At 40.6% G+C, this 72,089-nt stretch overlaps 4 protein-coding genes across 4 annotated transcripts in view; 2 read left to right on the plus strand and 2 right to left on the minus strand.

The window, feature by feature from the left end:
- Positions 1-8,563: 8,563 nt before the first annotated feature.
- On the plus strand, positions 8,564-11,349 carry LOC124261934 (serine-enriched protein-like). Its single transcript, XM_046696300.1, has 5 exons — positions 8,564-8,627; positions 9,948-10,194; positions 10,413-10,615; positions 10,727-10,884; positions 11,260-11,349. Exons 1-5 carry the CDS (start codon positions 8,564-8,566, stop codon positions 11,347-11,349), a joined length of 762 nt encoding a protein of 253 aa, XP_046552256.1.
- Positions 11,350-22,870: 11,521 nt separating this feature from the next.
- On the plus strand, positions 22,871-35,158 carry LOC124261935 (serine-enriched protein-like). Its single transcript, XM_046696301.1, has 5 exons — positions 22,871-22,934; positions 24,360-24,600; positions 24,768-24,970; positions 25,081-25,238; positions 35,069-35,158. The coding sequence occupies exons 1-5, from the start codon at positions 22,871-22,873 to the stop codon at positions 35,156-35,158; spliced, it is 756 nt and encodes a 251-aa protein (XP_046552257.1).
- Positions 35,159-39,517: 4,359 nt separating this feature from the next.
- On the minus strand, positions 39,518-43,803 carry LOC124261936 (protodermal factor 1-like). The gene is made up of 2 exons (XM_046696302.1): positions 43,771-43,803; positions 39,518-39,913 (listed from the first exon to the last, which is right to left on the minus strand). The coding sequence occupies exons 1-2, from the start codon at positions 43,801-43,803 to the stop codon at positions 39,518-39,520; spliced, it is 429 nt and encodes a 142-aa protein (XP_046552258.1).
- Positions 43,804-70,836: 27,033 nt separating this feature from the next.
- LOC124261937 (laccase-5-like) overlaps positions 70,837-72,089 on the minus strand; it is a 15,252-nt gene continuing 13,999 nt past the window's right edge. Inside the window, exons 8-9 of the mRNA XM_046696304.1 lie at positions 71,609-71,794; positions 70,837-70,995 (exon numbers count right to left, since the gene is read on the minus strand). Coding sequence (XP_046552260.1) covers positions 70,837-70,995; positions 71,609-71,794 — 345 coding nt within the window. The remainder of the gene's footprint in view (positions 70,996-71,608; positions 71,795-72,089) is intronic.

Consider the following 72,089-nt stretch of genomic DNA (forward strand, 5'->3'; position numbering starts at 1 on the left):
TAAATGATGTCGTCATCGTAGTTTCACCAGATTCTCCACGTGGAAGCTGGCCTTTGGGGAGAATCATCAACACATATCCAGGCAAGGATGGACATGTTCGAGTGGTACAAGTAAAGATGGGGAAAACTACGCTGATGAGACCTGTGACGAAGGTGTGTCCACTCGAGTGGAATTCGGAGGATGACTTGAGAGAACATTAAGCAGATCAGTCATGTGGAGGTTCAGGCGAGATATGTTCATGCAAGCAGTGGGAGCAGGATCGTTCGTCGTCTGGAGGATGGATCGTTCGTCGTCTGGAGGATGGATCGTTCGTCTGGAGCATGGATCGTCGGCATCAGGAGGATTGAATTCGAAGGATCGTTGTGTAAAGGATTGACTTTTGAAGATTCGAATTAGGATACCAAATGACTATTTTAGAGGATCAAGAAACAGGATGTGTTGTTTATTGAAATGTGCATTTTTTCATTTTGTGATTCATGATTCATGGATATCAGCAGAACATATGATAGACAGGAGTCTATCATGGAGGGGGGGGAATGGACTGAAGAACAGTTCATGGAATGTCCGAAACACTGCGACCGCGGACACCAGATGAGCATGTTCTCGGATGAGGTTATAGAACAGTTGCGTTTTGGGACGTTCAGTTATCCTATGGATGTTTTGTTTTGTTCTCGGACAATGTGTTGTAAATGCGCGAACACAACGCCTCGCGGAAACGCTACTGCACGAGAATTCCATGAATGAATGTTTGTTATATAAACGTATTTCGTGATACTTCGGAGAGTGTGTGTTAAATGAGTGTGTTAGAGACTGTGGGTAAGGGTATTAGTGTTAGAATGTTAGATGGTTAGATGGTTGCGTCGAACGAACATCTGTGTGTTGGATGTTGACGCGTTTGAGATGATTTGGTCATAATCGGACCTCAGCAAGGTATTGAAGCTTTCGTACAGTATCTTGCATTCGTTAGTGTATATATAAATTTACAATTGTGGGGAAATAAAATTTGGATTAAATAATTAGAATTTTTGTTTTCATTCCACTGCAAAACACAAGTGTTCTGTCCAAAGCTATAATTTCGGCATCGCAAACGTCAATTGTGTCAGTTTCTTATCAGGTTTATGAATTCTTATAATATTCAAATAAATGTATATTTGAATTCTATTGTGCTGTGTAATTTTTTGTCTAAATGGTAATATATTACAGGTTCAATACCCTGGACATGTGAAACATGTTGATGCCTCGCCTGGCGTTCAAGACTGATGATAAATAAAGTGTACCTGAGTGGTGTAGCCATGTAAATATGCTGCATGGTGGAGTGGAATAAAGCCTATATTACCACAGCTATATAGTTTACAATGACATATGTACTTTTTTAAGGACTATAGATGTCCTGAAATCCCTGCCAACATATAAGTGTGAAGAGCTTTGTTCAGTACCCTGTTAAAATCAGTGCACGAAGGAGCGTATAACACTTTGACTACAACAAAGAGTTCTGGTTGAATTTTCCAATGTTTCTGCGATAGAATGTTTTATGAATTCAACGAGTTTCGTGTTGTTAAGCCGGGGTGTATATGAACTATCTCGTGAACATGACTCACAAATCCTTCATAGTACCCTCACATGCACACACAACACAGACACACGAACGAAACTCACATTCACATAAATGCAGACATACACCCATATACACACGCACCTAAGCGCGCGCGCACGCACGCACGCACGCATGCACGCACGCACGCACACGCTGTTAACACACGGTAGCTAGTCATCACATTCCGGAATTCTATTATCATACTTACAACAGAGTCTTGTGGAAAATGCCCGACATGTTATACAGATGGACGTGTAACACCTTGGTTTCAGTAATATCAAACGTCTTGATGGATATTAAAATACCATTTCCATTCGCCAATGTTTAAATTAATGCTCTTCGTCGATGTATTTATGTGACTCACTCTAATAATGTCCTATCGTCATATTGACGGCATACATGGAACAATATAAAGAGGAATATTTCAAAGGAATGGCCATGGTAACATCAAAGACAATTTTAGGGCAGGCTATGAACAGTAAATTTATACATGCTCCATGTGATTGGTATGGAATTTGTAGAAGAAATACATAAAGTTCCACATGTAAACAGCATCAATACGAGGATATGGGTGTATGTAATCATGGAACATTGTTTGGTATTAATGATCATTATGGAATTGGCAGACTGTACTGAGAAAAGGGGTTATTTGTTGAAGATTGGGTAGTTTTCAACAGATACATGTAGAGGAAACTTGGAAATCACGACAAGTTTAGGTGAACATCGACAGTTTGAGCACAGTCAGCAGGCTGAGCACAGTGAACAGGTGCATTGTCGTCCTGAAAGACAAAAAGCTTCCAAACGTCACACAACCTTTCCTTGCATCACTGACCGGGCGTTCATCATGCCAGAGACGATCATGCCTATCCATGAAGTGCAAATCGAATCCCGATTTATCTCCAAACATGAAAAATGAACAGCGACAACTATCCTTGTTTCGACGGTGTATGTATCGTTGACGACTATCGGTGATATGAAGCTTTCTAAGAGTCTGCTCAATTGTGGAGATGAAATGTAAATACTGGATATTTACTTATCGTTCACACGTAACTCATACTTCAATGGCCAGATGTAAATTTCCAGCAAATTGATTAGCCGTTTGAAGACAATTTCGTAGAATCTGGTCTTGGATCAATGGCTGATGAACTCTTACCCGTGGCCTTGGACGCCCTATACTGATTAAATCGTCATCAGTTTGGATTTGTGTGCATTTGTGCCAGTCTGTGTAACGATTGGGTTTATTGGGTATATAACATAGTCTTCACATTTCATGGTTGCCTATATTTTTCACAGAGTATTAACGGGGTTTCGGGTCCCATTCATCCAGACGTACAGCAATATTACAGCTGAACAAAACTCAGCACTTCTTGGAGTTGACATCTCAGTTGCATGCCATGAAAGAGAATGTTGAGTCTGTTACTTTATTGACATCCTTGAACAATTGCAGACAACAGGTAAAAGATTGAGCAAGTGGGAGAATTTACAACTGGCTTTGTACAGTATGGTCGTGATATGACCAGAACCGGTAGAAATGTAACGGACTATATATTGTTAATGCTATTTTGAGTTAGCTCATGACTTACATGTTGATACATGATGTATATCTGAATCTGGCATGAAAATAAATTTTTTATTAGATGTCGTAAGTGTGATGAGGTACAATCTATAAATAAAGACGGCGAGGGGAATGGTGAATGGATTTGGAAAACTGCCAAATCATAAAGCCAAGAATTGCAAAGATTTCAGGAAAAGCCCAGACAATCTCAATGAGCCTATAAGATTGGTATGTAGAGCACGGGAACTCTTTCGAACTGGTGTGAATAGGACTGTGAATACGTAAAGAAGCTATATATATATATATATATATATATATATATATATATATATATATTCTACGTCCGACACAAAGGAAATTCAGGCCAGACGACTTTTGAGGTAAATGCATGAAGTGAGTGAGTGAGTTTAGTTTTACGCCGAACTCAGCAATATTCCAGCTATATGGCGGCTATCTGTAAATAATTGAGTCTGGACCAGACAATCAAGTGATCAACAGCATGAGCATCCATCTGCGCAACTGCGAACCGATGACATGTGTCAACCAAGCCAGCGAGCCTGACCACCCGATCCCGTTAGTCACCTCTAACGACAAGCATGGATTGCTGAAGGCTCATTCTAACCCGAACCTTCACGGGTAAATGTATGAAGTGAGTGAGTGAGTTACTGAAGGCTCATTCTAACCCGGACCTTCACGGATCAATGTAATTGCTTACTGCACAACTTTAGCAATACCAAGTCATGTTGGATTTACACAGAGCATCTCGCAACAAAGCAAAGCATTTGTCCAAACGGCTTTGAATTTCACTGACTATGAGATTGACCGGGATCACCTAGGGGAGGTTGATCAGTATTTACGAGACCATATTGAGCACATTTGCAAAAATGCAAAGACGACGAAGCAAAATTTAACTTCTTCATTCTGAACTGTTACAATGATAATGTAGAGGTTATTGATCATCAGAGTGAAGATAAGACGCCAAAGCATTATGCAATGATGCATTTCAGTCTGAACAGTAAAACTTATCGGAAGTAGCAAAAATGGTTACTTTTCACATATTTTGTAACTATTGGGAGAAAAAGTGGTACATAAGTACTCCCCTAAATGATGTTACAAGTTAACATATTTTCTAACAAATTGACACAAGATAAACTGACTAATTTCAAGCAGGTTTTCTTTATCTGCATTTAGAGATGATGTCAGTAGCATTGATAACACGCTTGTATCAGAACGATATCAGTTCCCTAACGTCATAAGTGATATCCCATATTCTAAGATGCCTAGCGGTTAGAACAATCGAAAAAAAATTACATTATCAGGCAATAAAGGTATAGTTTTTTGATGACGTAACAATTGAATGACGTTATCCCGTCACTGCGCCATTCTAGTGTGCCCCCTCGTAATCGAACCGTTTTACATTAGGTCACAATGTAAGCGACGTCACGATGCATGTCAGTTGTCATCGCCTCGTACGGCCTCCTACAGTAAACTACTCCGTTGCATCCCGTTTCTTGGTTTGCAGTTGCTACACGCAGCTAACATCACTGGTGGAAACATTACGTTTATGTTTTACGACGGTTAAAATGTGTCAATTCGACTCACAAGTTTTCAGCGACACGGTAACGAGCGCAATGTTTACATTCCCACAATGCAATCGTGGAACGTCGCTTGACTACTCAGCTTCATCTGGATGTACTGATCTAAACTTACGAGGTAGTAGAAATGCGACGTTCATATTGCCCCATATGGTTTACGTTAATGACAGATGTAATTAAAATAATTCAAAGAAGATATTTAATCCGAACGTAAACCGTCATCAAACTGTTATCATTTGTTTTTTCTGGTAACGTTCGTCTTAACGTAGGGGGGTGGGGGGGCAGAGACATCAATAGAACAGCGCGCCAGTTAGCCCTGTGCGAGGATTCTTAATTTAGGTCACCGACACCGTCGTTTGTTTCTGCCTCAAATTAATCGTAATTATCCTTAGAAAGTATTAAATTTGGCATCTTAGAAAAGAAATACAGTTGGTTCTACCACCATGTGTAGTGTAATAAAGCACACTTTCGCCCTGAACTATTAACACGTTAAAGCACTTGGACGCAAGCATCCTCGTACTTTAACTATGTATAATAGTTCAGGGCGAAAGTGTGTTTTATTACACTATACAAGGTGGTAGAGCGAACTGTATTTCTTAATTATTACACATACGGGTGAGGAGATCCCGTGTAATATCCTTTTGATATTTGCACAGTGTGCAATTTAGTGATTCTCGACGTTGATTGGTCGATCGTATGGTGTAATCGCCCTGATTCGAGATTTTGAAATAGAACAAAAAAAAACATACAGGATTTCGATTTTGACGCATATTTAATGCTTCATTTCATACTTCATTAACAATATGGCGTCGTTTACTTAACAACATGTTTTATAGTAAAAAAAAGTCCAATCGTATTTTGTAAACAAGCCTGGCTAGCCAATTAACTGCAATCAACGTCAATGACATGGTCAAGGTGTACGGATTCATTACTGGACGTGTAACGAGAATAATACAACCACTAACAACTAAATTCCTTTCGCTTTTATGTGATAAACACTGCACATGGTGAAATGAAAGTCGCAAGGTATATAATACACTGAAGGTGAATACATGACACGTTTTAGACTGAAAGTGTTGCCGGAAACGATATCGAGCGTCCACACTTACCGGTGAGTGTCATAAATGACTTACTGCAAGATGATTGTTGCGATTCCATTAAGCTTGAGCAGTTTGGTTTCATCCGCGCATTAATACAGATCAGCTGACTTAGTTGTAAACACTTTAAGAAGATGCGGATTTGAGTTCATAAATACTGGTTTCTCGGTTTAATTACAGAATGGGTAATAAATAGAATAACACACGAGGTACAAGTGATTACGGGAAATATGTCCCGAGTGAAATTAATGTTTACTGTCCCGAACTTTACTCAACGCACCAAGCAATACCCATTTATACGATATATTGCACTTATCTGGAATTGCACAAATCCATCACTCTGAAATGACACTATCGTTACACTGGTATTCTCTACAGAAGCAAGATTGCAAGAAAGAATGTCAAAACCATAAATAATCACATACGTTCGTGTCATGGTGTGATTGATAGACAGACAAAGTGGTATTATTGTTGGTACACGTCAAGTAACTCTATCGACAACTGAATGAAGCATTGCACATACGAAATACGTTTTTGTTTTGGGGGGGGTTTCTTGGGGGGAGGGAGTGGTAAATGGAAAAAGACATAAAGTTAATGATGAACCAATAGTGGAAATAAATTACTTTTCCAATTTCAATTATTTTATTTTGACAATTTAAAAAAATGCCTTATCTATAATCATTACCAAAGACATAATTAGGAGTATCAACAAAAACTGAAAGAGGACACTTTTTGCTATCCTGCCTGGTGTTCGGCATTATGGACAGCAGGGAATCGGAACAAAAAAAGACATACGTTTTTCTCACTGATGAGTCAAGTTGGACATGTCGTTCATATATTTAATATAAACGTAATTCATTCGTTGGAACTTGAAACTCTCTAGAAACAAATTTTGACCAAGTGTCGTGATAAGATCTGTGAAATGCTTGATTTTACATCAAAAGTTGTGAAATATGAAATCAAAGTCTGAGGAGTGCTGTAGTATTCCCCGATAGCGTATTGGGGTTTTTTTCAGTATGATTTTTGCATTTCAGTTTTTAAGGATGTGTTCCTGGGAATGCACTGCGTCTGTATTCGTTTTGAACATCGTACATGCACGTGGCTAGATACCAGTCTTGAACGCGGCGTTAGTCCAAATTTCACCACACTTCTATATCATTGAGCTGACTTGTAAATGAACACATTGCTTATCCACTATTTCCTGCTAATTTGACCAAATTCCAAGATAAAATATTGATTGAAGAGGCGTCTTCAAATCGAGTTATTGTAATTGTATCAAGTGCACATGTTAATTGCAATTAAACGTCTGGTATCTTACCCAGGCCTCTAATGCTGAATTTGTTATCTAATCCATCACATTCATATTGTCATCTCATATTTCGTTGTAGCGTGAAGACTGGAGGTCGTTTTCAACTTTTTATCATCTTGCAAAAACGTCGCCTCATTTCAAAACAACTAATTATAGGAGAGCTCTTGTGAATATGTTTACATACTTAGTTTACTGGCACACATATGTTCAAATATATTTACCTTTAATTGGTTTGAATCATTTTAGAATGAACATGCTAGATATGTCGTTGTCACGAGTACCACGATATTCCTGAATATATATGTTCAAATGAATCATACGACACCTCAACACTACGTCAGTCTGTCCGTAATACCACAACGGTTTAAGGCAGTATGGTATGTCGACACAATCATGATGAAGTTTTACAGCAATATGACGCCAATAAACATCAAAGGAATACATTACATACGCCTTTTGTTTTATTTAAACGTGTAACAAAGCTACAATGTCAAGTGTTGTATTATGACAACTCATTATGTTATACTCGACTGCATAAATCACCTCGGATCCAGTAGTGTTGGGAGCCAATGGGGGTTAGCCTGGGGCTTCTTAGCAGCAATGCTGTTTCAGTCAGTACAATGGAAGCCCTTTCCACTACAAACAAAAACAGGTGAAACGACTTAGGTTCCACAAGAATGGTGGATTTCTGTATATTTCTGTACTGAATCGTGTTAGAAAACTGTTCAACTATTGCAATATAATCATAATGATACGTCCACATGTCCATGGGGGCAGAACGCTGGTCCGTTGCACATTTAAAGTGAAGAGGGGAAGAGCGCACCTTGGAATATTATCATATAGGTGTTTTGTAAAGTTTAATGCTACTGGCAATCTGTGGCTTTCGTCCATACTGCTTACGTGGCTCATGAACATGTAATATTTTCATACCTTTCTAACAAACCCATTATTGTCAAACAAAATATCATGATTAATGTATAAGTTCACGACATTTATAATTTCACCTTCAGATGTTAATAAGGTACATTTATACCAAACCCTCTGGAAAATATCACAATCTTCATATTGAGAGAAAGCGAGATAGGAGAAAGGGTTTAGATCAGATAAAAATTACCCCATACACACAAAAGCTGGCTGAATGGGTGTTGACCTGTAACTAGTACGATTAATTATTGCTACATTCTAATCAGTGAAATTAACACGGAGTGATTGCTGTATAAACACAGAGCCTGAAGCAAGTTACCGCTTGTAAAAACAACATGGCGAAGCCGATACTTCTCCAGGTCACGTGGTCCCATCGGCCAGGGTAACGAAGGATTTATAAGAAGGCGAATGACGAATTAAAAGTCGCTGAACCAGCGGACAAACTGGTAATTCTCTAAACTTCCAGTTGTAATCTGAATTTAGCCAAAAATGAACAGGAATAGTTCCCGACTTCATTTGGTGGATAATGATTTCCTGGACAGTGAAAGTGGAGGTGAGTTATTATGACTCTGATGTGATAAACAGCTTGTACATGGTATTATTGTAATAGTGAATATCTTATTCAGTTTTATGGCGTCGTAATAATGGTATGCATTGTACGGCTATTCAGTGTTGCATGGAAAGAAGGATGACTGACATATATTTAGGAAATGCCTATGTCATGCTTACGTATTGCCCAGCGATATGGGTGAATAACTACGCCAGGGACATTACAAGTCACAGGCCATCACTGATACATGGGCATTGTTGGAGGAGGTTAACTACCTTGTTTACCGAGCAGCAACAAACCATCACTGTGTACTTAACTTAACAGGTAGTTTTACACGGACTACTTGTTGTATAAGAACAATGTTTGCTCCGTAAAATATACGTACCCTGCCTATTGACAAGGGTCAAATAGTTCATAAACCACTTGACATATTTCTTCATTTTACTAGAATATAGTGTTTTTTTCTACGATATTCGGACATCTGACTTCGTTTGTCAGTCGATGTGAAGAGAACGTGGCTTATGCGCCTTGTTTACAGTGGTGCACTGTAGTTTTTAATCGGTATCCTTCCAAAACGCAGCATAATATGTAAAGGTTGTAAAAAAATATTCATCTAGGCGATCAGATAAGAATAATATTTTACCAGAAATATGGCATACATTTAACATTTGACACCAGCCACTGGTTTGTACAAGTTGAGGGATTTTCAATAACATACGAGAGTCAAGTATTGTCTAAAATATTTTTAACGCACGAGAGCCAGGGATTATCTTTTTTAGTTATTGTTGTTTGAAGTGATAAATAATTGTAAATTAAGTTGGTAAGCTTAAAAGCACCTTCTTGGTAAGTTAACTTATCAATGATAATCAATGTAGCATATGTTATGTTTTGGATTTCACTTTCTCAGCAAAGTACCGATGTGAAATATAATCAGTACCTTACAGAGCAAGTGTAATCCCAAATGTAACATACGTTACATTTGACCACTTTCTAAATGGCATAGTGTATTCATAGCTTTCGGCCATGGAAGCCGTGTCAATGTACAATTATCAGTGGGGTACTTAAAGTCCCCAGTCTAGACTACCAGTTGTCCGACTTCCATTTTTGTGCAAGCAGCCCTGTCTGAGCTGGTTAGACGTCAGACTTTGTGTGCTAGCGATTAGGTGCCAGACTCTGAGGGTATGGTTTCCAATCACACCCAACAAACGTGATAGAATCTGTGCTTTATTGAGAAAGTGTAATCCCAAATATAACATATGTTACATCTGACCACTTCTAAATGACATTGTGTATACTTAATTAATGTTTTGTCTTTGCACTCAGGTGAAGCATCGTCTGGTTATGAATCAAGTGACTCTTCCAATATATCACGTGATTCAAGCCCAGCCCCTCTTCCACTGCCACGCACCTCATCTCATGGCCAAGTGATGATCTTCAAAAGCACCGCCGGTCTTCAGGACAGCCTCGCTTTTATTCTCAGCATGCCCGAGCTGTGTGACGTCACTTTTCTTGTTGGCAAAGATCGAGTTCCGGTTCATGGGGTCAAGGCCATACTAGCAACTCGAAGCAGGTAAGAATTGAAAGGTATTATGCAATGCAAAAAAAAACTTTTCAATTTATTTCAAGGTACAATTTACTGGCAACATGTAATTATATTATTTTTCTTCGGTTTTGAAGCAGTCTCTAGTCTTCCTCTAACACCTTTGCGTCATCTTTACTCAATTTTGGGCGTTGCGAGCCAAAAATATGAAACCTTTAAATCTGATATTCTACTTACAACTATTCCAGGTCTTTATATCAACTAATCTTGCATCATCAAAAACAGTCTGAGCTGTCGAAAACAACCAAAAATATATTCAAGAAACAGAAACCCTCTCCCTGCTCAAACACGCTCGTCATCCACGTCCCTGACTACGAGGTCGAAACATTCAGAAGGTTCATCACATTTGTCCACTCGGGCAAGGTCAAGGTCGACGTCAACCATGTTGTCGGTAGGTTCTTCGTTAGAAAATATTTAGAATGGGAATGGGAAACTAAACGTTAAGGCTGAAAGGAGACCTCAGACATTTGTAAGTTAATATAAACTACACTTTGCATTTCAGGCCTTCTTTGTGTATCAGAGGAGTTTCGAGTTCCGGATCTTCGCACTGCTTGCAAGGACTTCATAGACAGATGCCAAGGTCATGGACAGAGAAAAAAGCTTGAAGGAACAGCCAGACAGTATCTACACAAAATACCTGCTCAAAAGCTCCTGGCTGAGGTACGCATGAATATAATATTTGTAACTGTTAAAATACAATTGTTTAGTGCTTAATTATATGTTCAACAAATGCCATTCCGAGTTATATTTCAATTCTCTGTCCTCCTAATTTACAGTTACCATGAAAACCAAGCAGTGACCTACGTGCACAATTGTGAATGCCAAACAGCCACAGAAGGTTCGTGACGACACAGCAAGTCCCGGGAGAGTGACAATGACCCAAGTAAACGGGACTAAAGCCCCACAGCACAGATGATTGCTGTAAATGCACCAAAACGGACAGCTGGAACCTTTTCGTTATCGCACAGGTCTGGAGGATGACATGACATGACCAAAGGAGTTTTCAACCTCTAACACAAATGACCTGTTACCAAGCCACGTGACTGGGAAATCTTGGGAGGACTTGACGCTGTGGTGTCCTCATCACAGCACAGTGATGGAAACTACTCCAAGTTCAGGAGCTAATATAAGTTGTCTGGATCCTCTCAATGATGCACATTCCCTTGTGGGCCAAAAGCTTGCGTCATTTCTGAATCACTATCGACGTTATACGATCCAAAGCTCGGCAGCTGAACGACTGTCAGTTCCTTATCAAGACTATAGGCACAAATGATATAAAGAAATGGTCGCCTGAAAACCAGAGTGTACTAAGTCACAAAAACCTATATTCGAGAAAATCGATCTTGAAGTTTAGGACAACAACATCTTTTAAACTATTCAACCAAATTCTTTGGAATTTTGACCCGTGAAAGGCCGGGTAAGAATTGATCTTCAGTTCCCCATTCTTGTCGTAAGTGGACATAGATTATAATGTCGTTGTCAAGCAAGTGGTTTCGCCTTTACAGAATAAAGAAGTTGTCTATCCATAAAAATTGTCCTCATTCTTGCATATATGTTATCACGACATGACAATTCTGTCAACAATACCAGCCAATGTACCCAGTTTAGTGTTCGGTTATCAATCCGGTGTCCTTAACATGCCTACAAAATGTACTTTACTGCAATATGGCCTATCGTTACATGAGGAACCTTTGCAGCACAAACATGCCGTGAGACACTGATGATGTACAAGGTAGGTTATATTTAAACCTGTAACAATCTACAGTGTAAAGTGGTGTATTATGACAAGTCGTTATGTTCTCATTGATCGCACACATCGTCTCTGCATTGTTAGTACCCAAGGTGTTAGCCTTGGGCTTTTCAGTGTTCAGCTGTTGATTCTGTTAAGGAGCCAGTTCCACTGCAGTTAAAAATATGATTAAACGATTTTTCAAGCATTAACGAAGACAAAATGATCTATCTATAAGTACGGTCTTCTTTTCTAATTCCATGAAACTCAAATAACATTTGTATAATCCGCCCTTTACAAAGTCATAAACAGAACAGAAAACCTTGCAACTATTTGCATCGATATGATGTGTCTGCTCAGTGGGGCATGATGGTGAATCGTTGTGTGTTGCTACCGAAAAGGGCAAATGTAATCATGGAAAAGGCCACCTATGTTTCTATACAACTGAATCAAAGGATACATGTTGTATAAGGCAGTACTAAATGTGCAGCCATGCATCTGACGGACATATATTTTGAGTAATCAGATGGCACAGTCTAGAAGGGAGTTAATCTGAAATGAAACATATTGTTTTGTCTCTCACTGTCAACAAAACAACCCAAGCCATTTCCATTTATGGAAAGGTAATTAAAATAATGTATTTATGTATTACACAAAGCGATTTAAATGCGTTGATGACCATACTGGTCAAACTATACACCAGTAGAACAAAACACATTTTGTGATAGCATCCCCGCCATTTGAAAAAAAAAATAATGCCATCAGCGAAACGACTTATGACAGTCTGATACGTGAGACAATGTGTAGTAAACCGATGTAGACGGGTAACAAATGTTCAGTGGTTTTAGGAATGGGATTGATGATACCCTGGCTCCACGCTCCCGGAATAACACCTTGGTTGTAACACTTGTTGAACAGTTTCAAAAGAAATTCCTGTGATTACGAGTTCCGTAAAACCTCAATAGCTATGTCATCTTTCACAGTTGATTTTACTTTCTTCATACGGCTAAAAGCTTTACTCAGTTCATCACTTGTAAATGCTTCACTAAAGTACTGTTCTTCACGTGCATTGTCACTGTCTCATGTACTTCATGGACAGCATCCAGTAGGTCCTCATACCCAGATTTTCATTTATCAAGCACTACGCCAACGTTACGTGACACAGCTCCATCACACGTGTGTTTCTGATAGCTTATGTAGTATGTTTATAGACACCCGCAAAGGCCTAAAGTATAACAGATGTCTGAAAAGGAGTTAAAGGTCACATGCAACGTAAAACACAACTTTGCAGATTCTGATACCTTTCGGTATGGACTTACCGAAAAAAAAAGCGTCAGAAATGCAAATTCAACTTATAAAGTTGAAAAATAACGCGATGAAAAAAGACGCGTGAAATCGGAGTTCAAACGTTTCACTAATTTTCCCCAGACTTTTCTGGGGAATACGGGTTTCAACAGCTGGGCTGCGCTCATAGCACGTGCGCAGTGAAATAGGTTCGCGCAACTTGGAAGCGGGCTGTCTGGTGAATACTCGGTGAAGGCTTTGGTGTGAGCTAGTTTCATAATTTTTTGTTGATATCTCACAGGCGCGAGCTTTTTTGTATGTTATGACAGTAAATAAACTGTTTATATAATTTCATTTGTCTATTTCACCACACGTTCTTCTTACCGAGTCACTTTCTCAGTTCGATACTTAAAAGCAATGTCATTATTTAGAGTTGACACGATTTCTAACTGTGATATAGATATGTCGCTGTCACAGACAAAACTCAATGTCTTGTTTTATTGACACCAGTGTGTCTGCCTGCCTGTCTGCTAATGACAATATTCAATACACAACTGCGATCACTGACCACATGCAATTTGAACTTAACACCAATCAGGCTATACACCATAAACAAAACGCATTGATTTATGGCCCGAGTTCGGTCTCTGTCACATTATGTAATTACACAGACAGGCAGGTGTGATACTTGAACACATGACATGTTATGATGTCTGTTGATTGCAAAATGTTTTACACACAAAATGAGCATGTATTTACAAAACCCAACTTTCTATATATACACACACAATGACCCGTGAAGGCGGCATCTGCTAATGAACCAGCCGTTACACTTGAGTGCACACCCACCCGCTCTGACTGGGTTCGGTATCCCGTCTGCTTCGTTTCGAGGGAGGTAAACCATAGTACAAAATATTGCACTTTTGATTTGCGATTATACGCTTATAATTTTGTTTATTTGTTTTTTCATAATCAGCAATGCATATTATATGTCATGAAGAAGTGATAATTGTGTTTTAATTATGTTTGATTTTTTGGTTGCATGTGACCTTTAACTAATAATTAGTACATTTAATTACAGATGCACAATAGGCATGAAAACACCGAGCGGGTGGTATATGATCAGATCCCCTGAAGCAAGTTACCGCCACTAAACACCGCACATATATTCTAACTTGTCTCAGTACACGGCTCCTGATGTACAAGCAAGTAGTTTTTTCATACCTTTTCATACCTTTCATACAAAATACTAAAATAAATGTATTCCTTCACGACCTCAATAAGTTCACCATCAAGATACGCCCTCCAGAAAATATCACAAGCTTAGTTTTTGATATATTAAGAGAAAGGGTTAAAGCAGAAAGAGTTCAGATAAGCTATCAGTTACCCCATAGATATACAGCAGCTGAATGAATAGCTGTTGACCAGTAATTAGCACGATTAATTAATTATTACTACATTCTAATCAGTGAAATTAACACAGAGTGATTGCTATTTCAAAACAAACCCTGAAGCAAGCTACCGCTGACAGAAAAGTATAATACGTCATGGATAACAACTTCTATACTTTACATCTACCGCTTGTAAAAACATGGCGGAGGCGAGACTAACCTAGGTCACGTGGTCCCATAGGCAAGTGTAACGAAAGATAAACACTACATAACATAAAGGACTATAAAAAGATTTAATATATAAATCAAGTAGCAGAAAATTCACGACACTAATAGAATCTTGTTTTCTGATTGTCCCTCCATCGGTACAGAATATTCGTCAGAGAACGATTTTAGTTTGACCACAGACAACATTCTGTTTCAAAAATGGCCGGTTAGCATGTTCAGATACAATGTTACTGTGCAAAATATTTTGTCATTTTTCAAAGCACAACATGTGGCAAAATATTTAAGACTGCAAATTTGGCATTAAGGTGACGTTAAAACGGTGTGTACATGATAAGTCTCATCTTTTACTAGTGTTGAGTATAATACTGCTTAAAAGGTTTCTATACGATGAAAGGATTTATCTTAATTATGAAAGTGACTTATGTATAATGGTGTATGTATGATGATGAATGGTTACAATCGATGAGAATCCATCCCCAAACACACACATCTTAGAGGTCATGTAACCAGAACACGTAATAGCCATAAAAATACTGACTTTGATCTTCCTAAAGATGTAAATATGCCATTTGTGGCATCATTGCTATCCTCGTGTATCATCCATATTAATCCTTTCATATCTTTTCATACAGCTTTTCATACATACCATATTAAAATAAACATTATTTTGGTTCCTTTATGGTCGTGTTGTCTGTTATCTATTCGCGAACGGTGCCACGATGTTCCGCAAAAAGATGAAATATGGTACTTTTTGTTGCCCTGCCTGGCGCTCAAACTGGCCATCTCGGAGTCAGTACATGTATATTATTATTAGCTGAGGTATCTGTCTTAAACTGCGACACGGCAGTGGGATAATACCAGCAGTTGGGATAATCCGTATATTGACCAGGTTTTAGTTTGAACGTGCAATAACCACACACAAACGTACTATACGTCGCTGTATGAGAGTCGTAAAGGCTACGTTAAAACGCTGTTCACCGAACAGCATCTTGGTCATGACGGAGATATAAACTGCAGCCTTCACACCACATTTTGTGTACCTTGATTACAGCAACAAAATGCAATTTAAAATCACTCAGACTGTTGCAAACCACATTACACACAGGGCCGGATATATTCGTCGCCATCATCGCCATCATCTTGACTTTTCTTCTTGTTAGTGGTAGTATCTCAACACCAATAGTGCAGTCGGGACGGTTACTTCAGCAGACTTGGCGTAATGAAGCTCGATATAGTCGTCTGTTGACCAAACCTTGGGAAGAATACGACACAAGCAAGCTGCGTACATGAAGGATATTTTAGGGTATGTGTTGCCAAAACCTGTCAGGGTCTCTCCGTCTTTGAAAACGTTTGATGTGGTATTGTATTATTAAAACTGAACCTCGCCGACATGGGAACCTATTACTTATAATTTGTATACTTTTTGTTATAGAATTCTACACGGGTTTATATAGCAATGTATTCAAAGAAACGCTCCATAATAGTTATATATGGCATTATTATAATAATAATAATAATGTATTAGTTGGCGTATAACATTCATTGAACTGGTTCTGTTTATTCTAGAATGTTGATGGATAGTTATTAATTCATAAGATGAAATGATTCGTCTTGAATAAATAATCAGGATCAGGACTCATGTATCGATAAATTTAAATCATTAAAAAAGATTGTTTCCCTGTATCACATTGAAGATGAATTTCTTTCATTGCAATTATTCACATTATGATGCTTGAAATATCTGACGTTGTAAACAACTAGAAGTAATGTACACTTTTGAAAATAAGGAATACTTCACTGCAAATCGCAGCTTTTGGATATTGCCATACATACAGCGTGTATTGTATGGGGGATTGTTATTTTTTCTGTCATAATGCCTTTGTACTTTTTATAGATAAACTGTCCATTTAACTCATGTTTTCGGATAACAACGTTGAGACGTATAAGGATAGCAGCAGTTACTGAAGACACACAGCCACATGTAGGTCATCAACATAACAGTAAACGTGTAGTGCTAACTAAACTTGTGGAGTTCGTCACAAATGTGTACTGGAGTCATCTATGCATGGAAGTCGTGTGGGAGAAACATGAAGATGCCTACCACATTTCGCCACCTGTTTATAATTCAAAATATATAGAGCAATTACAACAACAACCACATCAACAACAACTACTACTACTACTACTACTACTACTACTACTGCTGCTGCTACTGCTGCTGCTGCTGCTACCACGACTACGAATACTACTACTACTCCTACTACTACTACGACGACTACGAGCTGATCATCAACGCTCCAACAACAAAGTTTCACCAAATCATTTCTGTGCCATACGCGAGGGAGTCCAAACACTAGTAATGCGAGCGATTCATTCACTGGCAGTGTAAACATACATCGATGCGAGGCAGTGGTTAAAGCGTTTGCTCGTTATGCCGATGACACAGGTTCGATTCCCCATATAGGTGCAACATGTGACGTACATAGTTGGTGTCCCCCCTACCATGATATTGCTTGAATATTGTTAAAGGTGGCGTAAATCCATACTTACTCGCAGACTCATTACAACTGACTCGTGACATAAATGGGATCAGGTACTCGAGAAATGAAGTCTTACTGGTGACACAAATCGCGTGTAAAGGTCAAATTGGATGTGCCACTACAATGGAAATAGGGGAAACCCGACTCCGTTGAAAAGTCTTTATCCAACAGAAAAGATCTTCTCTTGACGAATACTCCGACATACTGGTGTCTTACCGTAACCAGGGGTGTTTATTCATTGTCGATTATGAGACAGTTTTCAAGGAGAACATGTATCAATATTATCATGTAATTATAGATTAGGGTGACATCGTGTTCGGAGTCATGACCAGAAGGATGCGTGTCGTCTTGACGTAAAGTCAAGCTCAAATGCACACTAGTGTTTGTTTAGCATTGGAAATTACGTGTACTTGGTTACGAGGGATAACGACATTGGATTAGTCTGCAGACCGGTAATGCTAGCTTAACCATCCATTAGGTGATGCCATGGGTCATCACAGGTCAGTAATAGAATGTATAATTCATTTGTTTTGTAAACTTATGGGACTAATAACAGTATATAGCACATGTCTAAAAGCAGGTCCCGTGTGAATACAATAATGGGTATCACGAAAGTTGGGCATCATGAAATATATATGGTATTTCCAAGTATTAGAGCAAAGGTAAGGAATATATTGTGCAAGAACGTTCATGTCTGTGAAGACCGCCTCCGTGGTGTAGTGGTAAGAGCGTCCGCCCGGAGAGCGGAAGGTCGCGGGTTCGATCCCCGACCGCGTCATACCAAAAGACGTTAAAATATGGTATTTGTTGGTCCCTGCCTGGCGCTCGGCATTAATTAAGTCTTATTGACTTCCTCCTTTCAAACTATGACAAACTTGATTTTATTCGGAATATATGATCAAGCGGTTGGACATTAAGAACATGTCGATAGCCTTTTGGCATTCTGGAATCTGCAGTGGCCAATACTTTCAATATTTCATATTTTGGGATGCTCAGACAAGTACCAATAAATCCAACATGTTGCCTATCGACCACATCCATTGCCCAGTTCAAAGAAAAGAGCATAGAGTCGATTGATCCGAACCCAGGCTCAACCGGGAATGTAATTGCTGCACTTTTTAAACCAGACTACTTCAATACGAATTATGAGTCAGAAGAATGGGAACCATGTACATGCAGCTCTTCGACATGCCAAAGGCCATGTGTTGCACTTTACAAATCATATTGCCATCAGACGTCAATGATGTACACTGATGTAACCAGCACCGACCAAGTGTCATGTTTTGAGATAAGCCTCAGTTCAGTTTGCAAATCCTTAAATGTCATTTCGGTGTCTGCAGACGCACAAACGAACTTCATGTCAATGTGAACCTCAGATCTTATAAATGATCTTGCTGTCGATCAGTTACGGAGAGGGGTGGTATAACGGAGTATACCCACATCACCTAATTTTGACCTAACTGACCAAAAGAAAGTCAACTTTTCCTCATCGTCCTGCAACATTGTTGGTAATCACTGGTCTACCCAGTTCGTATCTTTGAGTGGTTTATGCCTGTTTAAGCGTATGATGAAACTTTAGTGCATTATGTATGTCTCGTGTTTTGGGCATGTTTGAGCGTATGAAGTATATTTTTTTGTAAGAGGTGAGGTGAGGTGAAATTGGGTTTAACGTCGTGCTTGAGAATATTTCGCTCATATGACGACGAATTTTTGTACGATGCAAGTGTTAGTCTGTGTGTTCAGTTTGGATAGAATGAAGAATGTGTAATCGCAAGATTACAGTATGTTTGAGTAAATGATGTATGTTGGTTTATGTGATGTATTGGTGTAAAATGTTTGACTGTATGATGGAACTTGGATACCACTTGTGTGTTTGACGGGGTTTGTTTTTTATTTGAGTGGACTCCTGTTGGGACTTTTCCGTATTTCAAAGAAACCATGTATCAATATTATTATGTAATTACCAGTCATTCGACAGTATGACCTGTGCATTTGAAAGAGACGATGTATCAATATTATCATGTGATTACCTTGATCAGTAGACGGATTTACCCGTGGCGAGACGTGACCCTAATCTGAGAGGCATGTTTTTCTTGGGCATGATACAGCATGTTCTCCAACATCCTTGACATTGCTCTCCGTGGCGTGCTAGAAGTCATCACTCGATGAAGTAGGTGATCCCAGCTAATAATCAATATAATGATAAAACATTACAACATTACACCTCTCAAGTCTCAAATGACACAACCGACCCCATCTGTCTTCATTATTGCATTTTACAAGGTTGAAACATTCACCCTATCACACATTCCTTCTGCAACATTCTTCTGAAAACTACTCCTATATAATCTATTTTCCAAGAGTTGACGTTTTGGAATAACAAAATGTATCTTCATGCTTTCTGAAGTCACGTTGCTGTTTGTCACTCATTGTCATTCACGTGGAATGTCTTGTTAGCAACGGTGCGGACTGGTAGCCTAGTGGTTAAAGCGTTCGCTCGTCACGCCCAAGACAGGGTTCGATTCCCCACATGGGCACAATGTGTGGAGCCCATTTCCGGTGTCCCCCGTCGTAATATTGCTGGAATATTGCTAAAAGCGGCGTAAAACCCAACTCACTCACTCACTCTTGTTAGTAACACGTTTATCTTGTTACTGAGGCAGAGGGGTAGACTAGCGGTTAAAGGTCACATGCAACCAACAAATCAAACATAATTAAAACACAATTATCACTTATTCATGACATATAATATACATTGCTGATTATGAAAAAAACATATAAACAAAATTATAAGCGTACAATCGCAAATCAAAAGTGCAATATTGTGTACTTGGGTTTACTTCCCAAGAAACGAAGCAGCCGGGATACCGAACCCAGTCAGAGCGGGTGGGTGTGCACTCAAGTGTAACAGCTGGCTCATTTGCAGATGCGCTCACGGCTCATTGTGTGTGCGTGTGTATATAGAGATGTTGGGTTTTGTAAATACATGCTCATTTTTTGTGTATAACATTTTACAATCAACAGACATCATAACATGTCATGTGTACAAGTATCACACCTGCCTGTCTGTGTAATTACATATACATAATGTGATAGAGACCGAACTCGGGCAATAAATCAATGCATAAATCATGTGCTATGAGCCTAGCCCAGCTGTTGAAACCATTTCCACCAAGCGCTGGGGGAACAATTAGTGAATCGTTTGAACTCCGATTTCGTGCGGTTTTTTTCATCGCGTTATTTTTCAACTTTATAAGTTGAATTTGCATTTTTGATGATTTGTTTCGGTAAGTCCATACCGAAAGGTATCTGAATCTGCAAAGTTGTGTGACCTTTAAAGTTTTCAATTATCAGGCCAAAGACCACGTTTCGAACTTCACACAGGTAGAGTGTACGAAACCTATCTTCGATCTTTCTCGGTATTGCTGAAAATTAAAAGGTGTAAAATCACCTTCTCGCTTATCTTGTTCTGATTCAATGTACTGCTCCCAAAACACACCTTAACGCGACTGTTTAGTACGCGTCCCTTTTAAAACATATATATTGCCTTTTTTTTCTTAAGTGTGGGGAGGAAAGATGAAAGGAACTCTTCCGACACAAATCATTCCAGTACTTCATGACGCTTTAGCTATAGCTTGTTCATTTACCATGGAATGGCCATTGGTCAACAAACTGGAGTGTGATGTTTGTATCAGAAATGGCAGTGCAATGGCAACAAACCAAGATGTAAAGCTTAAGAGGGATAAAGTGCAATAAGCACATCAAACGCCGCTTGTACAAAGAGCTGATCAGAAGTGGATACGTGTAGACGTCACACACCGTTACACATGAAGCCAGGCTAGCTTGTTGTCGTCGTCATCATCATCATCATCATTATTAGAAACCTGTGGATGTCCAAACAAGATAAGGCTAAGGCTCTAAACTGTTGTTGAAACCAGTTTACTGAAGATGCATTTGAACAAGACAATTGGTAAATAATCAATTGCATGTAAAACTACGTACATATCTGAAGTATTTTCAGAAGACCATTACAAGAGAGGGGTATTACACAGACGTGATGTGTGGTATGTGCGCGCGATTCACTGTAACAACAATTGTAACACAAGTACAGACATAATAGTTACTATCGATTTTCTCTTTCTTTGTTTCTTTCTTGGAAGACAGAAAGGTTGTAACCTTTATATTAAAAAAAACTTTGAAAGTGTTGTTTCCTTACTTCTTTGTTTACATTAGTTTTGGAAAGTTAAAGACCACGTTCCCGAAAACTTGTAAGTGTTTACAGAAACCATTTAGGGTATTATACCATACACCTTATTGGGAAACTCTGAAATACGTTTTGATTACACTACACTGTGCTGTTGGTTTTCATGTGTTATTATTTCATAAAGAGTTAAAACTTGTCCCTGTTTCTTGTCTCCTTGTTGCTTTTTGTGTGTTTTCCTACAAATCCTACATGGAAGGTATCAACCCGTGGATCAGCGGGTAATAGGATCATAGCTATCACACTGTAATCAGTTAAATAACGATACCATTGACTGAACGATTTCCAGATCTTATACATCAGCTGAACAAAAAATGGTTTTACGAGGACGGTCGATTTCGTATTATTTCCATGTAAGTGAAATAACATATGCATCACATAGCATTTTCACAAGTAGAAACTTATTTTTGAAAACTTTGTAACAAAAACAATAATATTATGCGTCCTGAAAAGTGGGCAAGATGTCGATTCGCTGTGTATTTCAAGCGAATAGGACCAGGAAGCGCCTGGAAGGCAATCACAGAAATAGGTTGTTCATGTTTGTAAGACACCTGACCAACCGACGGTGATATATTTTAAAGTTTTAATAAAGACAAGGTAAGGGTTCGGATAATATGTCTCTCAGTACAATCCAATTTTACTACAAGCAAAAAAGACATACTGTATTAAGGGATCACGCACTTGGCTTTTAAAAGCATTGATGTGAATACTTTTCAAACAATAGTGAAAGAAACAAACACCAACATGCCTACAGCATGAGACATGTACTTAGTGTGCCACACAATAACACACACATGTGACTGTCCTGAAATACTTAAGAAAAGTTTGCGCAAAGTATTGTTAACCGGTGGATTCTGGTTACAGTTATGTCATGTATTACTATTAAATGGGACTCAGATTAGTCTCATAGTTACCCTGTAAAGCCCTGCAATATAACAGCTGACTGAATAGCCGTTAACTAGTAATTAGTAGAATTAATTACTTCATTCTAATCAGTGAAATATACCCCAAGTGATTGCTATACAAACACACACCCTGAAGCAAGTTTCCGCTTGTACAAACAACATGGCGGAACCGAGACTACTCTAGGTCACGTGGTCCCATCGGACCGAAGTATTTATAAGAAAGGTGAACATGGAACCAGCAGTCGAGCAACAAACGGACAATCGGATATTCCTCTAAATTGCAAGTGCTATTCTGAGCTTTGATAAAAATGGACAGGAATAGTTCGCGTCTTGTTCTGGTGGATAATGATTTCCTGGACAGTGAAAGTGGAGGTGAGTTGTTGCTGCATACGCCTTATAAATGGCTGATTTAACCGATAATGACTAAAACAGTTTATATCAAAAACTAAATGATTAAACATTAGATATAGTAGAATTCATCCATGACATCTACGTCAGACCATGAGTTTGGTTTGCTGATGACCAAAAACAATAATGAATCAGATTGTACAACTATACGATTTAATTTCAAAATCAGTGCTAAATACTTTGTAGGTATCATTATTTTTACCATATCTGGTATGCAATTTGTATGACGCTTGTGATAAGGTCATTATGAACACGTCGTTCCAAATTGTAAGCCTGATTTTGTGTAGTGTTGAGGCTGGATAATGCACAGGCCGTCAGCGATTGATGGAGTTGTCCTGTATTATGGAAGTGTCTTAGGTATATATAATCGTGTACACTACAGTGTGTTATATGAAAGAGAAGGTATATTCGTATTCTGACATCCAAAGAAACGTCTTTACAACCGAACTGAAGATATTACCAGAACCAATGTCTCAATACAGAAGATGTTTTGTCAATTTTTTGTGTTAACTTTACAAGCAGCTGTGTATTCAGTCTGGGTTCAGTGTTATACCGTGTGGTGTTTTACATTGAAATGATATAGTATTTACATGTGTCGAGTCGACTAGAGATTCGTCTCCTAATTAACACTGCTTTAATCTTACGTTTGCCAATGGACAATGTACAAATGATCTGTCATGATTATGGAAAAAGTTTTGTTGTTATATTATATGTTGTATTAGTGAGTGAGTGAGTTAATATTTAGCGTCACATCGGCAACAATTCAGCCAAATCGTGACGAGAACAATTTAATTTATATCATTATTAAAATAAATTTTGAACGGAAAAACCAGGACAGTAAAACACTAGAGTATCACAGATATAAATATAAAACTAGTAACCTATCGTAAAATGATAGCACTATAGACAGTACAAAATAAAACTGATACTAGTGAGGGAGTATGGTTTTACGCCGGTTTTAGCAATTTCCAGCAATATCACGGCGGGGGAACACCAGAAATGGGCTTCACACATTGTACCCATGTGGGAGTCGAACCATGGTCTTCGGCGTGACGAGAAGACGCTGTAACCACCAGGCTACCCCACCTGCCCGGTTATGTACAATAACGTGATACAAGTTATACCTTTCTCATGGTTAAGTATATATAATATGGACAAGAAGTTGCAAAGTGATATATAGGCTACTACGCACTTCATTCTTTTAATGTAACTTCTTTTGGTATTTAGGTTCCCTGAGATATGAGGATTTAAATATCTGTAATTTGATTAGTTTTGGGTATTCACAACGTTCACTTTGCTGAATTTCCCCATCTTTCTCGGAAAGTAATCTCTGCAGTAATTGTACATTTTGTTTTCAGTCTAACTTGACTGTACCGTGTTTGTTCACAGGTGAATCATCGTCGGGGTATGAATCCAGTGACTCTACAAATATAAATTCAAGCTTCGCCCCTTCTCACCGGGCGCATCTCTCATCTCAGAACCAAGTGATGATCTTCAAAAGCACAGCAGGCCTTCAGGATAGCCTCGCTTTCATTCTCAGCATGCCCGAGTTGTGCGACGTGACTTTTCTTGTCGGTAAAGATCAAGTTCCGGTTCATGGAGTCAAAGCCATTGTAGCAACTCGTAGCAGGTAAGAATGTAACGTCATTATGTAAAGTAACATGTACATTCAACAGACCTGAAGCCCATAAAGACATATTTTAATGGCAAAGATATGAAATCTTCTTCATCTTCATTTGTGATACTTAAAACAATTCAGAACACATAAGTCAGATACTGTCTACACAACTATTCCAGGTCTTTGTATCAGCTGGTCCTGCACCATCAAAGACAGTCTGAGTTGATGAAGACAACCAAGAAGAGATTCAAGAAACAGAAACCCTCTCCCTACCCAAACACGCTCGTCATCCACGTCCTTGACTACGAGGTGGAGACTTTCAGAAGGTTCATCACCTTTGTCCACTCGGGCAAGGTCAAGGTTGACGTCAACCATGTTGTCGGTGGGTTCTTATTATAATTTGAACGTAAATGGAAAACAGAACTTCCGAATTGGACCATCAAGTTAACTTAGTAAACTGCACGGTTAACCCACGTCTACATTGTATTTCAGGTCTTCTTTGCGCATCAGAAGAGTTTCAACTTCCTGATCTCCGCACTGCTTGCAAGGACTTCATAGACAGATGTCAAGGTCATGGACAGAGGAAAAAGCTTGGAGAAACAGCCACACAATATCTTCAAAAAGTACCTGCTTCAAAGCTGCTAGCCAAGGTATATATTTAGCCACATTTTAATGCTTTTAAACTTTGAAACATCTACGTTTGGTATGTACATATCAAACTTGTGTCATTTTAGCAATATTTTCATTTGATTTTGTCTTTTACAGTTACCATGAAAACCAAGCCGTAACCTAAGTGTACAAGACTAAAGGCTAGGCATAGAAGGCTGCTGTCGATGCACCAGCGGTGGCAGTGATCCGAATAGACGAGCCTTAACGACACCTACCACAAAAGGTGTGGATGCACCCAAAGCAGGGACAGTCATCTTTACCTCGTCGCACAAGTTCCGAGGAAGATAGAAAACAGATGGTATACTATAGATATGCCGCTCCAGAAACCAAGCACATATCTGTAAGGTCTTATGACCAGAAGAGAGGTTACAACCACCTTACTGCACCAGCAGACAGGGCAACTCAGGAAGATTCCACTCATGTTATTTTTTTATAGGATAGGATATTTATACAGCGCACATATCCACGCAACTAGTGCTTGCTCAAGGCGCTGGTATTTCTTTTTTTTCCCTCGATCACTGGATGTCAACCTCAACGGCACATCTTATCATCAATCTCAACTCCCTGGGGAGTATACAACTCTTGTAGCCACTAGGCGCACCGAGTTACTGTGGCTTTCTCATCCTCACGCGGTACCCACTCACACCTGGGTGGACTGGGACACATAGTCACAGTACTTTGTCCAAGTTCACTGCACATTGCTGTACTCGCAACTAGGTATTTGCACGTAATCATGTGGCCACAATGTTATCTATATTATGACCGTGTATTCATTAGAAATGTGTCACTTTCACATTGGCTTTATATATATGACTGAAAATAAATCTTAACTTGAATTATGTTTTGTTGTGTACTCTGTTATCTAATTATTGTTACCGTTTACACCACTTCGATGCCGTGACACTGTTATACCACAGGACGTTAAAATATGAAACTTGATGCCCTGCATGGCGCTCGACATTAACCTACAACAAGCAATGCTCTTCGCAGAGTCAGGATACTGTACTACCCATCAAAGTTTAGACTCACTAGTGCAAATGTAGCCAGTCAACTGTTCTGAACTTGATTTTGCAAAATATTCCATTCAGTTTAAAGGTACTGTTTACACATGAACTAATGTGTTGTAAAACAAATCCGTAACGGTTGTCATGAGTTCAGTAAATGATGAAAATCAGTGCAAATTGGTGAATTATTAACAAAACTTTACATCCAAACGCAGCTGTTCACATGAACGATACTTGCACATGCTTGTCAGCAATTGGATGCATGGTCCTCGTACAATTCATCTGCATAAAGTTTGCAATTGGTTCCCCCAAGTTACTGGAGAAATTCATCTTCGATGTAAACATATATATATAAATATATATACATAACATATACTGAGTGCTTTAGGTGAGTCTAAACTTTTGATGGGTAGTATATAAAAACCATAGTATACATTAAAACCATATCCTCTATTGTCCCAAACCTTGATTGACATGCCTCAACGCTTCACTGCTTATTAAGCCAACTGTGCAAATTAATTACGACTACAAAATACAGTCACAAATCACTTTTACTTTTAACCGAAACAACGGATAAATAGAAGAAAGCTCTGCTAAAACGCAGACTCTATATTGTATGATGAGTATGAGTTCATCAATCACTATTAAATAGTGATGATAACAGGTGTTCACGGACATCCTGTCCCAGAATGAGTGAGTGAGTTTAGTTTTGCGCCGCTCTTAGCAATATTCCAGCAAAATCACGGCGGGGGACACCATAAATTGGATTCACACATTATAGCCATGTGAGGAATCGAACCCGGGTCTTCGGCTTGACGCGCGAACGCTTTAACCACTAGACTACCCCTGCGCCCCTCCCCAGAGGTGGGACCTGTCAGAATCAAATGGAAGGGCTAATCAAATGTTCACCTGGTAAATGCGGAAATCTTTTACATGTCTACCATAAAACTTTTTCAAAGCTCCACAGAGGCCACGGATGTTTCAACTTTGGTCAGACAACTTTTTGTTAAAAGGGGCATGATCGTGTGAACTTCCAAAGTTGTGAAAGAAGGTTGAAGCTGCATGAATATTCTTCGATTATATTAAGAGTAAGTTGGCCATGGTTTATTTGTACATTTCGTTTCTGTCGCTCTTTGATGAATTCTCAATGAATGAAGCCAGAGGAATGCTTCTAAGCTTTTCAACACAAGTCGGAATGGTTTATTGTGCATTGAAATATGTTTCTTTTGTTTTGTATGTGCGGAGGGGAACGCTCTCCTGCTACTGCTGCTGCAACAACAACAACAACAACAACAAACTACTACTACTACTACTACTACTACTACTACTACTACTACTACTACTACTACTGCGAAGAATACTTTCACATGTCACCGTAACCTTACATCGATGAGACCAGGGTAGTTGAAAACCCAATACGGGCGTGCTTCAATACTGTTTCCACAAATCAGTAAAAAGCACACAAGAGTGAAGGTCAAGGTGACCGTAAAAGGAGAGAAGGAAAGAGAAAAAAAGAACAACCCGACTGTTGAATTATCTCAAACTCTATCCAGCAGATCTTCTTTCACCAAAACTCCGACATACTATCGTCGTACAATACCCTGGGGGTGTTTATTCATTAGTGATTATTAAACACATTTCAAAGAGATCATGTATCAATATTATCATGCAATTAGAGATGAGACTACCTCCATGTTAACATTTACGACCCGAAGGCATACGTGTCTACATGCTGTAACCTTAATAACAGACTAGTGATTATTTGGTGTTAGAAAGTACGTGATCTAGCTAGCTCGTGGTATTGACCTCGGATTAGTGTCCACGGGTCATGTTATCGCAATCTTCCCCGAGGTATAAAAATGGGTCATCACAGGTCAAGAATAGAAGGAATAATTCATTATACGGCCAAGTCAAGGGTAAGAGTTGGTGAAATAATTGTATACAATCTAAAGATCAAACGTTTCATAGAGTCTCTTCATTCCTAAATTTGCCTTTGTCTGTATGCAAGTGTAATAATATAAGAGTAACATGTAGTTTTCATTGAGGTGATGTGAGGTGAAATTGGGTATGCGTGTGTATGTGTATGTGCGGCTGCTTGTACTAGCCCAGACTTAAGCTGGTTTTATAGTGCTAGCTCACTGAGATACCATGCCACAGTGAAGCATGAATACCCCACTCAGACACATTATACTGACTCCGAGCCGACCAGTCCTTGTTGTACCCATTAATGCCGAGCGCCAGGCAGGGACCAACAAGTACCATATTGTAACGTCTTTTGGTATGACGCGGTCGGGGATCGAACCCGCGACCTTCCGCTCTCCGGGCGGACGCTCTAACCACTACACCACGGAGGCGGTCAGTTTTCATTGAGAATACATGTAAGCAGTATAGGGTAATGGACACATATATTCTTAAAACAGTAGGGTAATACAATACACCCTTCAAACTTAATAACATTATTAGGTAAAAATCATGATTTGGATTATTGTTCAAAAACAAACAAAATCATGGTAAAAAACAATCAATTGAATGAGAGAATACTGATGCAGTAAAGGTGGAACCACGTCTCATTCGCATGAAAGTAGTCGTAATCGACGCTTGTACTGCAATGCAAAAAACACGTCTCATTAGAGCATATCCAGGTGGTCAGGCTGTCGAAGACGAAGTCCATTTCTTAGTTAACTGTCCTTATGTTTCAGAATCTGATCTTCGGTTTGATTTGTTTCAAAAAGCTAGTATTTTACGCCCAGACTTTGCTCAGTTATCAAACACTGAACAAGCTGCATTCCTCTTACATACAGAACATATTGTTAATCCACTGGGCACTTTAGTTAGCTGTATCTATCAGCTATCAACCCAATAACATATTTATATTTTTTGTCCAAGTGCTTTCATATGTGTGGTACCCTTTCATGTTTTAAACTTAAAGTTTATACGTTTTATGCACATATTGTCTAGTGTCTCATTGGCCATCTGGCCAAAATAAACTATTTTGTCTCTGTCTGGTCATTATGTTCGGTAATGGAGCATGCCGGCCACTCTGTTGGCGGTGCATGAAAGACCATATCAGCAGAGTTTCAACCAGAGCGCATCATACTTGAGGCAGTAAGGCCAAGATTGACGTCGGCTCAACGTAATAATGCAGTTGGGAGAAGCAGGGGCTTCTCAACAAGCTCTAGCGAGGCACTCTGGCGTGTCGGGACAGACTATCTCTGCCTTATGGGCACGGTACAGAACCACTCAAAGTCCAAATGTAACCACAATCGCTCATCTCCGTCTCCGTCTCCGAAAGTATGGTGACATGGTCTCGTGCTGCTTGTGTCATGTCAACTGGTTTCGATATTAAACTTTGACAGTCAGTGTCAAGTACCAGTTATTAATATACAGGTACGAGTTTACGACAAACAGTCTGTGCAAGAACTTTATTTTATTTGTATGTTTCATTACTGCGATCGATGTATGAATGGTATTGCAGCGTGACAGTTAAAACACTTTCGTTCACCTTTCTCTGGCAATATCTCTCTTGAATCAAGGTACGCATTCGTTCTAGGTGTTGTGACCCACTCTATACCTACGCAATTAATCTTACCGTACAGTGACAATATTCAGATTTTAAATGAAGTTCAAAAATATATATTAAACTCCAAAAGGTTCAGTAATTGGATATAATGTTTATGATCTAAATAATTCACGGATTCAATGTATTACTTTATTTTAAATGTCTTATTCTCCTCTTGTATATATCTTTCTATCCCTGTACATATAGTTTGTTTCACTTTTGCATCTAAGCACTGTAAATAGGAGAGGGTTGCACTAAACTGGAATAACCTGTACCCAATCCATTCTCTTGGATAAATATGTTTAAATCAAATTAATCTTACCTTGTATTTGACACCGATGTAACCAAAATACTAAAATATACACCGTCAGTGGATATAATACCCAGGCTTGACTGTCCTTTGAAATTCCGTTTGGTGTATTACATGACGGGAAACATATCTTCCATGGATGGAACTTACTACTATTTTACCTGCAGTGTACATGTCATTTTAAGTCATGGCTGGATTGTCAAAAATTGGTTATAGCTGCAGGGATGGTGAAAATCCAGCTAGGGTCCATGCAGGAAGGAAATGTACTGTAAGTCCCCATGGTACCTAGTATAGTGAGAGCCGTGAAGGTCCAGGTTAGAATGTGCCTTCAGTAACCCATGCTTGTCGTAAGAGGCGACTAACGGGATCGGGTGGTCAGGCTCGCTGACTTTGTTGACACATATCATCGGTTCCCCATTGCGTAGATTGATGCTCATGCTGCTGATCACTGGATTGTGTGGCCCAGACTCGATTATTTACAGACCGCCGCCATATAGCTGGAATATTGCGGAGTGCGGCATAAAACTAAACTCACTCACTAGTATGGTGATCTACCATCGGCTATTGGCAATCTATAGCCTGTTTGTATTTTGTATCGTCTTCTACAGGTAAAATGTTTGAGATTAAATTACCTGTTTTACATTAATATCTGTGACAGTCTAGTTGTTTTACTGTCCTTCGTTGACAGGTATTTATATTGTGCTTTTAATTATTAAACATCTATAAATTGATTTGGTCACGATATAGCTGAAATATTGCCAATGTGACATAAAATCTTGACTCACTCACTATGAGGAATGCAGAAATACATCATCGCAAATTCATAAAATGTTTTTAAAAAATGCAGTTAATTAAAAAGTGATAATCAATGTACAAGTTGGCAGTAAATCAATCCACTCACTCAGTCACATGGTTGGATCACTGAAATTCAGTGATAACACCAAGTGAAGGGGAAAACAAGTTGCGATACGAAATCGTGATCTTCGCCGTACCACACCTCCCTCAAGTAACACAACTGTGAACTATTGCACGTAGCCATGCATAAATCTTTTACATGTGAAACCATTTGAATTATTAAACATATATTTTATATTACTTTTTTAGGTCAGTGCTCTTTTTGTCACTCATTTTCATTCATGCTGTTACGTCATATCAGCAACACGTTTGTTTGTATCAAACAAGTCAGCGAGCCTGACCACCTGAGCTTAACCACGAAAATAAAAAACAAACAAAAGAAAATTAAGTTCTTTTCTAATGGTTTATAAAATAAATATAGCTGAAAAAACTGCCGCAAAGTACGTTGTTCTGAGGTATCTTAGATTATACAATTCGTATCGTCTTTTGTCAGGTTTCTAGACAAAAACATTGTTTACTACATTACTTCGTTCACTTGTGTCCATTTAACGAAATTGTTAAAAACATCACTTTAAAGAATGTTTCAATCGTATTGGTTGAGCAGATACCTATTACAGAAAGAAAAAAATACCATGAATGAAAGAACTATAACGCTGGGACTCATGTTAGAATTACAACGAATCGTTCGCACGTTCAACATATCACGCCTGGGTAATACCAATCTTTCGAAATGGTAGTCCGAAACGACTTTAGACACGAACGTTGTAATTATGTTCTCTACGATTGACATGGTCTAAAACCCTTCCGTAAACTAATTGGTTAACAGCATTTTTAAACTTCACTCTGATATTGTACAGCCGCGTGTTTCTACTGTTGGTGTGAAACTGTGCACACATGAAGTCACAGGGTATAACATCAAAGTTTACATGCACCTGCTTCTGATCCAATCATTTACAAGAGTATTGATAATCACTACATCTTGGTATGTTGCCAGTGCATACACATTAAGATTAAGGCACATACTTCGAGAACAGTACACTCATTGTTGTGGTTTCAAGGTTTCAAGGTTTCTATTCTCAAAAATCACGAACAAAAGCATATATTTACAAATAGCAGTATTACAAGTAACATGATCGACATGACAGTTAACGACATTGCTGAGAAACCCACATTTCTTACATCCTAAATCGACAAGCTAAAGGATGTTGCACCACAGAGTGTTCGAATCATCTCAATCGGATATGTTAAGTTAATCCTTAAACACGTTGAAAACAGTGCAAGAAACATAATGTAAAATGGTCACTAACGACACAGATATATCAACGTCGTAAGTCTTTACATCATTTGGATAATTTCTTACCTTATATCAGCAACTTGAAATATTGCAAATTAAGTGAGTTGACCCTTTGGCAATATTTAAACAATGTAGAGAAAGACCAGATATGAGTTTCACACATTGTATCCATGTGAGGTTCGAATCCCAATGCACAGTTACAAGATAGCAACCCGTGCTTGTGTCTTCGCAAAGAGAAAATCCACATGTACAGAAGATATCAACTTGTGGCTCGCCAAGTGAAAAGGATGAGTGATGACAATTATTAGAACTTTCTAATCAATGAAATCAACATGAAGTGATTGTTGTATCAACATAAAACCGACCCGTGAAGATCCGGGCTAGAATCGCTCTTCAGCAACCCAAGCCAGTCGTAAAAGGCGACTAACGGGATCTGGTGTTCAGGCTTGCTGCCGTGGTTGCTACATGCCATCGTATCCCATTTGCGTAGATCGATGCTCGTGCTCCTGAATTGTCTGGTGCAGACTCGATTATTTACACACACCTGGCATATGGCTGGAATATTGCTGCGTGAATGGTTAAAAAACCCAAAACAACCAAGCAAACAACATAAAACCTAAAGCATGTTGCCGTTTATAATATAGCGCAGAAGTGACTATTCCTGCTTACTTCGTTTCTCTTCCCTTGGTCATAGCTTGCTTGCGATATTTCTATTCTCTTTGTCATATGGTAGTAAACCTGCCATGAACAGATAGAAGGCTCTGATATCATGCACCGTAACACATTCCAGATGACGGCCTGCAACTTCAGTGCTGAATCCCTTGGACGTGCCATCCTATCAGGTTTAACCCTTTGCTGTACAACAACCCAAAACAAAAGAGTTCAATTTCTTTGGGCACATAGTTTACTGTACATGTATTTTAAGATGCCAATTATTAGAAGGAATAAATACACCCACAATCATGTCTGATGTAATTTCTAAAACCAATTACTAAATACTAGTATCACTTTGGCCTACCATGTCGAATGTTAGCACAGATTCACGAGAAACTGTAATAGAAGCACCAATGTTCTTTTTCTTGAAATAATGTATTTTGGTTTGTTTTATTTGTCTATTTCTCTGATAAAAACATTAAAATATCGTTTCAAGTATTGTTTTCCATCTTCAATGAAATAGAAAAAAAACAGAGTCGCAGGTAACGATATTTGTTTCTAGAAAACAGAAAAAAATGTTTCACAGGAACCGGACAGGATTTTATACGATACTTTCGAAGTGTATATACTCTGGAGGATATATTACATTGCACCATGCTCTAGGGTTTTCAGCTGTGTGACTCCGTTAGAGCAAGCCTGTCGTTCCCAAAGTATCAATGCTGTGATTAGCATATCTACACAATCTAAAGCACGTTCGTGTTTGTAAAACAACATGACGAAGCAGACTATTTCCGGTCACCTGGTGCCATAATTCGGGTTCACGAAGGATTTATAAGAAAGGCGAATGTGTAATAGAAATCCATTCAACAAACAGGCACATTGACACTTCTCTATATTTGTAGTGGTAATCATAGTGTAGATGCAGGAAGGACAGAACTGCTTCACAACTTCGGCTGGCTGATAATGATTTCCTGGACAGTGAAGGTGAAGGAGCGTGTATAATATAATGCTGATTCAACATGCAATGTGGATGATCGTGTTCACAGGCGAATTTATACAGCGGTCGGTAGACGTATGAAAATACAAACAAATGGAAGTGTTTATTCAAGCATTTGATGTCACTGTAATAGTGGCGTTTAAGATACCGCATATACATGCATAAAGAGAATAGGAAAACATGTCACATGGTTGAACATTTGTGTTGCAGGAACCTTCTATTCAGCGATAAGAGTGATCAATCTGAGGTATAGTTTTCCTGTTTTTTCAATGGATAATAATGAGGTCTAATGTTTGTCGGATGAAAGATGGGTTTGAGGAGGTTTAGTTTAGTAATTGCTGTGTGTTTATAATGGAGTGAGTACTGCTTAGAGCAGCATCAGCAGTTTTGCAGCTATTCGTCACGAGAAATAGAATACACGGAACAAAATACAAATGATGTTGAAAATCTCTAAAATCTCAGAGACATATTACATGGATATTTGTAGTGGCTGCACACATGACTGATTAGATCTACATGTGCCATTTACAGGATCTCGGATATCATGGAGCTACATTAAGTCTGAATTAGAATACATATTGGCAGTGCAATCAAATGTTGTGTATTGTATTATGCTATTCCCCAGGTGAATCAACAACTGGTCATGAATCCTATGAGGCTTCCATCCAGTCCAAAGATCATCTTTAAAAGCACTGCCGGTCTTCGTTGCAGCTTCTCGTTCATACTGAGCATTCCCGAACTTTGTGACGTCACGTTCCTTTTAGGCAAGGATTAATTCTCTTCTCATGGGGTCAAGGCCATTCTAGCAACTCGTAGTACATCTCTTATGTATCAACATCATTATATGTCACAATAATTTTCTTAAGAAACATCTTGGTCTTAACGAGCAAGTCTCAAGGTCATTCAATAAGGGATGTCGTGCACCTTATGAAATTGACCTGAACACGCCAGACATCCATAAAGCCTGATGAAGTCGCAATGTCTGTTATGACACCACTTCAGACACAGATCAAGCTTCACGTAGTGTCCATCTTGACCGTATATGCAACGTATATATACGTCGTAATAGGGAAAGAGGTCTTTTTCCAGAATGCAGGTGATATGAAAGGTCAGACAGTTTGCATGTTCATTGTTCCAGGATAGAAAGCCATCATGTACAGCCTTCATTGCCAAACAGCCTCGCATTCCTTTTTTCAAACAGCTGGAAGAACTTCCGTCTTCTTTTTGAAACAGTTAGCTGGTTTCACAGAGAACAATAAAGGACACTGTTAGTGACAATGAGAAAAAGAGTTAGTGTGTGATTGTTGTATAACGTTCAGGAACTAGGACGTGTTGCATTACTTCAAGATCACAACGAGTCGCAAAAGAAAATTCCAATGGATTTCTGCTAATGTGATAAACACAATTTTATTTGATGCCATATTGATGGTTGATGTATAGCTTGAATATTTCGATTACTTTTAATGATTGGACATATTTAAGGGGTACTTCCAATCAAGAATGCTTCCGTACGTACATGTGTCTGTGTATAAATGTGTACCGGTGTGTGTTTCAAGTGTGTGCGTCTGTGGGTGAGGGCGTGTTTGAGTGTGCGCGATTGCATCTTCTTTTTTTACGTTTCGATTTGAGAGTTTTTCGTTAGGGAATGATGTATGTTGTGTTTGTTGTTGTTGTTATATGCAGATTTCCAAATTGAAACGTAAGTTAAACTATAAATCAGTCCGCAAAATAACTAAAAGTGATTAGAGCGTCCGCCCAGAGAGCGGAAGGTCGCGGGTTCGATCCCCGACCATGTCATACCAAAAGACGTTAAAATATGGTACTTGTTGGTCCCTGCCTGGCGCTCAGCATTAATGGGTACAACAAGGACTGGTCGGCTCGGAGTCAGTATAATGTGTCTGAGTGGGGTATTCATGCTTCACTGCGGCATGGTATATCAGTGGGCTAGCACTATAAAACCAGCTTCAGTCTGGGCTAGTACAAGCAGCCGCACATACACATACACACGCATGCACGTCGTCATATGAGCGAAATATTCTCAAGCACGACGTAAAACCCAGTTTCAACTCACCTTACCTCACCTCACCTCACCTCACTAAAAGTGAAAGCAACAAACAACAAAGAAATGCAATGTAATTAACAGTTTTATTCGAAAATTAGCTGATTGTATAATTCAGTGCAAATAAATCTAAAGGAATTACAATGGCAGTATCTTCTGATACCAATTCAAAGGCAGTGTAATATAGAAGCCGTGATTATATCGTATAATATTCACCTCGTTACCATAGTTGTCTCAAAACAGGCCTGGGTTGAGTGTCCTGGGTGAAACGTGATGTTCACACAGCGGCTGGTCATCCTGTAACATGGAATGTATAGTGTTTTGTCACCTTACATACATGAGAAACGAAAGCTAAAGGAACTTCCTCTGGGGTAAACCATGCTGGAAAGGTACATGCCGTTGTAATACTTTGTAGTACTTTCAAGAATTCCCAGTCTAAATATAGCACATATTTAATTATCGTGCAGCAAGTCCCCATACTGAACGTCAACCTCATACTGACGGTCACGATCCGTAGGCATACTTGTTTTCATGCAGTAACCTCAATTTACAGACTAGTGTCTGCTCTGCGTAGGATGTAATATTGCAATTGGACTCCGATTAGACTCTTTTGTTCACGTAGTCCTGATTATTGCTTTATTAAATTATCTATTTATTTAAATGGGTCATCAAGGACACTAAACCTGGACAGTAGAATGTTTTAGCTTGCGAAGCTAAGTAAGAAACAGCTTGGCAAATATTGCTATATAATGTCTGTATATTAATATTTTAGTCATTTTTCCTCACCGTAATTTGATGCAAACTGACAATTTTTCCTTATTCTATATACAGACCAGCAGTGTCATCCTAGTTTCTGTTCGGCGTTATCTGCGACAGCTTTTACTCCTAAATTTCAAATGATTCAAACTGATTAAAAGTTTGAAACTATGGTAACATGCTCAAATAAACAGCACGGATTTCATCATGTTTATGTGAGACTTCTAATTCTGATTCTGTAATCCAACACCAGCTGCGCAAAGCTAACGCCAAAAAGCTTTCGTAAACACACAGTAAATTTAGAAATCAAAGGCCGCTGTATGTTAACGAATTTGGTCATAGAATTCTTGCCAGCCGGAATAATTGTGATTTAATCACAAGTGTTCTCTTCCGTCTGCTCTGAAACGCTTTGTTTTTGACAAGAAAAGGTACATATGTTGACAAGGTCTACTCTTGATTCCTACACTTCTCTGAGATTTAATCAAGTACACACAGTTGGTCAGAACCCCATGAATTCGCCTACTCCCATATTGGCTACCTATTAATCACGCACTTACTTCTTGTCCAGTGATTTTCAAGTTGTTTCCCCTGTATAGGAAAAACAAAGAAAGGTATAATTGGTTGGAGTCGGTTGGCAGTTTACACAGACAGAATACATTTGGGATAACTATTGCCTTACTGAAGTAGGAATACACTTGACGGATCAATGACTGCAGCGTATATAATCATATATCGGGTCGCAGAACGAAACCTTTCACAGTTCAGTGAGCTCGAGCGTAGCGCATATATAGATACAGGTATTGCTAATATCAAATATACATAAATATTCATCGACCAGATTACATCATTTTTCTATTTTCGAAGGACAAGAACGTGTGTGACGCTTACTATAAAATTATATAGCGGTTTGAATTCATTCTGGTGTTGAATTTGCCACCGATGTAATGAATGACATTTATATTTCTGTTCGTACTCTTGTTCTCTTGTACTCAGGTTAGCATCACATTTGTCTTGCAACTATTGACAGGAGAGGCATTTTGTGTGAGTCTGTGGCGGGGTGTAAGTCTGTGGTTGGATGTGACTCTGTGATTGGATGTGAGTCTGTGGTGGGGTGTGAGTCTGTGGTGGGGAGTGAGTCTGGTGGAGCGTGACTCTGTGGTGGAGTGTGACTCTGTGGTGGGGTGTGAGTCTTTGTTGGGGTGTGAGTCTGTGGTGGAGTGTGACTCTGTGGTGGGGTGTGAGTGTGTTGTGGTGTGTGAGTCTGTGGTGGGGGTGTTTGTCAGTGGTGGAGCGTGACTCTGTGGTGGAGTGTGACTCTGTGGTGGGGTATGACTCTGTGGTGGGGTGTGAGTGTGTTGTGGGGTGTGAATCTGTGGTGGGGTGTGAGTCTGTGGTGGAGCGTGACTCTGTGGTGGAGTGTGACTCTGTGGTGGGGTGTGAGTCTTTGTTGGGGTGTGAGTCTGTGGTGGAGTGTGACTCTGTGGTGGGGTGTGAGTCTGTGGTGGGGTGTGAGTCTTTGTTGGGGTGTGCGTCTGTGGTGGAGTGTGACTCTGTGGTGGAGTATGACTCTGTGGTGGGGTGTGAGTCTTTGTTGGGGTGTGAGTCTGTGGCGGGCTGTGAGTCTGTGGTGGAGAGTGAGTCTGTGGTGGAGTGTGACTCTGTGGTGGGGTCTGAGTCTGTGGTGGGATGTGAGTCTTTGTTGGGGTGTGAGTCTTTGTTGGGGTGTGAGTCTGTGGTGGAGTGTGACTCTGTGGTGGGGTGTGAGTCTATTGTGGTGTGTGAGTCTGTGGTGGATCGTGACGCTGTTGTGGAGTGTGACTGGTGGAGCGTGACTCTGTGGTGGAGCGTGAGTCTGTGGTGAGATGTGACTGTGGTGGGGTGTGAGTCTGTTGTGGGGTGTGAGTTTGTGGTGGGTGTTAGTCTGTGGTGGGGTGTGAGTGTGTTGTGGGGTGTGAGTCTGTGGCGGTGTGTGATCCTGTGGTTGGGTGTGAGTCCGTGGTGGGGTGTGACTCCGTGGTTGGGTATGAGTCTGTGGTGGGGTGTGAGTCTATGTTGGGGTGTGAGTCTTGGTGGCATGTGAGTCTGTGGTGGGTGTGAGTCTATGGTGGGTTGTTAGTTTGTGTGAGTCTGTTGTCTTTGTTGGGGTGTGAGTCTGTGGTGGAGTGTGACTCTGTGGTGGGGTGTGAGTCTATTGTGGTGTGTGAGTCTGTGGTGGATCGTGACGCTGTTGTGGAGTGTGACTGGTGGAGCGTGACTCTGTGGTGGAGCGTGAGTCTGTGGTGAGATGTGACTGTGGTGGGGTGTGAGTCTGTTGTGGGGTGTGAGTTTGTGGTGGGTGTTAGTCTGTGGTGGGGTGTGAGTGTGTTGTGGGGTGCGAGTCTGTGGCGGCGTGTGATCCTGTGGTTGGGTGTGAGTCCGTGGTGGGGTGTGACTCCGTGGTTGGGTATGAGTCTGTGGTGGGGTGTGAGTCTATGTTGGGGTGTGAGTCTTTGGTGGCATGTGAGTCTGTGGTGGGGTGTAAGTCTATGGTGGGTTGTTAGTTTGTGGTGGGTGTTAGTCTGTGGCGGGGTGTGAGTGTGTTGTGGGGTGTGAGCCTTTGGCGGGGTGTGAGTCTATGTTGGGGTGTGAGTTTGTTGTAGGGTGTGAATGTGTGGTGGAATGTGAGTTTGATGGGGTGTGAGTCTGTGGCGTGGTGTGAGTATCTGTTGGGGTGTGAGTTTGTGGTCGGGTGTGAGTCTGTGGTGGGGTGTGAGTTTCTTGTGGGATGTGAGTCTAAGGTTGAGTCTGTGGTGGGATGTGAGTCAGTGGTGTGGTGTGTGTCTGTGGTGGGGTGTGAGTCTGTGGTGGGGTGTGAGTCTGTGGTGGGTGTGAGTCTGTGGTGGAGCGTGACTGTGTGATGGGGTGTGACTGTTGTGAGGTGTGAGTCTTTGGTGGAGTGTGACTCTGTGGTGGGGTGTGAGTCTGTGGTGGAGCGTGACGCTGTGGTGGAGCGTGACTGGTGGAGTGTGACTGTGGTGGAGTGTGAGTCTGTGGTGAGATGTGACTGTGGTGGGGTGTGAGTTTGTGGTGGGTGTTAGTCTGTGGTGGGGTGTGACTGTGGTGTGGGGTGTGAGTCTGTGGCGGTGTGTGATCTTGTGGTTGGGTGTGAGTCCGTGGTAGGGTGTGAGTCTATGTTGGGGTGTGAGTCTTTGGTGGCATGTGAGTCTATGTTGGGGTGTGAATGTGTGGTGGAATGTGAGTTTGATGGGGTGTGAGTCCGTGGCGTGGTGTGAGTATCTGTTGGGGTGTGAGTTTGTGGTCGGGTGTGAATTTCTGGTGGGGTGTGAGTCTATGTTGGGTTGTGAGTCTGTGATGGGGTGTGAGTCTGTGGTGGGGTGTGAGTGTGGTTGGGTGTGTCGGTGTGGTGGGGAATGAGTCTGTGGTGGGGTGTGAGTCTGCTGTGGTGCGTCTGGAGAGTTGAAAGTGATGTGGTGCCGCGGATGGGGGTGTTTGGGTGGGTACAATGGTTTGGAATTCAAACTGAAACCATCGAGGACTTAGTAGGGTAACATCTCTCTGAAATAATGGCGCACATCTCTTTAGAGTATTATTTTACCTTGTAATGATAATATCATGCAGTTGCGAGTTTTCAAAGTGACCATGTATCGATATTATCTGTCTTCCCCCACATTTCAACACGTGAAATAATTATCAACAGTTAATGAAGATTAAATACAAAAAACTAAGCTAATCACTACGTCTTTCTCATCACCACAAACCCTTTCTCCGAGTCACTGCTACATCACCACAAACCCTGAACCAGTTACAGCTACATCACCACAAACCCTGAACCAGTTACAGCTACATCACCACAAACCCTGAATCAGTTACAGCTACATCACCACAAACCCTGAACTAGTTACAGCTACATCACCACAAACCCTGAATCAGTTACAGCTACATCACCACAAACCCTGAACCAGTTACAGCTACATCACCACAAACCCTGAATCAGTTACAGCTACATCACCTCAAACCCTGAACCAGTTACAGCTACATCACCACACACCCTGAACCAGTTACAGCTACATCACCTCAAACCCTGAATCAGTTACAGCTACATCACCACACACCACAAACCCTGAACCAGTTACAGCTACATCACCACAAACCCTGAACCAGTTACAGCTACATCACCACAAACCCTGAACCAGTTACAGCTACATCACCACAAACCCTGAACCAGTTACAGCTACATCACCACAAACCCTGAACCAGTTACAGCTACATCACCACAAACCCTGAACCAGTTACAGCTACATCACCACAAACCCTGAACCAATTACAGCTTGCAAACATGATACGACAGCTACAAGATTTCCCATGGTCACTTGGTGGCCTTGGCCAATGTATTAAGAAGGTGAATGTAGAAGTGAAAGTCATTCAATAAACGGACACACTACTTCTACTGTAAATATTCAATTCCAAGCTGAGTGAGGCTACACACTGGACAGGACTAGATAATGATTTTCTGACAGCGAAAGTGAAGGTGCGTGTCAGATAATGCTGATTCAACATGCAATGTGGATGATGGTGTTCACAGGCGTATTTAGGTAGCGGTCGGTAAACGTGTAAAATTACAACCAAATGGAAGTTTTAATTCAAGCATTACTCCGACCTTGCTGTGACAGTAGTGTTCGGCGTACGATTTACACACAGACACAGTAGGTAAACATGGCACTTGGTGAACATTTTTTATCACAAGAACGGTCGATACAACGATAACAAGTTTCAGTTTGAAACAAAGCCTTTTTTCCATTATTTCATTAAGAATCCGCTTATGGTTGGAATTGTGAGATGGATTTGAAGAGGACGCCTGTCACTAGTTTGTTGTGTTTCCAAAGTGGTGTTTGACGTTGCTGAGAGTCATTATGAGTCATTTGTAGGTTCTAAAGGGACTTGGGTTTCTGTGGACAAGACTATGGATTGGCAGGGGATTTGATGGTGTAACATTGTAATTCATTGTATTTGTTTCCAGGTGAGTCATCATCTGGTTATTTATCCATTGACTCTTCCATCCACTCGCGAAGATCAGGTTAGAACTGGTCTTCTTCAGTAACCCATGCTTCAGGACTTGTCATACTGAGCATGTACGACTTTTGTGACGTCACTCTCCTTGTTGGCATGGATTAGGTTCCGGCTCATCAGGCCAAGGCAATTCTGTGATCATATAGTATGATGGATCGTATATATATATACACACGATCCATCATACTATATGATCACAGAATTGCCTTATATATATATACACATATGCATATGATGTTGATTGTGTTTAGGAGTGATGTTGTACACACACACACACACACGCACGCACACACACACGCACTGAAAACAGTCAATGCCGTGTTATCTTTTCTTTTCTGTAAAAGAATGCAGTCGTAAACAGTTACGTGATAACAAGCATGCAACAGAAAATCTCATTTTAGATGTGATGGACGTTAATGCCGTTTCTATCAGTAGTTTTATATCATCCTTTACAAAATGTAAGTATCAATGCGTATTATACATATCTTGCGTATATCGATCCATTAACCGGTATACGAGCATTTTATAGGGTGTGGATTTGGAGCTATATACGTACAGACACCATTGGTGCTACAAAGCAGATGTTGAGTGAGCTGAATCCAGCACTCAGCCAACGATCAACGGTTCTTTGCTCGAACCACCAAGAAGGTTAAGTCACAACCTGGACCTTGAACCGCAAATGGCAAGGATCTTCAACCACAAAATATATGTTATTGTTATGCTCTTTCATAAACGATCATACAACTCTTGATCATCATTAACTTGATCAGCGTTCGAATTTTCCCTCTTTTCGGACTACGTAAAAGCTGGTAACACGTTTTGGTGGAGGACATTTTCAAATTCAATCAATAGAATCGATACCAGACGTTTGGATTAGATATCCAGCAACATGCAGGTGATCGACAGCGTGACAACCGACAGGTTTCTTCTGATTACAGCAATACGTCCTAATGTAATGACTGCCATCACACTCAACGCCAGTGTCTACTCAGAAAGTGCTGATGCCTGGTCACATCTCACTCACCTGATATCACATTAAGTCAGTTTGATTGCACATTTTCGGCAGAGCAGGACTAGCTCCAGTACCTTTTACTGTAGAATCATAATATTGTCTAAACTAGCTAGATCGTTGTGTCCGGTTGTTGGAAACTCTGATCCGCATCGGGATGTTTCTGGTCAGCCTAACTTCAATTTATGTTGTCATTGTCTTGTGCGGGTGCCTGCTTGCGTGTTTCACTGGAAGGGTAACAAGAAACTGTAGTAGAAAAAATGGTAAGCTGAGGTCGCTGACTCAAGAAGCCTCTTTGTTTCTTTCATTATCAGCCGAAAGCCGTAATTACAGGAAATCACTTACACAAAAAGACATTTCACAAGGCTCCTTTGGGCACAGTCATCGTTTAGTAACTAAACTTGCATCTGGAATACGTCTTTAAAGATATTACAAGAAAACACTTACACTAAAAGTTGTTTGTTTTTTTAAAGTCTCCTTGGACATTTCATCGTTTACTAACCAACCTGACATCTGGAAATAGATACAAGTTCTTTAAAGATACAAGTTCTGATAATTCATTTGACATTTAAAGAACATATTTACAACGCAAGTTTGTATTATTGATGCCGGGATGTTTACTAACTTGAAATTAGCTATGGCAATTTAGTTAAAGTGATTACATTTATGAGATTGTTTACTGAATTCGTACAAAATAAAACCAAAATGTCAACGAGTTATTAAAATAAATGGTATTTGTGTAAATGTACATTTATTTAAGAATCCAATGCCGTACTAAACAGGAGGGAGTATACAGTGTTGTGTTTTGTTTTCAGTGTCACAAATAGAAATCAGTACACTCGGAATTCAAGTAATTCTAGGTTCGGTTGTTTTCAATTTTTTAAATAGTTTATGGACTTCTGTGGGGTTTCAGTGAGTGGATATGATCAGTAATGTTTCAGCCACATACCGTACCCTTGTCCTGGAACTTCTTCAAGTACATGTTTCAAGTTCCTTAGCGGAACTGCCTGAAACCCGGACAAAGAATAACCGTGCCGGGTCACCCTGTAATACTAAAATCCATTTCAGAATCTGTACTTACGGTGAATATATGACTTCGTTGCTCGGCTCCAGCATCGCCGCAAACATACGAGCCAGCTGAATGCTTGTTAACGACGATAAGGATTGTAAATAAGAACTACAATCAAATCAGTAAAACAAACACAAACTCTGAAGCAAGTATTGGTTTTAAAAACATGTGGAACAGAGGCTAAACCAGGCCACGTGGTCCCTTGGTCCATGCACTCTTGATTTCTAAGAGGACTATGTGTATTGAGCCAACACTCGTACAACAAATAGACAAATTGATTTACCTCCAGTTTCAGCTTGTTAAGTATGGACGGGAGCGGTGCTTACGACTCCGTTTGGCTGGATAATGATTTCCTGGAGAGTGAAAGTGGAGGTGAGTGAATCTTGATGGAGCTTTAAATGCAGTGTCAATGCTGCTGTGACAGACGTCTAACCCAGTAAAAGAGGGCTGATGCAAAGCACCGTCTCATAAAACATTTTATAATCAAACGGACATGTTTCAATTACTCTGTGTTTGCAGAAATGAATTGTTGGGAATTAAACTCAGTTTAGTAGAATTGTACGATTCACAAGGAGTTCGAACGTAAACATTCCAACGAAGAAGGATAATTGGATAACAAGAATGTTTGACGGTCTGATGCAGCGTTAAAAAGCATCCATTAAAAGCAGAAAACCAATACAAGGTTCGTTGAGACTTCACCTTCAAATAATCAAGTTAAAATTATTTTACTTCCGACTAGCCCTGTGCCAGTTCCGTGTATTTCCCATAATGGCGTGGAAGAGAAATATCATGTTGCATTGATTACCGTATAAATACCATACGTCACGAAAAAGATATGTACAAACATTATTTAAAAAAAGATCGACACCCAGAGACATATACTTAAAGACTATAGTTAACAGAAACGCCAGACGAAATCTCACCAAACTACGCTGCAGTAACCTTGCTCTCCATTTTGAAACAGGACTATACAACAAGCCCCCAACCCACTGAATCAGAGAATATGCCCATTTTGCAGCAGTGTAGATGATGAAATCCACTTTCTTTTAAATTGCGATGTTTACAATGACTTAAGAATGAAGTTCTTAACCTTATAGATATTTCCGATTTTCAAAACGACTTACAACTTTTAAATGCTTTATGTCATCAGGACCATATATTTTATCTATTTTAGCAAATTCTGTTTCAAAGGAAGAGATTATTTACCTAAAGTTATGTATATATATGGTTTTATTAAAAACTTTCTACGGTGTATATTTTGACCCCCTAGATAACAATGTCTCACAAGCCTCTTACGGATGTGTGTAAAACATTATGTGTTTATTGTATATGTATTTTACATCTTGTTTACATACATCGTAGTTTGGGGAACTCTTCTTTCTCAGCAGAGACCAGGCGGATATCAAATCAATAGGAGTAAAGATATGTCAGATTTAATTATCTAAACGTTCACACAAATATAACATATGTTACATTTGGAATTACACTTTTTCATTATAGACAATCTTGATCTATTTTCGGTAAGGTGTTTGTGTTTTGTGACGAACTAAATAATCTGTGATTATATAAGTGATCTCAGTGAGTTGAAACGATAATTTTGTTCCTGCTCATTTATGTTACAATACATACAGGCAGTGTCTAAAATACATGTGAATGTAAGCAGTTGTTCATGCAAGGTGGTCTTATTAATTAACGTTGCGCTGATATCGGCATGTTGTTGGCATCTCATCTTTGATGCAATTATGTCAATCGCAGTGAGGTCAGTTAATTCAATGTGAAGAGAGTTGAAAGTTGACTTTGGTGAGAGTGAGTAGACGTTTTTTTTCTTATTTTGAATTGTTCGGTCAGCACATAATTTCAGATTATTTTGGATACTTGGGGATGAGTTCAAGAAACTGGTGTCAATCAGATCAGACTCCATGTTATTACACATTAAATTTTTGGCAAGTCTTACGAACTAACGTGATTCTTGGATATTAAACTACACTCACTAACTGATGTAGTCCCATTCGTGATATTGATGGAACACTATGATGGAATACGATGATGTAGTGCCGACAGATACGGAGAAGTGTCCTCGTTTCTATGGAGCCAAACTCCTAGGGAAGAAGTATAACGAAGAGGCAGAAGCACATGCTGTAAGGGACCTTCCACGGCAGCACATCACGCTTGTGACATCCACGGTGAGAGTTGGTCATTTGGTGTTCATCTTGCTTGAACATACCATTTCATAGCTTGTATCTAGTCTATTCATTATTATCGACAGTTGCAACACTCTGATACGTGACTGGAGAAACGTTCACGTTCCTGTCACCTGAATGTGTGACAGGTGGCTTCAGGGCTGCTGTTGACAGTGACATCACAGCGCATCAGTAGGAAATACCGCTGGTGTACATCATATCAATGAAACCAATAACGGTATGATTCTGTCAGTTCAAGGACACTGTTCAGTAAATGTGGGATTCAAACCCGCAACCGATAGTTCATGGTGTGATAGAGGTAAGATCCGGAGAAAGCATCTTCTCTTTATTATCCGCTCCAGTTTAAAGGCCACTGGCTTTTACATTCTCGCAATGTGGATTCTAAAAGAACTCAGAGGACTTATTCTTTTGCATGCACTCTCAGTAAAGAACCATAATTCTGACGATGCTTTTTTTTGTTCTTTCATCTTCAAACATCTTTTACAAACGTTACAAAAAGCCGTTTTTTATGAATCTTCTGGCATTTGTCAAATTAACGTCAACTAACAAAAAATTGTGGAATACATCTCTATATTTGATGAATCAGTGACAAAATAATGTGCCTGATACAATTCATTATTTGGACTGGCAACTTATATTCACGTGTATTTTCAGACGATTAGTTGATTACTCTTTGCATGTGTTTGTGACAGGTGTCATCGGTGAGGCAGGATCGGCTCACGTCCTGGTATCGTACCCCTTTGGCAGTAATTGATAAATTCATGCTTAAGAAACAGCCGGGGTCGTAAATAGACTCTGCGTTTAGCAGATATTTCATTTAAAAATGCATGAAAGCTGGGTCGTCTTTACCTGGCAATCCCAAAAGGAAACCTGTGTTGTCACATACCTTCTTGACACCGACGCAGAGACTGAATTGGATGTGAGTCCCCTTTAAATAAGTGCAAACCTAACACTAATCATGACACCATCAAACTCCTGCATTACACCGCAATTACCAAATTATTATCATTACAATTGACTGTGTCCTTCTATGGCTTTATAAAAAATGAACCAAAATGTAAAAATATCAAAAAACGTCGTCGCCAACTAATCACTTCCATTCGACGATATATTTTGCAAATTTTAAGTCAGTTGAAAGATCTGATCAAATCAGTTATGTGGGTGGTAAAGGTGGGCTGCAATCAGAAATAGATCTCAGTGCTACATATCGGCTATGAATGCAAAGCTCTGCTTCTTCGTGTTCTAACACAATTTAATGGACACCCACATGCTGCTGGTTCAACACAGGGGAAGATCATGGTTATATCTAAGATAGCAATTACATTTTCCTTGACATTTACACAGAAAATGATAGTTTTCACATTTAGAAATAACTAGAACCATCTTGTTTGCCCACTGGAATGTGACCTTCACCGTCAGTGTTGACCAAAGCATTATCACTGGCTTTGACGTTTTGGCTATTATAGTCAACTCTATTTCCTGCAAGTGTGCAACGTTTTCCACTCCAATTATGTTTGTGTTTGTTATTTCGTGCTCTTCAGGACGATCACTGTTCTGTCACGCGGTTATATAATGAATGGAGTCCTTGCCAAAAATGATGGTTGATATTGTGAGCGACGTCCTATTGACTCGCAAGTCACCAGAACACAGCATCACCTTTAGAATCCATTTACAAACTGGTAACCATTTCTAAAAGCTTACTCTACAGCAAAAGGAGCATGTTCTAAATTGCTGATTTGGATGTGGCAAAAATGTTGTGTCTAAAAGCTATTATTTGTTTACTCTAGTGGATTCATGACGAATCATCTTGGACTTTCGTTTACAACGGTATACTTGATCGATAAGACTGTGTGCATATCATCCAGTATTATATCTGTTCAATATCATACATATTACAATATACTTTAAGCTGGTAATCACAATTTACTAGATAATATATCACCTCTGTTTAAGCTGATGCGGGTGCAACTCCTATGGATAACTGTGCATTTGCTGCATTTCCACAATTTGGAATGTGACATTTTTTATGTTCGGTTTGTTCGTTGTTTAACGAAGCACTCACCAATCACCTGATTGATACTTGAATCTGGTCCAGTCAATACCGAGATCAACATCATGAACATCGATTTAAAAAGTTGGGATAGGATGACCTGTGTCAACCAAGTCTGCGAGTCTGACCACTCGATCGATTAAGTCGTCTCTTACGACAAGCATGGATTACTGAAAACCCGATTCTAATCCGGATCTTCACTTATTAATAATTATGTTCGTATGTCATGTAATTATGTATTCACGTTTGACAAGACCTATTGAGAAAGCTGAATCTCCTTGCTGTGCTCTAATTCTTCTCTTGCTCTTGTGCAACTGTTACATAATCATTTGACGAATGATTACATCCTTATATTTTCGAGGTATAAAAGACAAACAAACCGTTAGATGTTCAAAGAGCAATCGTGAATGAATTGTTTACAGCATCTTCATTTAGGATGAGGAACCGACGATAAGGGTAGAATAGAGTAACATGGATATGTCCGTTGAAACTCCGGGTGTGGCCATTCCTGATCTTTGATTTCCATAGTCTGAAACATGATGAAGGGCACATAATGTTTAACCCTCTGCAGACAAACTGAGTAATATATATGGACATCTATATAAACTGATTTGTTTGCAGCGATCATGTGACAGTGCGTGGTAATGAATATAGTACGAGACATTGGGACAGATGCCTACTGTTGAAAGGACACAAAGTATCCACGGACTAGAGACTTATAAAGCCCAAAATCGAACTGGATTTAACTGTCCCATGACTAAATCGGAACATGTTTGAAAGACATGCGAGAAGAAATAACGAAAGAGACAAATTCAATGAAAATATTATCAGAAAAGATGGTAAAAGCAGAAAATATCCTTGATGTTGGAAATACTGAACACCCCATACCAAATTGGTTAATGAAATTAAATGAAAAAAAAAGATTTTAGAGATAAAATAAAAACGATATAGTCAACCTGGATATGGAATTGGGCAAATCAATAAACTGGAGTATTAAGAAACGGGTTTAAAAATCAAGAATATTACACAAGATACGCCACGGGACTAATATGGAAATATTCACACAAAGACAGTGAAGACATTATAATGAACAAATGGATGCAAAACATGAAGAAAATGAGGGATAAACTTACTCAGACTGACTGCTGAAAAACTAACGTAGCTACGATACAGCGTCTACAGTGGAAGATGAATTCGAGAATGGCGAAGATCTTACAGCCCTGAAATACTTGAAAATGACTGGCGTCCCGACCATTGTGGTTCCACTGTTGAATTTCTAAATTCTATGGATGAATGTTGGAAAATATTTAAGCAAATCTCTCACGCTGGCATGTAAGAAAAGTGATTTATCAGCACTAATGAAATCACGTCTCATGTCAAACTTTCCAAAATGCTCAAAGAACCGGAATATTTGAAAAATTAGTGATCTTTTTCTCTTTTATCGAAGTTTTGTGAAGTTCATTTGTATTCTCATTAATAATCTTGAAGAATCAACCAAAGTCCATAGAAAACTCGTCAATAAAACCTTTTGCTTCTTTACTTGTATTCGAGATGGATTGATGTGGTTTAATAATAATTAGGAATTCAATTTTAAATCTGCAAACTAGAGGTTATTGATTAAATATGTTTAGTATCTTCAGAGGTTGTCGCCAAGGAGATCCAACTTCTTACCCTATATATGTTTTTAAGTGTCGAAATTCCCCATACAAAAGTTTGAAAACTATTTGACGTTTCTGTATACATGAGTTTTAATTACTTGAATCCAGGGGGAGGTTTCAAATTTGGTCCGAACAGGCGATCATAAATTAGCATACTTTAATGCACATATGAAGCACGTTCTTCACGCAACATCGCAAAAGCTGTGAGTCGCATGCTTACATGCTTCGAAGGTGTTAAGGACACCTTGTTATACTTTCCATAATCGAAGTATGACTGCGGTTTTAGGAACTGATTTAAAAGTGGACAATACTGAAAATAAAGTTCTCCTGACATGGCAAGAACTAGATTTTCAGACAATACGCGATGACATGTTATTGGCATGCATGATTCGGGGATGTCCTGTTGCAACATTGATGCTAACTTGAACATAACCAAATTTTATTCAGCTCTGAAGTAAACGACCGTCCAAGATCTTGGACTGACTGACTGACTGAGTATGGTTTTACGCCGCTTTTAGCAATATTCAAGCAACATCACGGCGGGGGACACCAGAAATGGGCTTCACACATTGTACCCATGTGGGGATTCGAACCCGGGTCTTCGGCGTGACGAGCCAACGCTTTAACCACTAGGCTACCCCCACCGCCCCCAAGATCTTGGAGACAGAAGAAGACAAATGATCGTGATGAGAACTGCGCCGGCGTGGTGCAGGTTCTGCGAAAACTATAACTTGAGGATATGGCGTGCAAATTCTACACATTACCGACGGCTGTTTTCGAATAAGGAGACCTTGGGACGAGGCATAACACCAGCAGATGATCATTGTAACTGTTTGTGGATCAGTGATGTTGTGGTGTTGCGTTTGGAATGGCTGCAAGCTGGATCTTATTCTAGTACCTAGGACACGCAATGGCCAATGCCCACAACAGGAAGGACCGTCGTGACACATTCTTATTGCCAGCTGTCCGACCTTAATGGATGAGAACCCAACATTTCAACCTGTTATCATCCATTTGCCATAGGACGCCATCGACACGTTACCATGACCATCGGCCGTCTTTGGACAATCATGGACGTCAAGTTCGAGACCCGTGAAGATCCGGGTTAGAATATTGATCTTCTGTCGTAAGAGGAGACTAACAGGATCGGGTGGTCAGGCTCGCTGACTTGGTTGACACATGTCATCGGTTCCCAATTACGCAGATCGATGCTCATGCTGTTGATCACTGGATTGTCTGGTCCAGACTCGATTGTTTACAGACCGCCGCCATATAGATGGAATATTGCTGAGTTCGGCGTAAAACTAAACTCACTCACTCAAGTTCGCGATTGTGATCTTCCTGTTAAAAAAAGTGCAGATATTAACGCAGATAAGCCATGAGGAATGTCAGAGGATGCCGATGCTGAGAATTCGATTGATGCCAGTATGAGTAAGAGACTTCCAAATGTAATCGAAGAGTGGCATTCCACGTACTGATGAGATCTCAGATGTTGGTTTATGTAATCACAACAAGCATTATTTGAGAACTGTGTGAGAATCAGATTGTTCGCGTAGCTATGGTGATCTTTCCACACGGCATTGGTAGATATTCACCTGTGTTCCTCACAGATTTGACGTAAATTGATTCCAAATTTCAATTTGGTTTTCAAGGCATATGCAACAACATGTAGTGTTTTCGTTCCTACTGATTAGTGGGTGGTGCTTGATTACTGCTGTATACATATGTATATTAAACAGATCTGAACGCTGTCTGCAACTGCCTTTAGCACTCACTCTTTGAACATAAGCAAACATCTATAAGACAAGGTTGATTATATAGACCGTATGAAATATGAAAACACGTACGCACATAGTGGAATTAAATTGGTTCCAATGTGCACTTGGCCACCTTGGAAGATCTGCTTGTATGGAGTTAGAAGAAGTGGTTGATTTTAATTACAAAGAGCATTTTAAAAACCGTGAAACGCTAACGTCATTTAGATCGGTTCGTCACAGCAGAAATATAGTAGTAAAATCCATTAATAACTATATACTAGTACTTTTTTGCACTACCACCGATACCTCCTGTTTCGATTATTTATGGTTTTCCCAAAAAAATATTCCAGTTTACATGGGCCACTAAACAAACAAAAAGAGTGAAAATATGCCAGGTGATTTTGATAAAATCAACGGGGTCATTATTTACAGTGCGCCTGCATACACCGTTAATGTTCGTCACGCAGTCGTTACTGTTCAATCGACACTGCTTTTAGCACAGATTTCTTATGGATGTGGAAAGGGTTTTGTCGCTTACATTAACAATGTTCGGAGACTAAAGAGAAATCAAACTGGCTCATATATCAATTATTTTGAAGGTTCCTTAATGAGAAGTCAAGATGGAGTATTTTCTTTGAAATGAACCTGCAGACGTTTTGACAAGGGTCCGTAACTTAATACAGCTGCCAGTATTTGAGAAACAGTATCAGCAAGACGATACGAAATGACTTTTACACAAAAAACATAAACAACTCATGGTGAAATTTCATTTCATCTATTCATTTCAAAGAATCTTTTTTATTTAAATGATTTACCAGATGACAAATGCAAATTTGTATCCTTTGGAGCTGTTCTTAAAATATTTACTTTAAAAGTGCATTTCGTTTCATGCATGGGCATGATAATGCAATGCAGAAAACATCTCAGACTTGACTTAACTTGAGATGCGTTAATTTAAGGAAAGAGAAATGGCACTAAATACCTTTACAAATAGTTAGTCAACAAACAATTTGAATTCTTTTTGGAAGCAAATCTTGAGATGACACGACAAACTACATTAACGTGGCTCAGGCGTGATGGGACTTACCCAACAAAAAGTACTAGAATCTGTACTTTACAAAGAAAGCGTAATCCCAAATATAACGTATTGCATTTGACCACTTTCTGGGTGGCATTGTGTACTTCTACAATAATGTAGCAACTGTGGTGTTATGTGGCAGTGTTATTCCTCGTGGAACGTTGTTTGTATTGTGTGACATCTCTCACAAACGGGTGTCTTCCGACAATGGCAAAAAGCAGTCACTGGCTATGGTATTCTTTCGTTTTATATGAAAAATCAATCGTTTGAACACTGTCAAGAGGATGTATCAAATCATAAATACATGTTTTCATGTTGATTCCGGTTCTTGTTTTAGATGTTCTTTAGGTGTCCAAAAATGCTTTAGAAATATGTACATTCTACAATTTGTATTTGTATTTGTATTTCACCTTGGCGTGAACCTTTGGTTTTGACTTTACAATCAAGCTACTATTAAACATACTATCGTTGAATAACCAGATTGCAAGTTGGGCATTTTTAATCTTCCTCACATTTGTCATGATTAATATCGTGCAAGCTTAGATGAGTATTTCTGATATTCACATAACTTCTACTAATGTTGCCAAAAGACATACATTTGTGAATTCATTTTGTGATGACAGTATGTGTCAGTGTTGTCATTTTTGGTCACGCAATTAGGTAATCTTCTTCTTCTTGAAGAAATGATTTTGAAGAGCACCTGGGGCATAACAGCCTGCGATCAGACACTCAATACTCTCGAAAGAAGATTAAGTGAGAACGTGCGTGAAAAAATAAGTTGTTTTAGTGATCAAAAGGTTCGTTAGTTAAATCTATCCGTCAGGAAAATGAACGAATATCGAGTTCACCAGTTGTTTTACCCAATTTCAAAAGCCTTCAGTGGTTTGATTTTAATTATACGGACGCTACAGCCTGTTATCCTATTATATTAGCACTACTGGTACTTTTCATATGGTGTGTTGGGCAGTGGCGTAGCATAGTGGTTAAACCGTTCGCTCGTGTCGGTGAAGATGCGGTTTCGACTCCCCATATGGGTACAACATGTGACTCAAATTTTCGGTCTTCCCCGGCATGATATTCCTAGAGTATTGCTAGGAGCGACGTAAAAGGAAACTCGCTCATCCTCACTCATATGTTGTTTCTAGCCATCGCTGTTGGAAAGATTATGCCCAATTGTCTCAAATTGATGACCATTTGTTTTTTTTGCGAATCTATTCAGAAATAATAACCTTTAAAATCGTGCAACCACTTTTTAAAAAACATTTAACTTCCTCACTATAGATAGAGTGCATGCTCAACCATTTAAGGCCTCCTGGCATGATCTATAGTATTATATCAGTTTCATATGTGAAGCAAATTTAGATTCTACATACAATCTCTTTGAAACATGGCAATCACTGTTTTCTTTATTTCTTCGTGAAAAAAACATCGTGAAATGCGATTTAAGCCAAGAGCTTGACCTTCTTTTGTTTCATGGAAAAATTAAACGGAATATGATCTAAAACAGGACCAACTAAAAGAGAGATGACGCCTTTCTTTTTTGAGAAACATTACATGGTGAGAATTCAATACCTCGACCATGTTTGTGCAATACTTATGTACGACTAATGGTTTGACATATACCTCCTCCACTTACGCTACTTGTATTTACTTCTACGTTTCTAGGGATTAGATTTCAGACGAAACCCACAGACCATATCGATCAACCCCAGCCACTGCCTTCTGAATAGCAGCGTGTCAGCTAACGGACCAAAATTCCTTCCTATGGAATTTACCGAATGCATTAGTTAGACATGTAAAATGTATTTCTAAATGTGTCCAATTTGAGCTTAAGCCGTTCTACGTTGAAGTTACACGTCCCCGTACCAGTTGACACGGGCCAGCATAGATTAATCATGGTAACTGGCAAATCTATGCCATGTGCGCTTCCACTGAGGAAATCAGAAGGAGCTAAATTGAACCCAGACATACCAATATCACAAATGTCTTCTTAAAGATTACATTCTTCAATTGGATAGTTCTGAGATCAAAACATCTATTAATTTTCATCGACTCACACGAATACGTCCTGCAGTGGGAGATTCCTTTGGGGCACGGCGCACAGGTTACCACTGATAAAAGGAGTTATTGGCCCGGAGATGGACAGTTAATTTGCAGTAGATATCACCTTTTGCTATAGCGTTATTAAGATTGAATTGGCCTTCGTCTGACAGCAGGAACGAAAGATGAAGCTGATGCCATACATTTAGAGTACATTTCATCTGTTTTGTACATATCATGTTTTGTAGGTAGCCAGACAGAGGATGTGAATAAAGTGGCTGCTGGATTCACAGGGTGGTGAATACATAGTGGTCTGGTAAACACAGAATAATGTGGCAATGAATACAGAGATGTGGTGAACACAGACCGTTGTGGTGAATACAGAGTGGTGTGGTAAATTCACTGTGATGTGGTGAATACAGAGTGGTGTGGTGAATACAGAGTTGTGTGGTAAATTCACTGTGATGTGGTGAATACAGAGTGGTGTGGTGAATACAGAGTGGTGTGGTGAATACACTATGCTGTGGTGAATACAAAGTGGTGTGGTAAATACAGAGAGTTGTGGTGAATACAGACCTTTGTGGTGAATACAGACTGGTGTGGTGAAAACACTGTGCTGTGGCGAATACAAAGTGGTGTGGTGAATACACTGTGCTGTGATGAATACAGATCGGTGTGGTGAATACAGAGCGGTGTGGTGAATACACTGTGGTGTGGTGAATACAGAGCGGTGTGGTTAATACAGAGTGGTGTGAGGATAAATACAGGGTAAAGCGGCGGTGAATACAGGATGAAGTGGTGAACACAGAGGGGTGGTGATACAATGTTGGGTAGTGGTGAATACAATGTGGGGTAGTGGTGAATACAATGTGGGGTAGTGGTGACTGTATATTGGTGTGGGGGTGACTGCATGTTGGTGTGGTGGTGAATGCATGTTGGTGTGGGAATGAAGGCATGTTGGTGTAGTGGTGAATGCATGTTGGTGTGGTGGTGAATGCATGTTGGTGTGATGGTGAATGCATGTTGGTGTGGTGGTGAATGCATGTTGGTGTGATGGTGAATGCATGTTGGTGTGGTGATGAATGCATGTTGGTTTGGGGGTGAATGCATGTTGGTGTGGGGGGTGAATGCATGTTGGTGTGGTGATGAATGCATGTTAATGTGCTGGAGAATGCATGTTGGTGTGGTGGTGATTTCATGTTGATGTGCTGGAGAATGCATGTTGGTGTGGTGGTGATACGTGTCGGTGTGGTGATGAGTGCGTGTTGATGTGCTGGAGAATACATGTTGGTGTGGTGGTGAATGCATGTTGGTATGGTGCAGAATGCATGTTTGTGTGTGTGTGTGTGTGGGGGGGTGAATGCATGTTGGTGTGCTGTGAATGCATGTTGGTGTACTGGTGAATGCGAGTTGGTGTGGGGAGAATGCATGTTGGTGTGGGGGAGAATGCATGCTGGTGTACTGGTGAATGCGTGTTGGTGTTGGGAAAATGCATGTTGGTGTGGGGGAGAATGCACGTTCGTGTTGTGGTGAATGCATGTTGGTGTGGTGGAGAATGCATTTTGGTGTGGCGGAGAATGCATGTTGGTGTACTGGTGAATGCGTGTTGGTGTGGGGAGAATGCATGTTGGTGTGGGGGAGAATGCATGCTGGTGTACTGGTGAATGCATGTTGGTATGGTGGTGAATGCATGTTGGTGTGATGGTGAATGCATGTTTGTGTGGTGGTGAATGCATGTTGGTGCGGTGGTGGATTCATGTTGGTGTGATGGTGATTTCATGTTGGTGTGGTGGAGAATGCATTTTGGTGTGGTGGAGAATGCATGTTGGTGTGGTGGTGAATGCATGTTCGTGTTGTGATGAAATCATGTTAATGTGCTGGAGAATGCATGTTGGTGTGGTGGTGAATGCATGTTGACATGCTGGAGAATGCATGTTGGTGTGGTGGTGATACACGTCGGTGTGGTGATGAGTGCGTGTTGATGTGCTGGAGAATACATGTTGGTGTGGTGGTGAATGCATGTTGGTATGGTGCAGAATGCATGTTTGTGGGGGGTGAATGCATGTTGGTGTGCTGTGAATGCATGTTGGTGTACTGGTGAATGCGTGTTGGTGTGGGGAGAATGCATGTTGGTGTGGTGGTGAATGCATGTTGGTATGGTGCAGAATGCATGTTTGTGGGGGATGAATGCATGTTGGTGTGCTGTGAATGCATGTTGGTGTACTGGTGAATGCATGTTCGTGTGGTGGAGAATGCATGTTGGTGTGGTGGTGAATGCATGTTGGTGTGCTAGTGAATGTATGTTGGTGTACTTGTGAATGCGTGTTGGTGTAGGGGTGAATGCATGTTGGTGTTGGGGAGAATGCATGTTGGTGTTGTGGTGAATGCATTTTGGTGTGATGGTGAATATAGTGACATGTGGTGATCATATAGTGTTGTTGTGTATACATGGTGATGTAGTGATGAATATATGTCTGTGGACTGATTACAGCGTTATGTTGTAAAGGTCTTAGTCGTGAAGACATGCACAGTGGAGAGGGCACAGTGCATATACTGGAGCAGAGTGGATGTGTGATAAGGCCGTGGGATCTGTGGTAGGGCCGGGAGGATATATTGGGTAGAGTTGATTTCTAACAGGGCCGGTCGATATACTGAGGCTGAGTCGATGTGTGATAGAGCCGGGTCGATATACTGAGGCTGAGTGGATGTGCGATAGCGGCGGGTGGATATGGTGGGGCAGAGCGCATGTGGTAGGGCAGAGCGGATGTGTGATAGTGCCGGGTGGATATGGTGAGGCAGAGCGGATGTGTGATAGTGCCGGGTGGATAGGGTGAGGCAGGCGGATATGTGATAGTGCCGGGTGGATATGGTGAGGCAGAGTTAATATGTGACAGGGAAGAGCGGATATATGACAGGACAGAGTTGATATGCTTGGGCAGAGCGGATGTGTGATAGCGGCGTTTGGATATACTGGGGCAGAGTGGATCTGTGATAGGTCTGGATGGATATAGTGGGGCAGAATGGATCTGTGATATGGCCGAATGGATATGGTGGGGGAGTGCGGATATGTGACAGGGCAGAGCGGATATGGTGGGGCCGAATGGCTATGTGATAGGGCAGTGGGGGTATGATGGGGCAGAGCGGATATGATGGGGCAGAGCAGATATGTGGAAGGGAATAGCGGATATGGTGGGGCAGAGCGGATATGTGACAGGGCAGTGAGTGAGTGGGTGAGTTTAGTTTTACGCCGTAATCAGCAATATTCCAGCTATATGGCGGCGGTCTGTAAATGATAGAGTCTGGACCAGACAATCAAGTGTTCAACAACATGATCATCGATCTACGCAAGTGGGAACCGATGACATGTGTCAAACAAGTCAGCGAGCCTGACCACCCGATCCCGTTAGTCGCCTCTTACGACAAGCATAGTCGCCTTTTGTGGCAAGCATGGGTTGCTGAAGACCTATTCTACTCCGGATCTTCATGGGTAGTGACAGGGCAGAGCGGATATGGTGGGGCAGAGCAGATATGTAACAGGGCAGAGCAGATATGGTGCGGCAGAGTGGATATGTGACAGGGCCGAGTGGTCATAGTGGGGCCGGAAGGATTTGTAATATGGTGGGGCGGGGGAGATGGTGGGGCAGAGTGGATACACTGGGGCAGAGTTAAGTGCGAAAGTGTTTGTGTGCAGGGTGGATGTGGTGGACAGGGTGAATGTGGTGTGCAGGTGGATGTGGTGGACAGGGTGAATGTGGTGTGCAGGGTGTATGTGGTGTGCAGGTGGACGTGGTGTGCAGGTGGATATGGTGTGCAGGGTGGATGTGGTGTGGAGGGTGGATGTGGTGTGCAGGTGGAAGTGGTGTGCAAGGTGGATATGGTGTGCAGGGTGGATGTGGTGTGGAGGGTGGATGTGGTGTGCAGGTGGAAGTGGTGTGCAAGGTGGATGTGGTGTGCAGGACGGATGTGGTGGACAGGGTGGGTGTGGTGTGCAGGGTGGATGTGGTGTGCCGGGTGAATGGGGTGTGCAGGGTGGATGTGGTGTGCAGGTGTATGTGGTGGACAGGGTGAATGTGGTGTACAGGTGGATATGGTGTGCAGGGTGGATGTGGTCTGGAGGGTGGATGTGGTGTGCAGGTGGAAGTGGTGTGCAGAGGTGGATGTGGTGTGCAGAGAGTCGATGTGGTGTGCAGGGTGTGCAAGAATGCAGGAATTGGATGTGAATGTGTGCAGGGTGGATGTGGTGTGCAGGGTGGATGTGGTGTGCAGGTGGGATGTGGTGTGCAGGGTGGATGTGGTGTACAGGGTGGATGTGGTGTGCAGGTGGACATTGTGTGCAGGGTTGATGTGGTGTGGAGGCCGAATGTTGTGTGAGGGTGGAAGTGGTGTGCAAGGAATGGATGTGGTGTGCAGGACATTGGATGTGGTGGACAGGGTGGATGCGGTGTGAAGGTGGAAGTGGTGGACAGGGTGAATGTGGTGTGCAGTTGGATGTGGTGTGCACGGTGGATGTGGTGTGCAGGGTGGATGTGGTGTGCAGGGTGGATGTGGTGTGCAGGGTGGATGTGGTGTACAGGGTGGATGTGGTGTGCAGGTGGACATTGTGTGCAGGGTTGATGTGGTGTGGAGGCCGAATGTTGTGTGAGGGTGGAAGTGGTGTGCAGGGTGGATGTGGTGTGCAGGGTGGATGTGGTGGACAGAATTGGATGCAGTGTGAAAGGTGGAAGTGGTGGACAGAATTGAATGTGGTGTGCAGTTGGATGTGGTGTGCACAGTGGATGTGGTGTGCAGGGTGGATGTGGTGTGCAAGGGTGGATGTGGTGTGCAGGGTGGATGTGGTGTACAGGGTGGATGTGGTGTGCAGGTGGACATTGTGTGCAGGGTTGATGTGGTGTGGAGGCCGAATGTTGTGTGAGAGTGGAAGTGGTGTGCAGGGTGGATGTGGTGTGCAGGGTGGATGTGGTGGACAGGGTGGATGCGGTGTGAAGGTGGAAGTGGTGGACAGGGTGAATGTGGTGTGCAGTTGGATGTGGTGTGCACGGTGGATGTGGTGTGCAGGTGGAGGTGGTGTGCAGGGTGGATGTATAATAGGGTCTTGTTGATAAGGTGGTGACGGTGGTGGTGGTACGGGGTAGATAGGTTGGGTCTGGGCGGATGTGGTGGGCAGAGTGGATGTGTGATAGGACTGGTGGGTGTGATGGGATGTGAGTGTGCAGAATTGGGATGGATAGGGTGGATATGGTGGACAGGATGGATGTGTGGTAGGGCTGGTTGGGTAGGGTGGATGCTATTGAAGACAGCGTGAATATAGTTGGGAAGAGGGGTGTGTCACATTTAGCAGTAGAGGTAATGATTGCCAAAATGGAGGTGATTTCTTCATGAAATTCATACATCCGCAAAATACATTCTTATAAATATCTGAAACTGAAAGACATGTTAGGTTCCGTGGCTCCTAGGGCAAGCAGCTTTGCTCTAAATAAACCAGTGTTCATTCTGCAATAAATGTGTACCCAGTGGGATTGAATAGTAACCTTCTAGCGCCTAACAGGCAGCTTTGGATGCATACTGCCCATGTAGGTGATAATGACATTTGGTGTCACTATATTGTAGCGCCATGGTATACACTGTGGCTCTAGCACTTTATACATATACCTGTTATTGCCAATATTAGTGTTCAGTTGTACATATGAAAGGTTCATAGTAGACTGCTGAGGTATTTCTGAAATGTCATAGATTTTTCTGTTGATGATGAGTCTTTATTGACTAATAAACGTCATAAATGTTGGAACTATAGGCACTGCGGTGCCAGGTGTAATTGGCCGATTATTCCAGCCCGCTGAGGTGCAAGGAAGTGCAACCAGCCTGTGGACGAATCCAACCACTCTAATCAGAAAGTCGCCTCTTGGTTCAAGCAGAAAATGCTGGGAACGCATTCCAACCATATGTAGTCACGAGGTGCCTTTTCTACAGTTAAACTGTCGTATTTACTCCGGTATATCTCACTGCCATGGCTGCTGCTTGTTATACCGTGTCTGTTACATTCCCGTTACTAGTAAACGACCATTCCTAAAAACAATGGCCGTGTTTGTTTGCAAATTAACGATCTCTGCTGTCTTGCTACATTCACATCCAATTGCCTGATATCTTATATCTGTAAAACGAATATTTGTTAAACCACAAACATTTATTCAAACAAAACAATACCACCTATTTGTCAAGAGAAAGACTGACGAAGAGCGTTGCCACATTGGACATACATGAACATAAATAGGTGTAATTGAACTGAATATCAGGATAGATTTTGAGCCTATGGTGTATTGAGTATCTGTGAAAGAGATTTCTCACAGATTTAGATCTCCCGTATGGATATCGGTGTCCACCAACGCCTTCTTCCGAACATCTGCCACACTTGAGCAATGTGAACAATGAATCAGATTCTCTTAGAACAAACTCTGCTCACATATAACACTTGTGGAGAACAAGATACCTCATCCTGTCCTTCATTTGTAAGATTATATCCAATTATTTTCTTATTGATCTTTGAAGAGTCAGTTACACCGAAATAGTAACGAGACATTATAGTAGGTAGCGAACTGTATCTGAGTGCCTTTTGTTACAAAATACATCAATTCTAGTAGAATCAGTGTTAAAACTCCAAGAAGAAGTTAGTATTACACCTGGAGATATGTTAAGCAGTTCCGGTAACTTTTACAAAGTTGTATGCTTTGGCATACATCAGTGGGGTGCAGGCACAGTACGTTGGTCAAGCTGCATTGTTCTGTGAGATCATGTCTTGACTAAAAGAAAACATAAAAAGGACAGTCCCGTCAACGTTTTGATAATGGATATGGCACAATACACAAATCAAGTGTTTTGGCTCAACGTGATACCTCTTACAAGTACATTGTATAGAGCTAGGGAGAGGATCAAGGGCCTCGGTGCATGTGATGAGACAAAAACGTTTATTTGTAATATGGATATATTGCACAATCGATTTCTAGTGCTTGGATAACTGCACGTGCTAGGTTAAGTGCCTGTGATCTACGTCCCCTACACCCTACACCCCGTCATTCATCGTATGTGTTGTAAGTGTGCTCCAGGGTTTCGGTGTGGTATCATGGCGGGCAAGGGGAGTTAAGTCACTGCATTATTCAAAATGAAAGCTGTGTGGAACGGCGTGTTTCAGAAAAGTTATTGCAAGCCATGCAGATTAAACTGCACTTCTGAAAATTCGTGAGTTTGCTTCAGGACATGCCCCACATGGTGTGTTTGGGAGACACTTTTCACCGTGTACAGTTGTGATATTTCTTTAATGAACATTATTACGTACCATCATACACAACTTTACACATGTTCAACTGGAACAACATAGATCTGTTAGGTGTCAACATATTTAGGGGCGTATGTTTGTTGTTAAAACTATTCATTCCTTAGCCAAAATGGACATTAATCCAATGATATATCGTTTGTTCCAGATGCACATTACAGTAAATCTTCACCCTTTAGTCAAGATGTACATGAATATAATGTTTCGTCCTTTGGTCAGTGTGCATATCTATATATTGGTTACTCAAGGTGTCCATTGACACTCATATTCACCCTTTCGTGAAGATGTACATTAACATAATTATCTTTCCTTTAGTCAATATATACAATAATATAATGTTGAATTCTTTAGTGAGGCATAGACACGCATGCACGTCGTCATATGAGCGAAATAATTCTCAAGCACGACGTAAAACCCACTTTCACCTCACCTCACCTCACCTTTAGTGAGGATGAAGCTTTAACAACTATTCATTTTTTCTAGAAGATGTAGATTAATACAATATTTCATCGTGTTGTTAGGATATATGTTCACACAATCTTTCACCCTTAGTCAACATGTGCATGTATACAATTATTCATCTTTAATAGAAGATGTGCATTAATGCAGCGTTTCATTATTTTGTCAGGATGTACGTTAACACGATGATTCACTCTTCGTCAAGGTGTGCATTCATCAGTTGCTCAAGCTTTACACCGACGCAATTATTCATTTAAGAATTATATGGCTGTAATATTGCCGATGCGATGTAAAATGTTAACTCACTCACTCATTTAAGAATTCATCAGACATCCTTATTCTTTGGTGTTTTTTCCGCATATGCAGAGTGATTTTACGAAGGCTTCCAATCACTTTACAAAACTTTAACTTTGAAATTAACATTTTACAGTGGTATCTCGAATGGTTACCAATAAAAGCTATGAGGTAAGGTGAGGTGAGGTGAAATTGGGTTGAACGTCGTGCTTGAGAATATTTCGCTCATATGACGACGTGCATGCGTGTGTATGTGTATGTGCGGCTGCTTGTACTAGCCCAGCCTGAAGCTGGTTTTATAGTGCTAGCCCACTGAGATACTATGCCGCAGTGAAGCATGAATACCCCAATCAGACACATTATACTGACTCCGAGCCGACCAGCCCTTGTTGTGACCATTAATGCCGAGCGCCAGGCAGGGACCAACAAGTACCATATTGTAACGTCTTTTGGTATGACGCGGTCGGGGATCGAACCCGCGACCTTCCGCTCTCCGGGCGGACGCTCTAACCACTACACCACGGAGGCTATGACATTGAGATCGATCAGCTGTTGTATAAATCGTCATCGCAACTACTCTGCAGTTTCGGTTATCCGAGGCAGATTCACTGAGCGTAAAAAGCAAGAGTGGTGAAGGTTATGCTAATTATTCACTGAAGATCAGAAATGAAACATTTTGGAAACTTTGAAAATAAACCTATATCTTGACAATTTCATTTTTGGTTTTGCTGATCCGCCAAATTTTAACAAATGTAGAAATCGAACGTTTTCGAACCTCTGACCTTCATACCAGAACGTCATGTCGACCCGTATCTTGGAAACCGAACAAAAACGACGTAGAAATTAAAGTAAAAAGGAACGTGGTTCCGCTCACTAAATCGTTTGAACGACGTACCATTTTCAGGTAAGAATGGCACTCTCACAGGAATTTTTATCTTCCAGATGTGTTTTCGTTTTTGCATTTTCCATTCAGATGGTAAACGATGAAGATTAATCGTTTCAGAAAGATGGCATCTAACTGGCTCAAAGGACCCAACCATCCTTCATTACGATTGGGAGGTGAACGTTCATTAATTATGCACATGGAGCGTCCGTATGTATAGGTGCCCTAAACTCCTCGCAAAAAGGAGGGGTGTTGGAATAAAAGACCTGAATGTGATCAGATTGTGCTCACTCGGACAAAAATTCTTTCCATAACGGACAACGTAACTGTTCAACTATTTACTATTTCGCTACAAATGTCAGATCGTACAAGGCTGTATGGAATATTCAAATCTCTGCTCTGACGGATCACCGGGTAATTGTTCATTCATCATCACTGATCTTTACTCATCAAACTCTATCTTTTCCTCTGTGTTGAATAACTAGCTACTACCCCTCGAAAATATATTGGCTCCTAAGAACTCTCCAGCTACCGTCTGCTATCGTTATAATATCTTTACCGCCTAAGATGAACTAACAAGAGGTAAAATGGGGTTGAATCCACCTCTGTGTTCGTGTCTGCTTGTACTGTTTACAGCTTTATATACTATGATGTTATGTGGCAGTGTTATTCAGAGTGTAACCATGTACAACATTGTTTCTGTTCTCATTCTGTAAGGAACAGTCGTGTGCTATATGTGTACAGTTCTGGAAGATACTACAATGCCTATTGCCCCCTGGGCCTTTCCACTATATTCTGACCCAGGGAGCATTTAACAATACTTAAACACATCTACAGATATACCAAACGTCCAGTAACATACATTGCAGTCAGTGTTTATATCTAAACTCTGTCAAAAAAGAAACGCAACCCCTGTATTTTAGAGATTTTGATCTGAAGTTTTAGGACGACACGGCATTTTTATTATTTAAGACAGAAGTCTGAAATTTGGCAGAATAATAACCCAGATGGGCATGTTTAAAATTGTCATTTCAAAAGTCATCTCACAGACACCAGTTGGTCACCAGGGGGGCGTCTTTCTCAGTATCTCGTATGAGCACCACGCGCTGCAATCACTGCACGGCATCTCCTTGGACAAGAACGGATAAGACGCCGGATTCTTTCCTGGGGAATGGCTCTCCACTCCTCCTGCAGTGCAACGGCGAGCTGTTGCAGCGTCTGTGGCGGCGGCTGACGTTGACGTACGCGTCGATCCAGAGTATCCCACAGGTGTTCAATAGGGTTGAGGTCTGGTGATTTAGAGGGTCATGGCAAGACATTGACGTTGGAATTCTGCAGAAAGTTCATTGTTGCACGTGCAGTATGAGGCCGGGCGTTGTCCCGTTGAAAAATCTGTGTCTGTTGGTCAATAATCGGGAGAAGGTGAAGCTCTAACACGTGGTTGATGTAACGTTGGGCTGTCAGGTTCCCTGGAACGATCACCAAGTCTGATTTCTGGTTGTATGAGATGGTTCCCCAAACCATGACGCTTTCTCCGCCAAATCTGTCCACCTGTCGGACGCAGATGGGCGCAAAACGTTTATGACGTCTCCTATACAGACGCTGTCTTCCGTCGTGACGTTGCAAAGAAAACGTGATTCATCAGAAAACCAGATTCGCCTCCAGTTTTGTAAAGTCCGTATCCTTACGTTGTTGCACCACCTGAGTCGTCGGCGTCGATGTAGGGGCGTGTAGTACAGGTCCAACAACTGGTCTACAGGCACGTAAACCCGCTTCTTTCAGACGGTTCCTAATCGTTTGAGCTGACACTCTCCTCAAACCTGGTATTTGTGTGGCAGTCACGGTTGGTAGGGCATGCCGATTACGCAGGTGATGGACCCGGATGTACCGATCTTGAAGGGGTCGTGATTCTTGGCCTTCCACTTCTCGGGCGATCGTTGGTCAAATTGAAGTTGTTGTAGCGGCTCCAAAGTCGGGATATCGTTGTTTTGTGAACATTTAGGTGCCGTGCAACAGTTCCAAAACTTTCTCCGGCTTGAACACGACCAATGGCGATATTTCGGTCGGCAGCACTCAATCGTGGCATTTTTAACACAGCTTTTCGGCGACAAATGAATGAATATAATCCGGAAGCACATGGGCTTTTATACACCCCTACATTAACTGCCATTTTCATGATTTGCATGTGTTTTTTTTGTGCGAAGTCACCATGAGGGTCATTTCATGCGTTGTGACGGAATAAGCAATAAAATACACTTATGCGTACAAATGCAGTTGTTTGGATGGTAATCTTCATTAATTACGTGTATCATTTCAATACATTCGAATAAAATTTAGTTTGGAAGCAATAACTTCATTCAAACGAATTTTTCATATCTGAGGACAGGGGTTGCGTTTCTTTTTTTGACAGAGTTTATGTTCCTTCAACACCAGCAGAGAGGCAAACACAACTATACGTGTTGTGATTAGAAATATTTTAATAGAAATATAATCTTTGTAATGCGAAGGTTGAAAAACTGCCGATGCGAAGAGTCATATTTTCATTGTGAAGACACCGTGTGGTCAGTTAATGGTCAGAAAATGACATTCTGATAACGGTTCCCTGCACGATGGCTTGTACGTGTGATCTGCTGCCAACCGTTGGTCGGATTTCAAACTTTCTCTCGTTTCTCACACAGTGCTTGAATTCAACCATCGATCATTTATCCACGTGACCATCAATAATAAGAAAATCTTCGGTAATGTAACCACGTCTTTTCACACGAATCACGTGCATGTTGTATATGTTGTAGTTACTATTCCCTGTAAAATACATCTGTTTGATTGGCATTTTAGAAGTTGATGGATAATAGAAAAGTATAATACTTTATGGATGTCAACTTCTTTATCTGATATGATGCGACGTTTCGGTATAACTTCTTGTACCGTTGTCAAGCAAGAGTAAAGTCATATGATGATAACGATTTGAGGTTTAACGTCGGCTTCTGGCTGTAGCCATTGTCGCCGACGGGGTAGGTGGGAGTAAAGATAATAATTAATAAGTTTATAATAAGGAATAAACCACCGTACCCAAATCAGTACCAAGAAATTAGACCGTAAATCAGCTATCTCTGAACACATAATCAACCGTCCTAATCACAACATTGAATGGGACAATGTGGAAATATTATCAAAAAACCTCCAGGACTTCACCAAAAGAAAACTGGCAGAAGCAGTTCAAATCCGCCGACACAAGCCCTCAATCAACAGAGACCAAGGATACCTCATTCCATCCGCCTACAATGAACTGATAAAAACAACAGAACAGAGCACTCCAGCCATCATTGCCCATTTATCCCATCTGCCATGTATACAATGTACTTTGTTCCGCTACCTTGGCTTCCTCCCATTATATTGTATTATTACCCCAACTGCTATGAACACCTTGTTCCGCCTCCTCTATATTGGCCTCCTCCCATTGTTATTGTATCATTACCTACCCAATCTGCTATGTATATCTTCTTCTGCCTCCTCAACATTGGCTTCCTCCCATTGTTATCGTATTATTACCTATCCCATTGTTGTTGTTGTTAATCCCTTTGATGTATTCCCTCATGTTGTCTTACTTAATCCCTGTTACATGTATATAAGTCGGTTCTGTGCTGTATTACCTTACTTTTGCTTGACAACGGAATAAGAAGCTATACCGAAACGTCGCACCATATCAAATAAAGGTGGTGCCGTTCCACTAACCGATCTTAGCCTATGCCAATCGTAAACCCCTAAAATCCCAATCTTAGCGTGACGTTACGATCGGCATACCGTTCCACTAACCAATCTTACCTAAGTCAATCGTAAAGTTAAGATTCAAAGTCTAAGTTGCTCATGACCAACTTAGGATAGCTAAAATCAATCGTAGAGAAACCAAAATGGTGGCTTTCCTATTCTATGTGAAAAATAAGAGCGAGCATTTCACCGTGAGCGTCCCCTAAAATCCCCCATGAAATGAATTTGTATATTTCTTTGATGTCAACAAACACTGCACTGAAGCCTTACAAATGTCAGGCCAGTCTGACCACTGTCGTCATGGGAACACAACCGAGCGAGTCGGTGTAACACATTTGTACAACAATATTGCAACGTCATGGTTAAGAATAGGGACAGCCGTGAAGTGAACAATGTTCTAAAACAAAAAGATACAAATATGTTTGATTTCACGTGCGCTTATTTGGTGGGGAATATTCTAAAGGCAGGCCGCATGTTATTCAAGACCACTGACAGATTCTACATACGTTATAGAGGATGCATCGTCACGCCTTGTTTATTCTGATTGACAAGGTCCAGGCACATATTAAAAGCTCTGACACAATTGACATTTTTAAGTCCAGACTTAAAACCTGTTCTCAGTATATTACTTATAATCTCGGCTGTAAATACTCTCGTGTAAATTATCTGTACATAGGGCTTTGAGCATGCCCCAGGATGTGGAATAGGCGTACTATAAATATGCATGTATAATTATTATATTATGCCTGATACCCAGCGTTCACACGCACTTGCACCTGAAACCAAGGTGCTCACTACCCTAATATTTTGCTCTAGGTTTTTTCTCCACGTTTACACTTGGTTGGAAAATACCCATGAAGGCCCGGATTAGAATATTGAACTTAAATAACCCATGCTTGTCTTTAGAGGCCACTAACGGGATCGGGTGGTCAGGCTCGCTGACTTGGTTGACACATGGCATCGGTTCCCAACTGCGCAGATCGATGCTCATGCTGTTGATCACTGGATTGTCTGGTCCAGACTCGATTAGTTAGAGCTAAGATACATAGCGTTCACTAGTTAACATGAACGCTCATGTTTGTGAACGCTATGCATCTTAGCTAGATTATTTACAGACCGCCGCGATATAGCTTGACGATTGCTGAGTGCGGCGTAAATCTAAACTCACTCACTCACTCAGTTGGTTCGTAAACTACTTCCATCATTTGCTAGTCTATGCAAAGGGAGATAACTCGTGCCTCGCATTCCTCTATCTCTCGCACGAAAGAGTCTCAATCTAAGCTTGGATCGGATCGTAAGATTGGGACCGGCTACGATCGGCCTAAGATCGGTTAGTGGAACGGGTGTAACTTTTAGCTAAGACGATTGTAAAATTGGCGTAACTTGCTAAGATTGATCTTAGTTAAGATCGGTTAGTGGAACGGCATAGAGAAGAAAGTTGGTCATCCAAGTACCCCACATAAATCCACATTAACTACCCTCGTCATTAATATCGAATACATAATCTTAATATCCTAATCCCTCGTCATCCACATTCAATCTGATGATCGGGTTCCAGAAACCCCCGAAATCCACATATAATCTTAATATTTAATACCAATTACCCTCGTCATCCACATTTAATCTGATGATCGTGTTCCAGAAACCCCCGAAATCCACATATAATCTTAATATCTAATACTGATTACCCTCGTCATCCACATTTAATCTGATGATCGTGTTCCAGAAACCCCCGAAATCCACATATAATCTTAATATTTAATACCAATTACCCTCGTCATCCACATTTAATCTGATGATCGTGTTCCAGAAACCCCCGAAATCCACATATAATCTTAATATCTAATACTGATTACCCTCGTCATCCACATTTAATCTGATGATCGTGTTCCAGAAACCCCCGAAATCCACATTTAATCTTAATATTTAATACTAATTACCCTCGTCATCCACATTTAATGTGATGATCGTGTTCCAGAACCCCCCGAAATCCACATTTAATCTTAATATCTAATACTAATTACCCTCGTCATCCACATTTAATCTGATGATCATGTTCCAGAAACCCCCGAAATCCACATTTAATCTTAATATCTAATACTAATTACCCTCGTCATCCACATTTAATCTGATGATCGTGTTCCAGAACCCCCCGAAATCCACATTTAATCTTAATATCTAATACTAATTACCCTCGTCATCCACATTTAATCTGATGATCGTGTTCCAGAACCCCCCGAAATCCACATTTAATCTTAATATCTAATACTAATTACCCTCGACATCCACATTTAATCTGATGATCGTGTTCCAGAACCCCCCGAAATCCACATTTAATCTTAATATCTAATACTAATTACCCTCGTCATCCACATTTAATCTAAGCAATGTACCACCAACTCTAGTAATCCACGTTTCATCTGATGATCATGAACGATCTCCTTCGATTGTCCACATCAAATATCGTTGTAAATTACATATGAAGTTAATCATGATTAAGCCTGATCAGATACAACGTGCCCGTATAATCTGAAATTATTCATTGGGTTATAATTGTAAAAGGTGATACTGGTGTATCCTATACGTATGAAAATTGTTAAATGTGATGATCGTGTAGATTATCAACGACCTTGCAAACTATGATCACAAAACATGATCGTCTAACCTAAATGGGTTTTCACAAAGAAATGTTGCTCGTCAAACATACCCGGGTTATCATGAAAAGTGGTGATCGTTTAACCTACCCAGGTTATCATCACAAAAGTGATTGTCGTCTAACCTACCTGTGTTATCGTGCAAGATGATGGCCCTCTTACCCACACATGTTATCATGAACATTGATGGTCGTCTAAACTACTCGGGTTATCATGAACATTGATGGTCGTCTAAACTACTCGGGTTATCATGAACATTGATGGTCGTCTAAACTACTCGGGTTATCATGAACATTGATGGTCGTCTAAACTACTCGGGTTATCATGAACATTGATGGTCGTCTAACCTACCCGGGTTTTCATGAACATTGATGGTCGTCTAACATACCCGGGTTTTCATGAACATTGATGGTCGTCTAAACTACCCGGGTTATCATGAACATTGATGGTCGTCTAACACACCCGGGTTATCATGAAAATTGATGGTCGTCTAACCTACCCGGGTTATCATGAACATTGATGGTCATCTAACTTACCCGGGTTATCATGAAAATTGATGGTCGTCTAACATACCCGGATTATCATGAACATTGATGGTCGTCTAACCTACCCGGGTTATCATGAACATTGATGGTCGTCTAACATACCCAGGTTATCATGAACATTGATGGTCGTCTAACTTACCCGGGTTATCATGAACATTGATGGTCGTCTAACCTACTCGGGTTATCATGAACGTTGATGGTCGTCTAACCTACCCGGGTTATCATGAGAAGTGTGACACTATAACTTACCCGGGTTATCAGCATGAAATCTTATGACGGTGTATCCTCCATCGGCAACCGTGACAGTGTCTTTTGCGATGGGCGTTTCCAGATTCCTTTCAATCAGACCAGCTTCATCCATTCTTCTTATCTCTTCCAAGGAGGTTGATTGGTTGACCTTGAGAACAGAGATCTTGATTCACTAGCGGGCATCGGCATTTTTCTACCACAATGATATTGATTATATACAGACAGACAGACAGACAGAGAGACAGACAGACAGACAGATAGCCAGACAGACAGACAGATAGAGAGAGAGAGAGAGAGAGAATGTCGTGCTGCGTATTCTTCTATTCCAAACTTATGTATGTATGTATGAGAGAGAGAGGTGTTGATGATTTTAGGGTGGGGGGTTCACCCATTTCGTACTGAGGAGGTGGGGGGTCAGCATTTTTTTAACATTTAAAGTTATTTGTATTTAAATATTTATAAATAAGCTTAAAATTATGTGAGGGAGTTCATTGATTTGTACATGACATGCAGGGGGGTGGGGTCACTTAATTTGTACATAAATGTTAGGGTGGGTCATTCACATTGTACATGATTCTCCGTAAAAAAATCATCATCACTTATTGCGAATAACACGACGTTTCGGAGTGTATGCTTGCTCCATCCGAAACGTCGTGTTAATCACAATAGAGAAGTTGACATCCATAAATCGTGCTTTTCTTATGCATTCCACTTCCAAATGCCCTTCAAATATTTGATATCGACAACTGCTAACGTCTCACCCTGTCCATGGCAACAACCCGGAAGTGGTGGCCATGTAGATGCATCGGATGGTTTGCGTTGAAGGTGACGCCCTCGTCAATGAGCACAAACTCCACCGTGTCGTCCAAGTCCACCTTGATGAGGTGGATGCATTCACAGTACTCATGGCTGCAGTTCTTCGTGTTGTGAGGGCCGCAGAACATGTCCTGTCAAGAGAAAATATTAGCTCTTGGAGGTTCCAATATCTGCAGAACCGTTTGTATCAGCAATTTCGTATTTCGTATTCTCCTGATCAGTCCTAGTATTTTATTGGTGTTGAATGCGCGTGTTGCTGCAGGAGGAATGGATTCAAAATATAGACAAATTCAGATTACTCCTTCTGATCAACTCATTCTAAGTTTAATACGACAAATGTTTTCATTCTTGATAATGAAGTACAGAATGTTGAGGACGGTTTTCAGAGTCGGTTTGTATAAATTTATAACGACCTTCTTGATAGCC

The sequence above is a fragment of the Haliotis rubra genome, unplaced genomic scaffold, assembly GCF_003918875.1.
Source record: "Haliotis rubra isolate DU_JTF1 unplaced genomic scaffold, ASM391887v1 Scf817, whole genome shotgun sequence".
Classification (NCBI taxonomy): domain Eukaryota; kingdom Metazoa; phylum Mollusca; class Gastropoda; order Lepetellida; family Haliotidae; genus Haliotis; species Haliotis rubra.

Bases quoted from the DNA above. Each gene is read 5' to 3' on its own strand.
- LOC124261936 (XM_046696302.1), bottom strand. From the start codon at position 43,803: ATGTACTTGAAGAAGTTCCAGGACAAGGGTACG. The intron at 39,914-43,770 runs GTATGTGGCTGA...ACCCCAACATAG, and splicing joins AGTTCCAGGACAAGGGTACG to ACTCACACCCTACCACGGAC.
- LOC124261934 (XM_046696300.1), top strand. From the start codon at position 8,564: ATGAACAGGAATAGTTCCCGACTTCATTTGGTGGATAATGATTTCCTG. The intron at 10,195-10,412 runs GTAAGAATTGAA...CAACTATTCCAG, and splicing joins ATACTAGCAACTCGAAGCAG to GTCTTTATATCAACTAATCT. The intron at 10,885-11,259 runs GTACGCATGAAT...CCTGTTACCAAG, and splicing joins CTCAAAAGCTCCTGGCTGAG to CCACGTGACTGGGAAATCTT.
- LOC124261935 (XM_046696301.1), top strand. From the start codon at position 22,871: ATGGACAGGAATAGTTCGCGTCTTGTTCTGGTGGATAATGATTTCCTG. The intron at 24,601-24,767 runs GTAAGAATGTAA...CAACTATTCCAG, and splicing joins ATTGTAGCAACTCGTAGCAG to GTCTTTGTATCAGCTGGTCC. The intron at 25,239-35,068 runs GTATATATTTAG...TCATTGTTCCAG, and splicing joins CTTCAAAGCTGCTAGCCAAG to GATAGAAAGCCATCATGTAC.